The 71233-nt window shown below is 46.6% G+C and overlaps 2 protein-coding genes across 4 annotated transcripts in view; both read left to right on the top strand.

The window, feature by feature from the left end:
* LOC119877630 (cationic amino acid transporter 3-like) overlaps nt 1-13384 on the top strand; it is a 19652-nt gene extending 6268 nt beyond the window's left edge. The window contains exons 2-3 of one of the 2 annotated variants that reach the window (XM_038576151.1): nt 7931-8099; nt 10764-13384. In XM_038576151.1, the coding sequence (XP_038432079.1) occupies nt 10953-12755 (1803 nt within the window). In that variant the 5' untranslated portion in view covers nt 7931-8099; nt 10764-10952 and the 3' untranslated portion in view covers nt 12756-13384. The remainder of the gene's footprint in view (nt 1-7930; nt 8100-10763) is intronic. The other variant, XM_038576152.1, reaches the window with a different exon arrangement.
* Nucleotides 13385-43053: 29669 nt separating this feature from the next.
* Nucleotides 43054-65195, top strand: LOC119866315 (cationic amino acid transporter 3-like). 2 transcript variants are annotated; one of them, XM_038577005.1, is made up of 3 exons: nt 43054-43185; nt 50165-50229; nt 60210-65195. In XM_038577005.1, exon 3 carries the CDS (start codon nt 60399-60401, stop codon nt 62199-62201), a length of 1803 nt encoding a protein of 600 aa, XP_038432933.1. In that variant the 5' UTR covers nt 43054-43185; nt 50165-50229; nt 60210-60398; the 3' UTR covers nt 62202-65195. The 2 variants fall into 2 exon arrangements, with proteins under 2 accessions (XP_038432933.1, XP_038432934.1); XM_038577006.1 differs by lacking the exon at nt 50165-50229 and having other exon boundaries at nt 43056-43185.
* Nucleotides 65196-71233: the final 6038 nt, after the last annotated feature.

Genomic DNA, 71233 nt, shown 5'->3' with positions numbered 1-71233 from the left:
ATCACAGTACTTCCAGCTCTGATCCATCACTATGTATATGGGAGGAGAGGGAGACATTGGCAGAGGGTGACCTGGTCTCGAAGAGAAGAATAATACTTAGGTCATGGGATTTTTATGGGGGTTAAATGAAATAACGTTGCATATTACTTACAGCTCAAATTCTTGTTCCCTTTCATGGCTCTGTTCATGTGACCATAAATATTGCACATATAAGTGGTTCCCCTATATGCCAGACACCATTTTTCTCTACCTCCAACCTTTTCACATATTCCCCAATGCCTCTAGAGTTCAAGCCTAGGGCCCTGGTTTATTAGTTTGTGTCAGTCTCACAAAATAACAATAAAAGAGGATAGAGTTTTTATAAGCATGGTAACATGAGCCAAGGTTGTAGTTTTTTTTCCAGTAATTTTTGCTTGCTGACAAATATGGTTGTAAGTCAAAGACATGGGAGTACTGTCTTCCTACTCACTCCTCTGATCTAATGTTCCCGACTTGGGGCTAGATCATCCTGGATAAAAATTGGTTCCATCCAAAAGTCACGGCAAGCTTGTTTATAAAGGACATCTAGGGAAGGAGAAACCATAACCTTTGCTACTGGGACATTGTTGTTTTCTTCCTACCCTTTTAGTTTCACAATTATCAAACCTACAGAAAGTTGCAAGAATAGTAGCATTAACATTCCTTTATCTTTTTGACATTGAGCAGTTGTTGATATATTGGCACATTTTATTGCTCTCTCCACTATGTGTGTGTGTGTGTGTGTGTGTGTGTGTGTGTGAGAATATGGTCCATATTCAAAGATTAGTTATTATTCAATTTTTATAGTAAAATATTTCTCCCTGATTGAGGTGCAGTCCAGGGCTCTGCATTGCATCTCATTGTCATGTTTCTTTATTTTCCTTTCATCTGCAACAGTTCCTCGTCCTGCTGTTCCTGCCATTCCTGCCATTCCTGACACTGACAGTTTTTGAACACACAGGTCAGTTGTTTTATAGAAAGTCAAGTTTTTGTGGAATGCCACTGTTTGTAGACGGATCATTTTTATTTCAAATTTTTTGTTTAAATTCTAGTTAGCTAACACATAGGCTAAAATCGGTTTCAGGTATAGAGTTTAGTGATTCATCATGTACATACAACACACATTGCTCATCACAACAAGTACCCTTCTTAAAGCCCATCATCCGTTTAGCTCATCTCCTACCACCTCCCTCCAGGACTCTCAGTTTGTTCTTGATCATTACGAGTCTCTTATGGTTTGCCTCACTGTTTGTTTTCATCTTATTTTATTTTTCTTTCCCTTCCCCTATGTTCATCTGTTTTGTTAAATCTCACATATAAATGCAATCATATGATATTTGTCTTTCTGTGACTGACTTATTTCACTTAGCATAATACTCTCTAGTTCCATCCACAAGGTTGTAGATGGCAAGATTTCATTCATTTTGATGTCTGAGTAATATTCCCTTGTATATAGATACCACATCTTCTTTATCTACTCATCAATCGATGGACATCTGGGCTCTTTCCATAATTTGGCTATTGTTGATAATACTGCTATAAACATCAGTGTGCATGTGCCTCTTCAAATCAGTATTTTTGTATCCTTTGGTAAATACCTAGTTGTACAGTTGCTGGATGAAGTTTAGTTCTGTTTTTAACTTTTTTGAGGAATCTCCATGCTCTTCTTCAGAGTGATCTCATTAGTTTGCATTCCCACCAATAGTGTAGGAGGGTTCCTCTTCGTCTACATACTCGCCAACACCTGTTGTTTTTTGTGTTGTTATATTTAGCTATTCTGACAGGCATAAGGTTATATCCCATGGTGGTTTTGACTTGTATTTCCCTGATGATGAGTGATGTTGACCGTCTTTTTATCTGTCTGTTAGCCATTTAGATGTCTTCTTTGGACAAATGTCTGTTCATGTCTTCTGACCATTTCTTGACTGGATTGTTATTTTTGTGGTGCTGCATTTGATACGTTCCTTATAGACTTTGAATAGAAACCTGTTATCAGATATGTCATTTGGAAATGTCTTCTCCCATTCTGTAGGTTGTCCTTTAGGTTGGTTGATTGTGTTTTACCGTGCAGAAACTTTTTATATTGATAAGATCCCTATAGTTAATTTTTGCTTTACTCCCCTTGCCTCTAGAGATGTGTCTGTAAGAGGTTGGTATGCTTGAGTTCAAAGAGGTTACTGTCTGTGTTCTTCTCTAGGATTTTGATGGATTCCTGTTTCACATTTAGATCTTTCATTCATTTTGACTTCATTTTTGTGTATGGAGTAAGAAAGTGATCCAGTTTCATTCTTCGGGATGTTGCTGTCCAGTATTCCCAACACCACTTGTTGAAGATGCTGACTTATTTCCGTTGGATATTGTTTCTTGCTTTGTCAAAGATTATTTGACCATATAGTTGTGGGTCCACTTCTGGGCTTTGTATTCTGTCCCACTCATCTATGTGTCTGTTCTGTGTCAGTATCATAGTGTCTTGATGACTATAGCATTGTAATATAGCTTGAAGTGCATAATTGTGATGTCTCCAGCTTTTCTTTCTTTTTCAAGACTGCTTTGGCTATCTGGGGTCTTTTGTGGTTCCATACAGATTTTAAGGTTGTTTGTTCTAGCTCTGTGAAAAATGCTGGTGGTATTTTGATAAGGGTTGCATTACGTGTGTAGATTGCTTTGGATGGTATAGACATTTTAACAATGTTTGTTCTTTGAATCCATGAGCATGGAATGTTTCTCCATTTCTTTGTGTCATCTCAATTTATTTTGTAAGTGTTCTATAGGTTTCAGTGTACAGATCTTCAAAAATCATAAGATACATAGGAATAAGTTGAGACTGATCATTTTTTATCATTAGATTCAGGTTCACATTTTGGGTAGGAATACTATATAAGAACATTGTTAAAAACAATTAGTGCCATATAGACAGGAAACACCTCTTTTTCCTCTCCATTGTGTACATAGGGTCAAACACTAGGACTGGCATTTAGAAGGTACTTAATATTTATTGAATGAATGAATGAATGATGAATGATGTAAGACTTTCACTGCTACTTAGGTCTATTATTTTTCTACCTGAGGATGGGAGAAAGAGCGGCCTCCTCCTATGTTCTAGTCCCATTTTTAGAATACATGTTTGAAAGTTAAATGTAATCCAGGACCTCTATAAAGAGTGCACAGAGAAGGGAAATGAGATGGGGACTATGATGTGAAGTAAGCTGTGGAAAAACCAGAAACAGAAAAACCTAGGAGTACATAGCCTGTTTCCTTGCTGAGAGAAATTAGTTATTTAGGTTTCCAGAGTTTACTATCCTTCCCTCCTCTACCCCCATTTGAATCCTAAGAACACCATTGACAGTGGTTGGGCAGCCATTCACTCCAGATTATTTTGTTGTTGAGAAGCTGTCTAATTCCTTGGACTTCTTATTTGGATGTAGAAGCTTTCAACCCATCAACCTGGTGAAGTGTGGTTATAAGAGGTATTCTTTGCCTTTCAGAAATGTATGTTTAGGCTCCCTTGGGGGTCTTTTCTCTCTCTCCAGCTCTGAGAACCTCAGACATTTCTGACAGTCCTTTCTGATGCATCTGGGGCAGGGGACTGGGTTCATCAATTTAATTCTGTAAGGCTTCTGAGTGCCTGATTCACATGGTTCCTGCTCCCTGTGTGAGAGTCTACTTACCCCTGTCCTTGCAGTCCTTAATTTCACCAGGTTCCAGGAAAAAATGCCCTTTATCTCCCTGTCAGCTCTATTATCCAAAATAGTGGTGGGAATAACCTACAATAGTGAAGGATATTACAATGCCTTTTGTTTGATAAAGTGATAGAGTCCTATGTAGATACAATCCATAAAGTGAGTAGCTTCAGGGAAAGAAATCTGTCATGTCATTGTCCCATGGGAGGCTATATGACATCTTTTCTTTGGCATCTAGAGAGGGAGGCAGATGGAAGCATGCAGCTTATTCAGTCCTCACTGTGTTTTCAGAAGCTCCAGGCAGCTATTGAGAGCTCTGCAAAACCTGTCTCCATGCCTTGTTTTCAAACTCTGGAGGAAGTCATTCCTTGGACCCCAATACTTAGTTCAAAGATCATGAAAATCGGTATACAACATGTGAAGCTCTGTTTTTCTAGGATTTCTATCATATCCAGTGTAAAAGCTTCTATCATATCCAGCCAAAGCTTCACAGTAACTCTCAGACCCTATGTGAAGCATCTGGCTTCCTGCTTTCTCTCTGACCTCATCCCCTACCTGTTCTCCCTCACTCACTCTGTCCTGGCCTCATAGGCCTCCTTGTTATTCCTCAAAACTAGCCAAGTGCACTTCATACCCAGTAGGATGGCTGTTATTAAAAACAAAGAGGATAACAAGTGTTGGTGAGGATGTGGAGAAATTAAACGCTTGTGGGAATGTAAAATGGGGCAGCCTCTTGGAAAAACAGTATTGTGATTTCTCAAAAAATTGCATATACAATTACCATGTGATCCAGCAATTGCACTTCTGGGTATATATCCCAAGGAATTGGAAGCAGGGACTCAAAATATATTTGTATACCTGTATTTATCATAACAGCGTTACCTATGACAGCATATTCGTAAAACAAGCAGCATGTGCATCATGGATAATTAGATAACCAAGATGTGGGATATACACACAATAGAATATTATTCGGCCTTAAAGTGGAAGGACATTATGACACATGCTGCAACATGGAAGAACCTTGAAGACGTTATGCCATGTGAAATAAGCTGGTCACAGATGATAATGTTATATGATTTACTTACATGAGGTACCTAGAGGCGTCAAATTCCTAGGGACAGGGAGTATAATGGTAGCTGCCAAGGACTGCAGGGAGGGAAGAATGGGGAGCTGCTATTAAATGGATAGAGAGTTACAACTGAGGAAGATGAACAAGTTCTGGAAAAGGATGGTGGTGATGGCCCCACAACAGTGTGAATGTGAGGCCATCTTGGATCACCTATTTTAAAATCACAACACCCACCCTAAACACCCCCTAACCTTTCCCGGCTTTCTTTTTCTCTGCAGCAATGATTGCAAATCTGACACAATATATATTCTTATTAGTAATGTGATTATTAATTTGCTTCCTATTGCAGAATGTTAGCAACTTCAGTGGAAGGATGTTTATGTTTTTCTTTACTTTATCCATAGTACAAAATAAATAGGGGGCAGCTTACTTGTTGAATGAATACATGAAGGACCATGATTGAACACAGACTTCTACAAACAGAAAGAGAAAATGGGAAAATTACATTTTCATTTGCATTTGTAAACTTTTTTTTTTTTTTTTTTTTTTACCCTTGGATATGAGGCTCAGCCTGTTTTCATTCTGTTTGCATTTTCATACGTATTGTGAACTGTATCACTATGGAAGTGTTGGTGAGACATGCACCATAGTTATTACTCTTTCAAACTCTTGCCCTTAACTCAAAGTCTCTTCTTGTATTTCTGAGTGCTCCATACCAGAATTACAGGGCTGCTTGAGTTAAGACTTCAGGAACTCTGGGGAAGCCTAGCTTTCCAAAAGACTTTGTTTGAGAGCCACGGGTTTGATTGGATCTGTAAGCTTCATTGTCTCAAAATTTAAAGGTAGGGGATCCCTGGATGGCTCAGTGGTTTGGTGCCTGCCTTTGGCCCAGGGTGTGATCCTGGAGTCCCGGAATCAGGTCCCACGTCGGGCTCCCTGCATGGGGCCTGCTTCTCCCTCTGCCTGTGTCTCTGCCTCTCTCTCTCTCTCTCTCTCTCTCTGTGTCTCTCATGAATGAATAAATAAAATCTTTAAAAAGATTTAAAGGTGGACGAGAGTTATTTATGCACTTTGGGATCAAGAGGGAGCTATACTTGGTTAGAGGATTGTATCATCTCTGGTGATGTTGCATTTTCAGTCCATGTCTCTGACACTTTGAGAACTTGAAAATCATCATTTAACAGCATCATTAGCCTTTGTTTTAAATCTTTCTCAAACTTCTGGCAAAGTATCTAGTATGCAAACTACCTTTGAAGCTATTCAGGAGGATCCAGAAGGCCAACTTCCTGACTGATATGAGTATTAACTTCCTACCATGGAAACCAGTGGGAGTTCGTGCTTTGGAAAAATGTTTGGAAAGGAAAGGTCCAGAGTGAGGGCAGTGCCCTTCTCAGAGGCAGAAGAGTGAACACAATGACCTTAGGGACAAAGGAGATTGGGGGTGGGGTGGGGTTGCTGGCTGGGAAAGCAAGACAGCCGGCAACTTAGGGAGTGAATTGTTGGACTCGACAAGAGTTCTTCCAGGCAACATGGGATGGAACTTCTGGAGTTTGGAAGAAGCTTAAAGACTGAGAGATACACTGGAAGGAGGAAGGAGGGAAGGGGGGCCATTATGGAAATCATAGAAGCTGGCTTCATGTTCCCTGGCCCCTTTCTGCATTTCTTAAACACCTCCCCTTTACCAAGTACACTCTCTTGGGAGAGATTGTTTCCTAATGAAACTGAGATTCACAGACCCAGGGCCCTCATTAGGAAATGTCCTTGGGACACTCTTGAAATAGGTGATAGTGTATGTTATAGTTTCCTGTTTATACCACTGTTTGGGATTTTTCTCTTTATCCAACAAAACAAAATGAAACAACCCTTCTTCTAGGAATCTCAAGATATAGTAGTTAATCAATCCATCTATGTATTCATTTTCTCTGTCCTAAATGCCTCTTTTGGTTACTTAGTATAATTCTGAGCAGATCCTTGTCCTGGGTTATAAGGTTTGGAGATGGGAGTGTGGAATCCAGAATGAGGATGTATATAGAGCCTGGCACAATGCTCTGGAAGCCTTCTGAGTATCAAGGAATTTAAGGAACACACTCATGACGCCAACTGACTGGGAAAATTACTTTCAAGTGATCATCAGAATAGGCTGTAAGTGCTGGTGGGAAGGGGAAGAAGGCTGGAGATGGGGATAGCCAGGACGGCTAAGGAAAGGCTTCATACATGCAGGCCGGAGAAAGATTGTAGAAAATTATTAGAGTCTGCAGGGTCAAGACAGGACAGAAAGGAGTGAGGAGGACCTCCCTGGCAGGGCAGGTACTTACCCAGGCCACAGGTTCATCCCAGAAAGGGTAATTCAGGATGTGATGAGCTGAATTAGGAAGGAGCTGATGGGCCTGAGGGTAGGGGGAGAATTAGGGAGGGGCTCTGACAGCTGGGTCAGAGTTTGGACTGAGTATAAACCATTGGAATAATTGTAGATTATTGTATGAGAATGGGCATTTCTGAACCTGGCATTTGAGGACCATGTGTCTCTGTGTTGTTTGAAGCTGGACTTGTGGTAGGCTCTCTCAGAATTCCCCACCATGGATCTGTTTTCTCTTCTATATGTTTACTTGTTCATTTTTTTGTTTTGCCTGCTCCTGTTGGAGTCATAAAACATGGTTATTTAATTCCTAGAAGTTTTGTTCTTTGGGTTGCTTCTCTTGTGTCTTCATACTTTCTGTAGGCATCTCTCTTTCCTCTTCAGTAATAGTGGGAAGAGCACAAGGACCACCTTGCACAACACAGTTGAGAGAAACAAATTATTAAAGTATTGCCCTCTTCAACCCTGCCATTCAGATGGTTCTCCTCTGGATCTCACTCAGGGTCCATGGATGGACTTCAGAATAGTGTAACACATTTTTTTTTGAGGTGACCAACCTCAGGGGTCTCTGTGATTTAACAATGTGAAGAACCACTTTTGTGTCTTTGTTGGGAGGTAGTTGGCTGGGACTGTTCCCTAGAGAAAGAAACACGATACAAACATCCTTAGTGCCAAATATAGGAGCCTCCAAGGATAGTTGAAGGAGCTGAAGGAGAAAGAGGATCTGGGAAAAGGGAAATGGGTTCAGAGGGAATAGTATGAAGGGTGCCTCATGTTCCCTGCTCTTCCCCCTTTCTTTGGCAGGTTCCTTCTTTGTATTCTCCGTATCCTGATGAATACAGAATTCTGGTTCCCCTTCATGTTACATCTACTGAGTTCCCGCCATTTATCGGGGTCTGTACCAGGTCCTCTCCTGGATTCCTGAATTGAACCTGCCTTGCACAGAGTGGAGTCAGTCCCTTCTTCCATTATGGTATGTTAGGACCATCACTTCCTGTCAGGCTAGTTTCAATGCATTTTATTTTCCCCTTTCATCCTTATCTCTATTCTCATTTCCCCTCCTGGAGGCAATTGCTTTAGTGTATTTAACAAATGCTCTTCCAGTCCACATTCTATATATGTTTTAGATACATTCACCCATTCAACAACTACAGTGCACAATCGTGTGTGCATTCTTAATTCCACTAAGCTTGTGCTTCTGGATGGTCCCCCAGTGACATTCCTACCAGCAGTGTGTGATGGTTTATATCTTCTTATTGAATTCTCATGTTGATCCAGTGAGGGAAGTCAAGTCAATGGATGAAGAGCCTCAGGCTTAGAGAGATTAATCAAATTACCCAAGTTCATATAGTCACGATCCAGGATTTCTGTTATATGTTCATTGTTCTTACCTTCATAGTACCCAGTACTCCTTGTTCCAGATGGGCAAAGACATTATTATTACTGTTATTTTTAATTATTATTATTGTATTGAATCTTGCATTTATCCATGCCTGGCCTAATGTAGTAGGCCTAGGACCACCCGTGTGTTATCACCAGTATGTATGAGGGTGTCTAATTAGAGTCCTTAACATTTGAAGGTGAATCATATGGAATAAAACAGTTTTCACTGTCTTTGAGGGCTAGCTGAGAAGCTTGCGTTTTAGTGGATGGTTTTGAGTCTGCACATTTATACAGAATGATAGATTTTCAAAATTTGATTACTTTTGACCGGATTTCAATATTAAATACTAGGTAATCATATTAGGTCCTGATGGTTTTCTAGGCACTGAGGTAAGTGCTTACAGGCATCATTTCACTTACTCCTCACCACTGTCTTGTCAGTATTCACTTTTACTTCCATTTGACTTCTGTGGAAGCTAAAGCTCTAAGAGGTGAACTAATCTGACCAGAGTCATCCAGGTATGAGGTTGAGGTGAGATTCAACCTGAACAGTCTACCTGCAGAACCTTACTCCTAGCTATTCAACTATGCTGCCTCCTGTGAAGGAAGTTTTCAGAATCCATTCCTCTTGAACTTGAGGATGATTTCTTGTGAATTGGGGTGGTTTAGAGCAGCTATGGGAAGTAAGGGCTAGTGGACAAGAATCTCCAGAGGGAGAAGATTGAAGTTTGAAAATGCCCCCAGGTGTCTTCATTATGCCTGCCTCTGTTCCCTGAAGTGAGAAACTCTGCTTTAGGACATCCTACCTGGATTATAGTGCCTGAGCCTATGCCTTCCAAAAAGTAGGGATTCTCAAACTGGGCATGGGTATTGGTTGTCTATAATCCAAAGCAGCCCAATATTTTTAAACAAGTGTCCTCAAAGGCCAACAACTGTTTACCACTTAGGTGTGGTTCATACCTGCTATGAATGATATGCATTCAAAGTTTCATCACAGTTGTTTTCCCCTTCTCACTATCCATTTTGCTCACCTTCCACAAGGAATGTAATACCATGTTTATCTTTACCTGATCTATATTTATCAAGGTGGCTTGACTACAAAATAGGTATATTAATATCCAGTATATAGGAATTCTGGATAATGGCTTCTTGCAGGTTCTCTTCTCAGTGTGGTCAGTTGTTCAAGAATTATTTATTGAACACCTAACCCACAGTTTGATGGAGGAGACAGGCAGCTGACCTGGAATTTGGATATATTAGGATCAATGGCACCGAGGCAAAGCCTGGTGCTATGAGAGCACATAAGAAGGGCAGCATAAGGGTCAGTGGAGGCTTCCTGGGGAAGTAACTGCTGACCTGGGAACTGAAAGAGAAGTGAGAGTTAGCTAAGTGAAGGGGCCCAGAGGGCATTAGAGGGCAGGGAACAGGGCAAGTGTTGAATTTCTCAGCTGGAGCTGGAACTGGGCAGGGAATGAGGCTGGAGGAATAAGGACAGGTCAGATGATGAAGGAAGGAAAGACTATGAAGAAGGGGCGGTAGGAACCATGGAGGGGATGTGAAGCCTGGTTGTGGGTTAGGGACACTTTAAATAGTGTAGAAAGAATCCATAAGTTAAGAACTGAGCCTCCTTATCTGTCTCATGTGCTTGTTGCTTAGTGATAAGAGCTTTAAGATTGATACACCAATATTTGTATTTTAAACTCTGATGATATATAAAAAGTGGGTCTGTAATTTCATCATGGCCCTCTAGTCCATGAATTAATGTGTCATAACCTATGCTCAAGCACAGCACACACTTTTCACAGCATGTGAAAATCCCATGATACATACAAGCTCTGTTGTGTCTTAATTAGTACGTGAAGCTACATGATTTATGAGATCAAATGGGATTATGTCACGTGGTGTGTAAAAAAGGAGGATTTTGGGATCCTGGGGTGGCTCAGTCAGTTGAGAGTCCAAGTCTCAATACTGGTTCTAGTATTGATCTCAAAGTTGTGAATTTGGGCCATGGGTTGGGCTCCATGGTGGGCATAGAGCCTACTGAAAAATACAGTTTTGTTTTTTTTTTTTTAAAGCAGAATGTTGGATGGTCTTTGGTACTTTTTCTCGGGGGGAAAGCACAATTGTTTTTTTTCATGGTGTCTTTTGGTGTCAGTTCCTGTGATACTTGGCCTGAACCAACTTACATGTGACTTTTGAGTTTCATTTGGTTGGTTGAACACCAATGTTCAGTATACACTTATTGTTTCCCTAGGCATTATGGAAGGATAACAGATACCAGAAGAAATATGAAGCAGCAACTGTGAAGCTTGAGCAACTCAACCTTCACAGCCCTAACCCAACCTGGCTTAATTCAGCCTCACTGAACCAGATCTAACACTCTTGGATCCCAGATGTTGCTACAGCTCTCTGATCTTTAGAATCTACTTCAATTCCAGCTAGAATGCTGCTTCAAGCTCTTTACAAGTTTGGTCAAAAGCTGGTACACAGACACCCACTGGAACAAAACATTTATGAGTATGAATTTGGTAGAAGCCTGAGCACTCTGGACTTAGTGGTCCTGGGTGTGGGCCGCACAGTGGGGGTTGGTGTGTATTTCCTGCTTGCTGAGGTGGCTAGTAGTCAAGCAGGACCAGCCACTGTGATATGCTTCTTGGTGGCTGGCCTAACTTCATTATTGGCTGGGCTGTGCTATGCAGAGTTTAGCGCCCGGGTTCCGCATCCTGGTTCCGCATATCTCTACTGTTTTGTCACTATAGGCGAACTCTGGGCATTCATCACGGGTTGGAACCTCATCCTCTCCTTTTTTATTGATGCAATCGTGATGATCCGGGCCTGGACCTTAATTTTTGAATACCATTTTGGAAATCAGATCTCTGAGAGCATCTCAGAGCACATTCCCCAAGTCTTAGCAGATAATCTAGTCTACTTTACTATGGTCCTTTGGTTTTTTCTCTTAGAAATTCGAAATCTGGGTTTTCGTGGGTTCTTCATAGTTTTCAAACTGCTCACATTGTTGAAACTTTTGGTTCTCAGTTTTGTCATCATCTCTGGATTCGTTAAGGGGGACCTGCACAACTGGAAGCTCACAGAAGAGGACTATATAAAGGCTGGACTCAGTGACACCTCTAGCTTGGGTCCTCTGGGCTCTGGAGGATTCATGCCTTTTGGCTTCCAGGGGATTCTCCGTGGAGCAGCTACCTGTTTCTATGCTGTTATAGGCTTCAGTGTTCTTGTTACCAGAGTCAAAGAATCGCACAAGCCTGAGCGTTCAATCCCCATGGGCATTGTTATTTCACTGCTCACCTGCAGCTTGGTGTATTTTGGTATCTCTGCAGCACTTACACTTATGGTGCCTTACTACGAGCTCCGACCTGGGAGCACCTTGCCTGAGGCATTTCTCCATATTGGCTGGGGCCTTGCCTTCTATGTTTTAGCTGTTGCAGTTTCCTGTAGTATTTTTGTCAGCATGTATTACAGCTTTGTGTTCCCCATACTTTTAGTGATAAACATGATGGCAGAAGATGGCCTCCTGTTCCCTGTGCTTGCCAGGGTCATCACTGGCACATACACCCACTTAGTGTTCAGGATATTCATTTATGTTATTGCAGTAATCATATTATTCTTCTTTGGACTCGCTGATCTCTTGGACCTCAGGTCAATTGCGACCCTGCTATCTTATTCCCTGGTAGCTTTTTGTGTTCTCATCATCAGGTATCAGCCTGAGAGGAGGAATAAAGAAAACGAAGCAGAGGAGCAAGAAGAGAATGAGCTAAATGAAGCAGAGGTGCAGGAGGAGAGCCTACCTGCAGCAGAGAAGCTAACTCTACAGGGACTATTTTTTCCAGGCAGCCCCACCCCCACTCCACTCTCTGGCCGAGTTGTCTATGTTTGCTCCTCACTGCTTGTTCTGCTGCTGATTGTTCTTTGCCTGGTGCTCGCCCAGTGGCCAGGTTGGCTTTCTGGAGACCCAGGGTGGATCACAGTGGTTGTGCTGCTCCTGGTGCTCATCACTGGGTTCACTGGAATCATCTGGAGACAGCCACAGAACTCCACTCCCCTTCACTTCAAGGTACCTGGTCTGCCTCTCCTCCCACTCCTGAGCATTTTTCTGAATGTTTGCCTTATGATGCAGATGACCGCTGGCACCTGGGCCCGATTTGGTGCCTGGATGCTGACTGGGTTTGTTATCTACTTCGCCTATGGGATCCAGCACAGCCTTAAGAGGCCAAACCATAGACCTTGAACTCAGCAGTGCCAGTACATTTTTGGTTTGACATCATCACACCTGAATGCAGTCTGGTTCCCTGCACAGTAATGGGGAGTACTCTTGAGCACATGGGAATCTAGGGCTCCTATGAGATATTGGTGTGAAAATACTAATAGAGCTCCATATTTACGGCAGAGTGAAAGATGAGACTTTGCTCTTTCTCCTTTTTTTTTCTTTCTACGTTTTAATTGTGTCTATACTGTTTACTGACATTTACATAATTAGTATTAGAAGAAGCTGGAAGGCATTTTCCTCTTCTTTGGTTAAATATCCACTAGTGAAGGATGTAGCTGTCTCAGTCAGTATAGCATGATTCTTGTCTGAGTCTGGTGAGTATGATCCCCACAGTGGCTGTAGCGATTAAGAAAATATCCAGTAGCAGAATTACCGGATCACATGGTAGTTCTTTTTAAATTTTTTTGAGGAAATTCCATCCTTTTTCCCATAATGCCTACACCATTAACATTCCTATTAACAGTTCATGAGGGTTCATTTTTCTCTGTATCTTCGCCAACACTTGCTTTTCTTCTATTTTTGATTTTAGGTAAAGTGATATCTGATTGCAGTTTTAATTTGTATTTCCTTGATGATTAGTGATACAAAGCATCTTTTCATGTGTCCATTGACCATCTGTATGTCTGTTTGGAAAAATATTTAGGTCCTCTGCCTTTTTTTATTTGGATTATTTATTTTGTTGGTATTGCACTGTATATGTTCTTTATGTATTTTGAGCGTCAACCCCTTATTAATTATCACTTGTGAGTATCTTCTCCCAATCAGTAGGTTGCCTCTTTTTGTTGTTGATGGTTTCTTTTTCTGTTGGAAAGAATTTTAGTTACATGATTTTGAAAAGATATATGCACCCTATGTTTATTGCAGCGTTATTTACAATAAGCAGGATATAGAAGCAACCCTTGTATCCCCTGATAGCTGAATCGATAAAGAAGTTGTGAGATATATATATATATTATATATATATAGTAAGGAAGAATAGAATCTTGCCATTATAACAACATGGATGGATCAGGTGGGTATAATGCTAAAGGAAATATGTCAGTCTGAGAAAAACAAATGCCATATGTATGTTTTCACTGAAAATTCTATAGAATTTAAGAAATGAAAAAAAATAAAAAGAAAAAAGAGAGAATCAAAAAAACCCCATCCCAGACTCCTAAATAGAGGGCCAAACTGATAGTTGCCAGAGGGAAGATGGGTAGGGGAATGAGTGATTTAAATAAAGGGGACTAAGAGAACACTTATCTTGATGAGCACTGAGAAATACATGGAATTGTTGAATTCTTGTATTGTACACGTGTGAGTAATATAAGAACACTGTATGCTCATTATATTCAGTAAAAATAAAAGAAACTAGAAAAAGACCAAAAAAAGATGGCATATGGTCCCTGCACGTAAGAAGCTGGTATTCTAATACAAGGTGTAAAGCAAAGCTGTAACACAAAGTAGAAAGTGTTGTCATAAGTAATATACAAATAATGTATTTTGGGAATTCAGAGTAGAAGATGATCATTTGTGGCTGGCACAGTGGTGAGGGTTAATTGGTGAAACTAGAGAAGACTTTGTACAGGAATGGACTTTTAGTTGGCTGTCGTCAGGGATAGGATTTACCACATATGGGCAGCAGGGAGAAGCTGTAGGCAGTGGGAATACCAGGAGGAAAAGCAGAGGAAAACAAAACTGTTCAGAGCACTGAGCAGGCTGTGTAGCCTGAGCCCTGGCTGTGTGAGGGGGCAACAGAGCCATACACAGGTGGATTGCAGGCAGAGCTTTCCTCTGAAGCACAAAGCACTTTGGCCTTGAACCCATTACCCATGCTGAGAACCCCTTTGTTGGTACTTAGGGACATCTGCATTCTTGGACTTTGAAGTTTTTCTACTGCAACAGTAGAAACCTGCTTTGGTCCACCTACTCAGAAAGCACACAGCTGAGAGCCATGTGTCCTGGGTCACGGTCTTGTTTCTACCACTAACTACCAATGTGAACTTGAAAAGTGCTCAGTCCCTCTGCTTGTTTATCTGTAACAGGAGAGATCAGGACTGATAGTTCCTCAAGTCTGTCTACTTAAAGAATTCTAGGATTTCCTCTGGTCCTTCTGTTATTCTCTTAACTAGGTCCCTTTACTGAACATAATCTGTACCCTCTTCCTGCCCACTTTTCACCACAACCCATTGTTGGAGCTGTAGAAGTCCAATAAATAACATGCCATTCCCCCCACCCCTACCCCATGTTTGGAATCTATTGATAATCATGACACAGAGACAGATGATTGAATCATCAGCTGTAGATGTGCAGCCTATTGCCTTGCTAATCCTGTATCACTACATTAGACAGACTTACTCCTCATCACGAAAACTGCTGAGTATCCCTCACTTGCCATCACAGAAGAGTCTGCTTTAATTAGTTTTTTTTCCTGTATGAGCAGGTTGGATTTCATGTGTCCAGTGGTCAGGTTTGTTCTGGACAAAATAAGAGAGCTAACAAAAAGTTGAAAGAAGCTAAACTGATATGCTCCATGTTACATCTTCATTAATCAAGGTCACAGAGAGCCAGGTGGAGAGAGGCCAGTTGCAGTACTCTGCTTAGTGGTGCTCAGACTTCATGGGGTGCCATGAAACCTGGAGGACTTGTGAAAAGAGATTGCTAGACCACTGTCCCCAGTGTTTGAAATTCAGGAGGTGGAGGTGGAACTCAGAATTTATATTTCTAACAAGTTCCCACGTGATGCTGCTGCTGCTGGTCTAGAGACCACACTTTGAAAACCAAAGATCCAGCTGAAGCCCCTTCATGTGTATAGATGAAGGGAAGGAAACAAGGTGTCCTTTGAACACTTCACCTTCATTTAATGTAACATTTAGATTAAAATGCCATTATTAATTATTTCACAGAGGGAAATCTAAATGAATAATTTCACAATTACATGTATATCAAATGTGTACTTTAAGTATCTTACAGTTATGTCTATTGTACCTGAAGAAATCTGAAATAAAAAATAGCATACCAGTTATCTGTGTATCTTTCTTGTCTTTTTTTTGTTCCTGATTATAGTCATAGGTAAGGAGTATAACCTGTTCACTTCCTAGGGCATCCAGCTGGTGGCCAGGCATACAATGAGCATTTAATAAATTCATGTTAAATTGAATTGAGCCTTACACATTTCCTTGGTACCAAAAATTCTCCTTTCCTTCAGACTAACAGTATGCTACTTCTCTAAGGCTATCTTCTGGGGGACTTCCTTGACAAACAGCATTTCTCTCCATCTAGAACTGTATCCTTACCCAGCAGCTAGATCTGTCCCCAGGCACTTGTAGTTTTGCCTTTGTGTGGCTATGCCTGAGTTCTGGTGACTGTCCTGTCTGTTCCATTACAGTGGAATCATGCTCAGGGCCAGGGATAGGTTCTCCCCTTCCTCTGGACCCAGCGGTAAGCAGAGTGTTCATTCCAAGATCAACAGGGAAAACAAGTCCTGGGGCAGAAGGATGCCTGATATAATGTTCCATGGTCCTGCTCTATCTCTTCCCATGGGATGTGGGAGGGGATGGGAGGAGTGAAATTGATAGAAACCCCAACCTACTCTACCTGACTCCAGGGAGTCCCTGGAGATGAGACTGGCTCCAGTGTGAGCACAACACGCATCCTTCTTGATGCATCAATTTTATGCTTTGGTATAGGAGGGCCAGTGTTTTTCTACTGTAATTATGTATGGGGCCCACGCTGGGAGGGAGGGAGGGAAGCTACTTTCTCACTTGCTGAATTTCTCCTCTTTCGAACAGGAAGTAGGTGGCTGCAGGGAAAATTATTCGAGCCAGGATTACCCATATATTTACCCACGACTTTAGATGCTTCTTTGAGAGACTGGTGCAAAAACCTTGTTAGAGCATCTATGATTCTTTAGGGAAAGAGAATTGATACCCCACATATGGAGAAAAATGGACAAAATAGATATCAATAATTGGATAGGAATGGAGGCATCATTACTCCGGAAGGGAAGGTATGAGTAGAAACTGAGAGAGAGGTATTGGTCAAGAGACACTTCCTGGAGGTGGGTGCTTATGGAGTAATTTGGGAAATAGAAGAGGGGCAGGTGAGTTGGAAAGGAAAAGGGACAGTAATTCTAGGCTACATAGATCCTAAGAGTCATGAAAGATGAGACTCTTGTGAGGGGTGTGTTTTCTCACATTTGAAGGGAATTTATGCTTCAGGTTTTATTGTGTATTGTGCCATGGGGTGTGGTTTCTGACCCAGGAAGGATGAGATATGATTCTCACAGCCATCTGGAGGATAGACAGACAGTGGTTATGGATAGAGAGACTCTTCTTGGGAGAGAGTTGTAGCACCTGCTACAGTCATCTAGATCCCGCTCTTCATAGTGTGGTCCATGGACCAGAAGCATGGGGGTCACCTGGGAGCTTGTTAGAGCTCCTGTTATCCCAGGCCCCAACCCAGACCTCCTGAATCAGAATCTGCATTATTAACAGGCTCCCAAGTGATTTGTATGCTTTTTCAGCTTTGGGAAGCACTGGCCTGAGATGATGCATGACAGGTGTCTGGGCTCAGATGAGCACTATGGCAAGTCTGACAATCTTGGAATTGGGAGTGATAGAGGAGGGCGCTAGGCTGTGGAAGTTGAATTTGGGGAAGAGGGATAAGTGTGGGGTCTGTGTCCTCTGTCCCCAGGATTCCCACTCCAGTCACTATGCCAGGGTGTGGACCCTGCCCACTGTGGGGAGAAAAGCCTGTGGTGCCTCACTGGGGTCTGTCTGGTCCTCAGGGGCTCCCCGGGTCAAGCATTGGGTGGTGGGGATGGCCGCCAATTCTTTTCCCATCCTTCATATGATGGACAGAAAGAGACTGAGGAGGTCATATTAGTCATGGCCCCGTCTCAGGGCTGTACTGTCGCTTCATCAAATGAGTTATAACTTGAGAGGCTCTGGAGGTTGGGGGATGAAATAGGAATTCTTAACTGTCTGTTATGGAAATTAGGATACTTACATCCTCCAAATGCTTTCAGGAGAGACCAGATTTCTACATAAGGGGTTATACCCTGGTAGGAACCAAATTAATGCTCCTTAAGGGATCATTTGATGATTTTTAATGAGTGAACAACAAAAAATTTTAAACCCTATAATCCAGAGACCTGGCGAGATAGGCAATGGAACAATGGTACCAGGTGGGCATCTAAGAATTTTCTTAGGCTTTTGAGGATTTGTGTACCTCATCCCCAATCAGAATGAGTGATAAATAGAGGTGAGTGTCAAATAAAATAGATTGAGATTGAGCAGAAAGAAGAATTTTCTGAGATTAGAGGGTGACCAGGGGAGATGCGAGGGCACAGGATCTCTAGCCCTGTGCATGACCGTCTCACTGGGGTGTGGAATGCCTCAGATGGGCTCCTGCTCAGAAACAGGGTAATGTACAAAATGAACTCTCAAAATCTTTATTCTCCAAGCATTATCCAGTTAACTTCTTAAATGAGAGGCTGTGGTGGATGTGTGGTGTGTGTAATGTGGTGACACATGGGGATGATGAGTGACAGAAGAAAAACACCGATCTTATTAGAGCACTGAAATCTGCTATCAACTCTCCTAATCCTATGGGACATTAGGGCTCGAATAGAGTTTTAAGTTTACAAGTTCTTCCTCTCCATGCATTTATTTTGTGTCAAGGAGATATTAAAATCTTCTAAGGGGAAGGAATATCCCTTTATGTATTACTTCTATCTCCACAGTCCCAAAATGATGATGATGATGATGATGATGATGATTAAATACCTACATTTGCTAAGTATTCCAAACACTTTCCATCATCACCTACTTAATATAAAGTTGAATGAGGTGACTATTGTTATGCTCATTTTGCAAAAGTTGAATGGAAGGCTCAGAGACGTTATTTGTGCAAAGTGAGTAGTGAAGCTCGGATTTGTACCAAGGTTGAGCAAAATCTTGTGCCTGTAACCCCTGAGCTATACTTTGCAAGGAGTAGTGGCTCAGTGAGGGATAGATGATCATAGAAACTTGATGGCACAGAGGTAATTAAAAGATGCGGGATAACTCCAAATGGTGAATAACAAGGAAACAATTCTTGTGTGTTTCATGGCGTGTTAATCAGAGGCACACTTAGTGGCACAAGCAGCTGATACTCACTCTCTCCTTTACCCTCACTGCCCCCCCACCCCCTGCATGCAGGAGCTTGAAATGGGGGAGAGGCTGGGTGCATATATTCATAAAGCACCTCACTGAGAGTCATCTGTGTGTGCCTAATATATAGACATATGTGTTTAAATTTGAGTGGAAATATCCACCAAAGGTGGGGCACATTTGTGTCGGTATGTCTATAAACACGAGCATATGTTTTAGACTTTTTGGGTATGGGATGTGTGTATGTGCACAAATCCTGAAGTAGTTCAATCAGCACTAAGGTACCAGCCCCTTTCCAGCCCTGTCCATGGTTAGTGTGCTTCCATCAAATCCTGATATTTATTTGGCATTCTCTCTCAAGAAAACTTTAATGAGTTTCCTTTCAGGAAGTTCATGGCCAAGATGCTGGGTTGCTGTGGAGCCCCCATACATCTGCTACAATCAAAAGGGGTTTGCAGAGAAAGAGAAACAGCAGCTGCAAGGCAATGCTCTCCTCTTTTTTACTTTGTAGCCTGATGCAAGCTCCCCTTAAAAGTACACCACCCTTGTAAGCAAGGGCCTCTCCTGGAAACCCCTCACGGAAGGTACTAAGAGAAGCCATTTTATTTGCATCTTTGCCTCCAAGTGGGATTCTCTATTTGAGCCATCCAGGAAGAGGAGAATTTAAAATTATACCGATTAAGGATTCTGCAGTGGAGATTGTGAGAAACTGGTCATTTGTAAAACGAAATTCATAAAGAAGTAATGGGCTCTGAAAGAAGCAAGGTTGTAAGAGGATTCAATGTTTCTGTTTCCTTCTTTACAAAGCTTGGAGCAAAGCTCCTGGAAGCAGGAGACAAGTGGACCCCTGCGTGGTTTGAAGGCAGAGACACAGCACAGGACCCCCCTCCTCCACCTTCCAAAGCCAGTGCCGGGGCCTGCTTTATGAAGGATTGTTTTAAAGATTTTATTTATTTGTTCATGAGACACACACACAGAGAGAGAGAGAGAGAGAGAGAGAGAGGCAGAGACACAGGTAGAGGGAGAAGCAGGCTCCATGCAGAGAGCCCGATGCGGGACTCGATCCCTGGTCTCCAGGATCAAGCCCTGGGCCGAAGGGGCTAAACCCCTGAGCCACCCGGGCTCCCCCTTTATGAAGGATTTTTATGAGAAACTTTACATCTGACATTTCACAGTATCTCTTGTCCAGAAAATGAGGAAATACAGATATTTATTGACATATAGAGTCAGAAGATCTAGGAAAACTGACTATGGAGATGGCAGAAGTTTCTCCCTTTCCCCAGGCATGCAAATTATCTAACTTAGTTTGTGCCTTTCTGTGTTTTGTGCCCTTCTCAGTAACAAGATTAGGAAATCCTTTCATTGTTAATAAAGAACTACTGGGGGGAGAAAGGAGATGCGAGGCATATAGATGGAGGCACAGAGGGTGCCCTGTCCCATGTGAACTGAACAATAAGATCAGGTGTAAGAGAAGTGAAGATAAATGGACCTTGAGCTGCGACCCAGGTCCTGGCTCCTGTCTTCTCTATTCAAAGCCTGGAGCTTCTACAGTTTTACCTTGAATTTCACTGGTCCTTGCATCTCACTCCCTCATGACGAATAGAAGTTCGATATCCAATGATGCCCAAAGTCAAGAAATCCTTCCCATTAGCTATGTCTTTCCTTGGAATTCCATCTTCCCAATCTCTGACTACTGAAATCCTTCACAATCAGTGGTTCAGTTTAAATATTACCTCCTGCCCACATGTTCCAGGATTACCTACCCTGAAGCAATTTATTTCCTCTGCCCTCCTCTAGTCCTTTGTGTCAGTCTCACCATAGCTGGCTCTCCACACACCTGTTCAGTTGTAGTTACCCTGTGTCTTCGCCTTGTTCTTTACTCATCTGTCAGCTTCTGCGGTGGGGAGACTCTGCCCCATACATATTTATATCCTCTCCACAGGGCTTGACACAGAGCTAAAGACTTGCTAAGATGCTTTCGCATAGTATAAAATAGAGGAAAAGACGCCATGGTGAGAAGATGTAGAAGTAGGGGCATTAGGAATATTGATTATAGATATTATTGTTAACATAGGTTCTCATGTGATACTTTCAGGAATGGGTCATATATTAGGAAATGTTTCTCTCACCAGTAAATTTATTCCTGCACAAAGTATTCGTCATTCATTCTTTCTCTAATTCAAATACAGAGTTTTTCCGAGTGGGAATAAGACAATAAGCAAGAAAACCAATGTTTAATAATTCCAGAGTGTGAAGAACCCCTGAAGGAAATAAATGGGGTCTTATCATAGACGAACACAAGGAATGTTCTTTAGGTAGAGGTTAGGAGCACCTTACTGCTCACTGTCATGTATCACACTAATGTGATTATGAATTAATTCAATTTCTAACCTGCAACTGTATCAATAACATTGATAATGAGAATAAAAGCCTTCGGACCAGGGTGTGTGTGTCGACCCAGTGTTAGGATTGGTTCCTACTTTGGTCCAAATTCCCGAACTCAAAACAAACAAACAAACAAACAAACAAACCCAACAAATTCCTGAACTCAACACTGCCTTGGGAAGAGGGGAATCAGGGCCCTCCCCTTGCCTCAGGATGGACCCTGACCCCTCCTCTCCAGCTGAGGATTCTGCAAGCAAAACAGGGCTTAAGAGCTTTGATCTTGCTCCAGACTTGGAACAGATCAAGGCAGAGGCCTCTAAAGTAATGCCCCAGGATATGAGGAGCTGGGGAAGAGATGGAGACAGAAGTTCACAGAGAGGCTAATTGCTGTCACAGAGACTCCCTTTCACCTCCCACCTCAGTCTTACTGAGTTCTGGGCTCCTTGGGGCAGCTTGTCAGGCTTTTGGACTTTTGAGAGAGGTAAGATATCTCCTGAGTGACTTTAGAGTCTCCCACCTCTCATCCCCATCATCCATGGATCCCCGCTCCAAGGCTGAAGACAACCCAGGCTGTGAGGAGCAGGCCGTCTGCCAGGATCCCAGCAGCCTCAGCCACCTCTGTCATTACCAGGGTTTTCCTTTAACTACTTGCCTGCCCCTTCCTCCTGGCACCAGTTGGTAGCATTCCTTCCTGTCTCTTGCAGAGCAGTGGTCTCATTAAGAAAGGCTTGGGAGGGGGATCCCTGGGTGGCGCAGCGGTTTGTCGCCTGCCTTTGGCCCAGGGCGCGATCCTGGAGACCCGGGATCGAATCCCATGTTGGGCTCCCGGTGCATGGAGCCTGCTTCTCCCTCTGCCTAGGTCTCTGCCTCTCTCTCTCTCTGTGTGACTATCATAAATAAATAAAAATTAAAAAAAAAAAAAAAGAAAGGCTTGGGAGGGCAGCCCAGGTGGCTCAGCGGTTTAGCGCCGGGTTCGGCCCAGGGCGCGACCCTGGAACCTGGGATCGAGTCCCACGTCGGGCTCCCTGCATGGAGCCTGTCTCTCCCTCTGCCTTTGTCTCTGCCTCTCTCTCTCTCTGCCTCTCATGAATAAATAAATAAATAATCTTAAAAAAAAAAAAAAAAGAAAGGCTTGGGAGTAATCAGAATCTGAGACTGGGACCCGTAACTTTACACCCACTCATCCTTTCCCGACCCTGCCTCCTGTTGGGATAACACGTTTGCATTAGACATACTATAGGTGAACTAAGAACGATCAGTTAATCATGCTGTGGGCTAAGGGAGCTGGCTAAAGCTTGGAGACTACCACGTTGACAGCAGGGGCTGAGGGAGGTCACCTAAGTTTCTGCCAGGATGGGGGCATTCAGGCTGGGGTGCAAGGTGAGTGCTCAGAGATCTGGAGCCCTGGCTGAAGAGGGTTGTGTGTGTGGTTGGTGGGGTGGGGGAACAGTGGCTCGACTCCTGCGGGGGTTGTCCTGGTGTCCTGAGCTGGGCTGGGTGGAGGTGGATGGAGAAGAGGTCACCCCCTCAGCTTAGGGAGGACTCCAGGCTCAGGTCAGTCTTAGAGCATATTCTCTCCAGGTGGCCCAGAGCAGAAGGGAAGAGAATGGGGAGCAGACAGTTCAGACCAGTCCAGCCTCACTCCTGTCCTCTCCCCCTCCCTCACCTCCCCTTCCCAGCTTCTCATTGGGGCATTTCACACTCACTACACACCTGCTGTGTGCACAGAGCTCCAAAGTGTTCTCTGGCCTTTCTCAACCCAGACACCACTGCCTTCCCCGTGCAGCTCACAGAGATAGTCAGACTCCTCAGCATCTGGGTTGATGTCCACGGCCAGAAGCCTCCCTGAAGCCTGGGATCCGGAGTGTACATATTTGGGACAAACCACGGAGAAGCTGAAGAAGTGGGGAGAAGGGGAAAGTTGGGAGAGAGCCTCACAGTTTTCGGGGACAATATGATTACTTGCAGCAGCAAGAAGGATTAAAGCAAGAGGAGAGGAAGAACTTCCCTTGAGCAGACAGCGCTGCTTGTTTTCTGAAGCACAAATCCTGGACCTGATACAGGGAGGAACAGGGTGAAAAGAGACCCTTAGAGGGATATTGTCTCCCCAGGAGTGTTGGGGTTCAACAAGGTGTGGCGGGGGAAGGAGAGACCACACAGAGCAAACCGGCAGAAAACAAGGTGACACTCTGTGGGGATCTTGGCTTCCAGGTGGAGGCGCCAGGCCTGTCCTGCACACACAGGGTCGCTGCTAAACCAGGAGCCCTCAGCTGGGCTCTCAGACCTCAGTGATCTGCGTGGAGGAAAGACTGAGTCTGAGCAGGGTCCTTCTCTCCCACAAACCTGCCCTGGGCGCGAGGGGGCGTCTCCCTCCAGATGGATTGGAGGCCGAGGTGGTGGGGCGACCCGAGGGGGTCACCTGTGGCTCTGTCTTCTCCTGAGACGGACTGGCTTTGGGGTGACCGGGTCATTAGGCCTTTCCAATGTCCCCGGGCTGTCAAGGGTGCCTTAGGACAGGGGGCAGGATGGAAGTGAGGGCTGACCCGTCCCCTCCCTCTGAGGCCACTGACAAGGGGGGGGGCTGTGCTTAGTGGGCAGGGCTTACCCAGGTGGACTCACTGCCTTGTAGGTATACCTTGGTTTTGGAGTTCTGCGCAGCGCCCCCCATCACTTGCTGATGAGGAGATGTCTTTTCAGCTCTCTAACACCTGACCAGGTCTGTCCTCAGGAAGGGAGGAGGGGACGACAGTCAGAGGACAGGAGGAGAGAAGGGGGCTAATGTCCTTCCTTCCACTGGGCTCTGAGCCTGCCCTACTCCCTAGATTCCTAAGGGTAGAGGAGGTGTGAAAGCAGATGTAGAAATGACAAGAAATGGGGCAATGTGGTAGGATGCAGCAGGTTGGAGAGATGGAGGTAATGGGAAGGTGGAGCCCACTGGGAGGTGGGGATGTCTGGGGAGGTGGGCCAGGAGGGGAGGGAGGCAATCTGGGTGGGGTGGGAGGTTGTCCAGGTGGGAGGGGACTGGATGGGAGGTGGGCAGGGGAGGGGTCAGAGGGATTGGGGGCCTGCATTTGGGAAGTTGGAGGCACCAGGATGGGGTAGTGCCAGGGAAACTCAGAGATGTTCAAGCAGGCCAGCTGTCTAGAAGGAGCCCTGGAGGAGGATCCCACTGGGAGGAGGGCAGACAGCAGCTCACAAGGAGTCAGAGCCTGGGAGGCTGCAGGGAGTAAAGGCTGTGGCAGGGAAAGCAAAGTTGTTTGTGGGTCCATGGAGCATCCCAGGAAAGTGAGGGTAGGACCTCAGAGTCACTTCCCATTCAGGCTGAGCCATGACTCTGCAGGGGAGCTGTGGAGGCCTCCTGAGCAGCACGGGTAGGGGTAGGATCCCCACCCCCTTTCCTTATCCTGGGTCCCTTCTACCCACTGTCTCCTTGTCCATACTCTCTCCTGGATATTCAAGATCTTTAGAGCCTAGAGGACTGGGCTGTGGATCATTAGACCAAAGGAATAGGGTGGTGTGTATATATGGACAAGTGTGACAAGTGTATGAGTGTGTGTAGGTCTGGAGGTGCAGGTGGTCTGTTTGAGGGGATGTGTCTTTGTGTTGTGTACATGTGAGAAGTTTATAACATATAGGTGTGGTATGTGTGTATTTGAGGTTAAGTGTCTGTGTGTATGTAGGAGTGTGAGCATCGGTGCATGTGCACATGGATGGATGCAGGTGCCTGTGTGCATGTGTGTGCTGTCCCAGGGGCTCCTGGAGACTCATACCAGAACATGTGACTGATTTAATTTGTGCACATTTCCAGCAGGGTTGAGGCTGTGCTAGGGGGTGGGGGGAGGAGGAGCCAGAAGAGGGAGGCTGTGAGTCCTGGGGTGGAGATGGGAGCCTGAGCAGGGGTGCCTCTGCCCTGCCAGGCACAGGGGGAGGGCATCAGGGTCCCGGGTCTGAGGCTGGGTGCAGACTGGGGCCTGAGGCCTGCACTCAGGGCTGCATGGGAAGGGCTCAGAGGCCCAGCTCTGACCAGGGAAGGCTATAAAGAGGGGGGCTAGGGTAGGAGGGAGGCCAAGGGGTCCAGGCCTAGACCAGGGGGTCCAGGCCTGCTCTCTCCCTGCCCCCACCCCAGGATCTGGGAATGAGGGCACCAGGCTGCAGGTCCTAACTCTAGGCTCTCCTCATTCTGCCTGAGGGCCTTAGGGTCCCCAGGAGTCCTTGTGTGCCACCTTCTGAGGCTGGGATGACCCTAATCGCAGTGGAAATTTCTGTCCCTAGTCAGTACTACTCAGGTCCAGAACAAGTGTTTGCTCCCTGGAGGCCCTTGGTATAAATTCTTGCTGAATATCATACAAGGTGGGCCCTCAGACCCCTTGTGCTGGGAAGTTCTTACTGAGTCTAACTCAAATCCCCTTGTGGCACTTCCAGTCCAATCCACTGAAGCTGAGTTTGTCAAGTTGGACCCACACCCCACCCTCCAGCATGGAAGTGGTTTCTTCTGGATAGGGACATGGGTCAGAGTGTAGGGACCCTGAGAGGAGAGGATGTGGGGTAAAGCCTGGTGGGTCGCAGGGGGTCAGACCTTTCCTGGGCCGGAGGCCCTGATGAGCAGGGCAGATCCAGAGCAGGGAGCTCAGAGACCACCAGGAGCAGCACTCCCACCTGCAGACAGGAGCCGAGGCCCCCGGTGTGGGAACACTCAGTGTCCCCTGCTCGGTGATGGCCGCCTCAGGCAAACAGGCCCGGACCCTGGTCCAGGAGTCTCTCATGTGTCCCAACTGGAGGCCCCTAGACTCTGTCCTGTTCTATTGGCTTTATGGGATGGGGAGAGGGGAGGAGTACTCCAGCTAGACTGGGGTACTCTCCCCCCTTCCTCCACCTCCAGTGACTCCTGCCCAGCACTCCCAGCTGGGCTTCAGGCCTCCTGCCCACTGACACCTGTCCCTGGTCCTTCCCGCCCTCCCTCCACAGGCTCCCTGCATCTGGTCTCTTAGCTCCCCCTGGCAGCCTCCTGCCCCCTCTTGGCCTTATAGCCTGTCCCCACTCTGAGCCAGACCAGCCTCTCAGCTCCTTGCAAACTCGCCCCATCCTCTCCTCTGGGAAGTCTTGCGGGATTAATTCCTTTGGTTCTGGACCCCACACTGTTTCTATCTGAACCACTGCCAGGGTACCTGCAGGCCTGTCCTGTTCCTCTGTCTTCTCCTTCCTGGCTGTGTGCCTGGTCCCTGCTCCCCCTCTGTCCTCACCCCCTCTACATACAGCTGTGCCCCCATAGGCAGGGCTGGGTTTCCCCTTGACCCCCTCTAGGCACCAGGAGGACCAGGACTGCCCTGGACAATTGCCTGGGCCCCTCCCCATGTTCTGTGTTAAAGGAATAGCAGAGAAGATGGTGTCCAGCGGGGCTCATTCCGAGGGGGGGCAGTATGGACCCCTTATTGGGGTGTAGGCCTACCCGACCCCCCCATCCTCCTGTCCTTGTCTGCCTCTGACCCAGTGCACAGGCCTGTGGAGACGGAGGCCTTTGACCCCCTGGGACGCTGGCCTGGGGTGGGGAGCAGCAGGCAGGCCCACTGACATTTCTCAACCTGGGCCTCAGCTGCCCCTGCACACCTGCTTCCTGGTTGGGGCTCTGCACACCTGTGCTCTCCCAGGCTCCTCTTCCAGGCTCCCTTCCTTCCTCCCCTCCCTCCTCATGCAGCCCACCTGTCCCCACTGCCTGGGCTCCTTCAGCCCACTCTGCCTCTCCTGAGACCCTTGGGGTTGGCCTGCTGCCTGGAGAGGAGGGTGAGTGGTGGTGATGCAGGTGGAGGGGAGGGGCCTGGCTCTGGGGAGGCATCACCCTAGTTTGAGGACTGTCTCTGTGTGGGTTGCTCCCTTGTGGCCTTCCCAAGAGCTGCAGGATGGGGGTCCCTGTGCTGAGATGGGTGGGGGAGGGTGTCTTCTGTGCCTGTTGGAGGAGGGGAGCAGGCCTCAAGGACCCTGGAGGCTTCCTCAGGGAGCCTTTCAGTTCCTGGGTGACAGGGGAGTAGAGACCTGGGGGGAGAGCCAATCAGCAAGGACACATCTACAGTGGGACATTGAAACTCTGTAAGTGACCTACCTCCTAGTCAAATTCTCCCTCCCCAAAAGAGCCCTAAAGGGAAACAATGTGAAACTACAGCAAGAGGAGTTGACATCTGACCTGAGAGGAACTTCCCAGGCAATCCGGAAGTGCATTTGGGCGCCACTGCTTCTGACAGGTGCACAGCTTTTGCAAAGCTCCCCAGTTTCCCAGTAGGTTGCCCCACCTCCCCCAGATGACTTGGCCCCATGCTCGGCTCAGGGGGCCTATGCAGAGAAGCCCAGGGTCCTCCCCGTCCCTACTGCAGCCTGTGTGTGGCGATGGCCAAGATGCTACTGTGGGAAGTCCCTTCTCTGGTCTCCCTGCAGTCCTTCCTGTGCGCTGGGAATGGGGGGATCCGCCAACCAGCTAGAAGAACTGCAGGTGGGAAGGTGGCTAGAGGACAACAATCTGTGTGAGGAAGGTCCTGGGGGAGGGCTGTTGTGCCTCACTTTCTCCACACCCCCCCCTCTTCCTTGCCCCATGGGCCCGGGGAGATGAAGGCGATGGCACAGGTAGCTCACACACTGGAGAACGGTCTCTGCTTGGGCCTCAGGCCTCACAGGTGCTGGGGAAATACAGCTGAGTCCCAGTCATGGCCCTTGTTCTCTGCTGTGGATGGGTCTCTAGGGGAGGGCAGATGGGGCGGGGTCGGAGTCCATCATCCTGAGGCCCTTTGAAGCCCTTTCCGTTCCTGGCACCCACATTCCAGTTCCTCAGCAGCCCTCAGGATGGTATCTCTTCCTCCACCCCCACGCCCAGTCCAGAGTGGACAAGGAGGCACATGGGGGGCGGGAGGAGGGTTTGGTCTGTTCAGGTTCCTCTGTGGGATGAAAGTAGGAATAAGGTGTTTGAAAGCCCGGCAGGTTTCTCTGGTCTTCTTCTAGAATGAAGGGGTCCTGGACTGGGGAAAGGCAGGGAGATCATGTGGAGGGAGCTGTGGGGAAGGGGTGGGGGGCCCTCCTATCTGCGCCCATTCAGCCCATCAGCTCAGGAGTTTGCACCTGTGCTCCTTGCCCCAAGTGTCTCCATTCCACTGAGGCAGTGCAGTCAGTGCAGCTGCCATCCCCTAGGGCAGCTCTTCAGCTCCAAGGAGAGGTGGGGGGAGGGAAGGACGAGCCAGGACCCGGGGTCACACTCACACCAGAACCTTCCAGTGGAGAGTCAAGGGATCAGGACAGAGCTGCTCCTGCTCTGCTTTAGGATTTCTTCCCTGTCCCCCCCCCCCCGCCACCTTCTCTCTCTTCAGTGCTCATTTCCAAGGTGACCCAGCTACTGAGGTTAGAAGGGGACCTGTGACAGCAGGAAGGATCTGGAGCAGGGGCAGGTGGGTCAGAGATGGAGGGGAGAAGGAGGGGCAGGAAGGGCTTGAGAGAGAGGATCCCTGGGAAGAGGGGGCTCAGCACCCTGGGTGTCCCCTCAGCTCCATGTGTCCAGGGCTGTGGTGGGAGGGACCGGATTAGAGCAGGGAAAGTGCTTCCCTGTGTGCAGCTTCCAGGAGCCCCTGGACACACAGGGCACAGAGCAAATGAGGGATGGAGAGAAGCTCCTCTGGCAGCTCAGGAGGGAGGAGCAGAGGGCAGGGCTGGGGGAGTCTGAGGAGCAGAGGGTGTGGGTGCTGAGGCCGGGTGTGCACAGCAGGCGTGTGCGGCCCGCGGGTCTGTGCTGCGGGGTTCACAGTCCTTGTGCCCAGTTCTGTGTGTGAGCAGGTATCACCCGGGGCAGGGGTGGCTGTGACATCAGGTTATCGGAGCCCAGGGCTGCGAGCTGCCTTCCCACTGGGCCTACAGGGTGTGCTTTGCTTTTAGGAGCAGCTGTGGGCGCCCAGGGAAGACCCCTGGGTTGGGAATGGAGCCCGCGTGGGCTCCAGGGCTGGCTCTAGTGACCAGCGGGGCCCCTGGAGGCATCACCTCTGGGAGCTGCGCTGCCACCTGCTGTCCAAGCATAAAGGAAAAGCCAGGTGGCCCTTGTGTGCCAGCAGCCCCAGGGCTGGGGCCAGGAAGGGAAGGGGCTGCCGCGGGGGTCAGGGACGCCGGTGGGGAGGGCGGCAGGAGGGCTTCCCTGAACTCGGAACTGCCTGGGTTCTCGCTGGAGCCCCGACTCCCCAGGCTGGGCGGCCCCCCCTCTCTCAGCGCCCAGGGCCCAGGGCGGGCTGTGCGGGGAGCGCCCTTCTCTGCCGCCCTCTGCTGGCCGCGGAGCGCGTCGCAGGCCGCTGCGGAGAAGGTGCCCCTCAAGTCCCCAGGGCTGGGTCCCTCCCCCCTGGTGGAAATTGCATTTATGAGGAGAAGCAAACTTGACTGTTCCCCTGCATCTCCCGGATCCCACCCTGGCCCCTGCTTCCCAGGGGCAGTCAGGAGCTCCTTAAGGCTGAGAAAGTCTTCCTGAGATTTCAACCCCTTTGTCATTGCCTAAGTTTTCATTTCTTCCTATTGGGAATGTGCTGTGAGGACAAAGGGCTGAGATCAAGATATTGAGGAATGAGACCAATTTCTGCTCGTCCTTGGGATCCATCTAGAATTTCACCTTAAGAAGGTCATTGAAAGGTTGCAAGGAATGATGGCAGAGGTAGTGACATTCCTGGAGAACATGGGTCTGGAGCCGACCAGGCATGATGAGTCTGGGCTTCTGTGCATTTGCCCCTGAGCTCAGCCCATCAGCCTCAGCAGGGAGACGGATGGGCAGGAGCCAGGAGGCAGGAGGCAGGGATGCTGGAGGAGATGGCAGATGGACAGATGCTGACAGGACTCCTTATCTCTAACTCTGGAACCCCCTCCCCCACCAGGCTGCCCTGGGCCATCCCCTCTAGTGCTCAGGGCTCATTAGGGACTGCCTGTCTTTGGGAGACACCAAGGAGGCCAAGTTGCATTGGGTGTGCAGGGGGGAGAGGAGGGAAGGGAACCCAGATAAATGAGGGAGGAGGAAGGTTTGGGATGCCTGGGATGTGAGCTGGGGTCCCCTGATCCCTGGGGCGCGGCAGGCTTGGCAGGGACACTGTGCTGGGCACACATACTGAGGTGCTGGGGGTGAGGGAGTGGGGGTGGGGTGGGAAGGGATATGAAAGGGATTGAGTTCCACTGATTTGGGGCTTATTGTGGGAGACCTGGTGCAATAGGAGCCACTGACTTTATGAAGAGCTTCCTATGTACACAGAGGGGTTACAAGTGCCATGCTGGGATAAAAGAGGGACACACATATTTCTGTTCCCATTTCCTTATTTGGAGACCTCACACATGTCCTTGGTTTCTCCAGGTGTGACTATCTGTGGTGCAAGGAGCTGCTGGGTTGTTCCTGCCCAGGGTGCAGAGCCAGAGCTCCCAGGTTTTCTGTTCTGCACACCCCGGCACCCCTCTGCCAAAGCACTTCCAGTGCTGTCTTGCCTCTCCTCACGTCTCTAATATGCTCCAGATATATAGATACCTGGTCAAGGGGAGCTGAAATGCCCTCCCAGTATTTCCTGTGGATCTCAGTGGATGGACTGGGAAAGGCCAGATCAAACCTTAAGGTGGGAGGAGAACTGCATTCGGAGTCGTGGAGAATGTTCTGAGAGGAGCAGGATGTTGCAGTAGGATTCCAACCTGCATCCTAATCCACCAGCCATCTACCTGCCACACAAATGGCTTCCAGGCACAGTTCCTCTGTGCTCTACAAGCCAGCCCACCCCTGCATGTAGGGGGCAGTTGTGGGGGGGGGGCAGGCCGAGAAGGAGGATATGGCTATAGGGACGGGGACAGAAAGGACCAGGATATTCATGCCCAGACCAACAGATGAGACCAATACGACGGAGCTGGTCCCAGGACCTGGTGGGTCCTATAGACCCAGACACAGAATCACCAGAGACACAGTGGACTGTGGGACAGAGACACAAGGGGATAGAGCCAGACACAGGAGAAAGGAAAGAGAGGAGCCTCCATGGACCAGAGCAGAAGATCATGACAGACACAGAAATACCCCGAGGCCAGAGATAACAGAGACAGACATGGACTCAGAGACAGGAGAGGGACCTAGGCTCAGGGGGTGGGAAAGCCATGGACCCAGAGCCAAAGGCAGATCCCTGGACAGGGGGGACAGGGTTATGAGACTCCAGAGAAGGCCCACAGGGAGGGAGGGAGAGGGAGACAGAGGAGGGCGAGGAGGAGGTGGGGGCAGGGGAGAGGCAGGGAGAAGGGGCAGGGAGAGGCAGCAGAGGGTGGGGTGCAGGCTCTGAGCCAAGGGCTCTGCTGGCCTCCCAGGTCCTGGGGCTGTGGTGGGAGGAGGGGCTTGTGTGTGTGTGTGTGTGTGTGTGTGTGTGTGTGTGTGTGTGGCAGGACCTCAGCAGGCAGGAGCTCTAGTCACAATGCCAGAGTCCTGTGGTGCTGAAGGTGCCCCTGTCCCCCTCCCTCTGCAGCCCCTGCTCTGAGCAGAGGGGGGCAGGGAGAGACACCAGATGCAAGTCAGAGACAGTCTGAGCTGGAAAAGAAGTGGCAGCGCCACCTCCCCCACACCCCGAGATCAGAGGGAGAGGACCTGAGAGTGGGGAAGGGACAGAGGACTGAGGGGGACAGGGCTGGAGCAGGACACCTGTGGGAGGCAGGGGTTCAAGAGACGCAGGGGGGCTGGGGGAGTCAGGGCTGTGGGGAAGCAGGTCAGGGGCAGGGGGGAGGCCAGCAGGGCTCCTGTGTCCCCAGAGACCTGGGCTGGGTGGACACAACCCTGTGCTGGGGTGGGGAGGCCGGCAGGGCTGCTTCTAGGCTGACCCTGTCCCTCTGCCCTGTTTTCCGTACAGTGAGCCTGTCCCCTGCCTGCCACCTGCTTCCCAGTGGTGGTGTCACCTGTCCCTGCAGGAGCCTGGCTCCTGTGGCCTCCTCTGTGGGGATGGCCCTCACAGCCTGCAGGGCCGCCCTGAGCGTCCTCACCAGGGGCCCGTGTGTCCTCCGGGGCGGATCTCAGTGTTGAGGATCGCCTAGTGCTCTCTGAGGCTGGGGGAGAAGGGAGGACCCAGCCGGGGGCAGGATTTCCAGAGAAAAACCAGGTGGATGTGGGAGACACAGTGGAGGATGTGCCTCCTCCCACATGGCTCTGAGAGGTCATTGTGAGGGAGAAGCTCCCAGCATGTGACAGAGGGGACATTCCTGGTGGCTGCTGGAGCCCCAGTCACCTCTCTTGCTTCTGAAGCAGGAAGAGCAAACCCTCACCAGGCGGAGACAGCTGGGCTGGCCTGGGGTAAACAGCTGGATTGGGGACCGGGCATGAAGGGGACAGGGTGGGGGGCGGATGTTCACAGTCAGGCAGGGTCTCCGAGGTTGCTAGGGTTGGGAGTGAGGCCCACGGAGGGAGCCCTGGGATGTGCTGGGCCGTGATGCGCTCGTGCACAGGTGTCTGCAGAGGTGTGTGCCCCAGTTAGTGTGTCTTCTGAGCGTTGGTGTACGTGTGTTTATGTTGGGGGGAGACTTATTCAGGTGACATCGTGTTAAGAAGCTTTGTGTCCCGATTCCCTGTCTTTCCCTGTGTGTGTTGATGGCATGTTGGTCTCTCTGAGCAAGGTCTGTTCCTTTGTGGGACTCCTTGTGGTCACCTGCGAATGGGTCTCAGTTGCATTTTGTGTTTTATTTGTGGTGGAAGAAAGCATGTGTGCAGGTGTGCAAGGGTCTGTGTGTGTGCGCACATGTGTCCGCAGGGGGAGAACAGTCTGCAGAGCCCTGGCTGCCCCCGCATCACCTCCTGCTCTCCCTCCACTGGGTAGATCTGCCCCCGCTGAGGGCCTGACAAGGGGGCAAACAGCACAGTGGCAAAGTGCTCTGCCCACAGAGACCAGCACCGGGTAAACCTGTGCAGACGCTCCCTGCAGGGGAGGAACCCGGACGTAGGCCTCAGGGCCCCAGACGCACACCCAGGCCTGCAGGCACAGGCTGTTCACCAGAGCAGGTGCACTCACTCATACACACACACACACACACACACTCTCAGGCACCCACAGGCCTGCCCCACACAGAAGGACACACACTCACTGGTCATAATAGGGGGTGCCTGCCAGGGTTTGGGGTGGTGGGGTGGGGGCACACCCAGCCTCAGAGCCAAACACCAGACACTTGTTGCTTTTGTCTTGGATAGCGTGGGAGAGAAAGAGGGAGAGAGAGAGAGAGAGACTCCTTCACTGCTTCCCAGTCCTGCCACCTCACCCCCTTCTCTAATTCCTTGAGGCTACTCTCACACCCCCTCTGAGCACTGCCCCTACCCCTGGTCCCTCCCCTCAGTCCCTTGTCTCCTCCATGCTCTCTCCCTCCCTCCTGCTTCCATCCTTTCCTTGGACTCTAACTTTCCTCCTCCTGCCCCCATCTAGGCTCCTGCCCTGGCGCCCTAGACCCTGTAGCCCTGTTTCTCCACAGTATCACCCTTCTGCTCTGTCTACACCCGCCTTGGCCTCTCCCTGCAAGTCCTCCTTCTGCCCTCCCAGCCTCTGGCTTCTGCTGCTGCCACCTCTGTCACCTGTGCTCATGGGTGTGTTTCTGTCTTGCTTCTTTCTAGCACTGTCCCTTCTCCGCTGGGGTGCAGGTGTGCTCGCTGGGCTTTGCCCCTGCCCCTTCCATGGGGGCTCTCCTGTCCCCCCCGCCCAGAGCTCCAGTGTGGCCTGTGTCTCCTGCCCTCCCTATGTTGAAGCTGCAGGCATGGCCTTTGGCTCACAGGCTGTGTCATCCCTCTGGTGTGGGATGGAGGTGGGGAAGCAAGAGGTCTGGGGCTGAGTTTGATCCCTGCCCTGTTCCTCCTGGTGTAGCCTCCTCACCTGGACTCACTCACCTGTAACAGGTGGGGAATACCTGTCAGGGCTGCAGGAAATTCTTCCAGGGTCTATAGTGAGCATCAGCGCTGTGGTAGGAATGCCACAGAGGAGCACACAGTGTGTGCCCAGTAAATGTGCCCTTCCTCACTCTGCTCCCCTGGGCCTTAGCCTGGAGTCCAAAAAGTCTGTAGAAGGGAGAAGAGTGAGAGTAATAGACTGTGTAAGTCCAAACTGACTATCAGGGATTGCATATGGTTCAGCCTAACAAAGGCTCTAAGCTCTGAGCACAGGAAATGCCCTTGAGTGTGCACAAGAAGGGAGGAGTGGGCAGGATGGAACCACGGGACACAGGAAACCAAATCCAATTTGAATGAGCCAGTTCACACGCAGGGAGGAAGGAGGCATGTCCACGGTCCACCCTGCATCCATCCTACTGTGGCCACACTGAGCCCCTCCGTCCCTGCGCTCATGGGCCTGTGTGTGCTGGGAGCTGCCTGGTCTGGGGTCCAGCTCCCCCAGTCCTCTCCCCTCCACACAGGACCTGGACTCCTGGAGCCTCAGATCCACATCCTCCCTCCCCTCCCTGCATGGCAGATGCAGACAGATGCACACACACGCACACACGCACACAGAGGTGCCCTGGGATTTCTAAAGGAAAGCACTACCCCCCGGAGATGGGTTCCCTCCAGCTGCTGCTGCCTTGACCCTGAACCTCACAGGGCAGGGGAGGCTCAGATTGCTGCCTCTGCCTGGCTTTCTCTCTCACTTCCCTCCTGTCTCCTGGGGAGCAGAAGCAGTGGGTCCTACACCTACCCTCTCTGTGTGCTGGGCACCCAGGGGAGACCCAGAGGGAGGATCAGAGACCCTGCCCTGGGGGAGCTCCCTGCCAGCTGGGAAGAGGAGCCTGACAGCCAGGGTGGAGGGACACAGGGCTCTGGGTGCTCCCTCAGCAAGTGTGTGTGTGTGTGTGTGTGTGTGAGCGGAGTGGGTCAAGGCAAGTGGACCAGGACAGAGGAGTCAGATGATGGGAGCCTGGCAATGACCAAAGGAGGGAAAATGGAGGAGGACTCAGAAGTCTAGAAGGTTTCTAAGGAGACAAGGAGGATGATGCTCAGTTAGTAGCAAGGAGCAGGAACCTGGAGAGGAGATGGTCAGAGAAGTCACAGCTCTCAGGAAGTGCATGACCTTGGGGGAGGGGATGTGAGCCTGGGAGACACTTGAGGAGGGAGGGGGGGAGAGAGAGAGAGAGAAAGAGAGAGAGAGAGAATGTGTGTGGGAGGCAGAGGGATGGAGGAGGAGGGTCTGCTGGATGCAGGGCCACCATGTAACCTGTGCCAGGGCTGTAGCTCCATGGTGACCCTGGGCTGGGTGGGCAGGATGCTGGGAGTGACACTGACTTCCTGGCCCTGATGTGTCCTCCTGGGCTGTGAGGATGGTGAGCCTGGACCCCACAGGCTGGGGAGCCATATCTGGGGGTACACAGTAGCTGGAACTGGACGGGTGGGGAGGGGCCCCTGGGGGTCAGGAGACAAAAAGAGAGAGAGGGAGATGGGGGTGTGGTGGGGAGGGTCATGGGAAGCCTGAAGGCTCTCGGACCTTTCTCCGGGCTCTCCCCATCACCCACCCCTTCCAAGGACAGAATTCTATGTTCTGGGCTCAAAGTCCTCCCATAAATGATGTGTATCAGCCTCTCATGTGCAGAGGGTAAGGTATTCCTGCCCCACTTCCCAGCTGAGGCCTCAACCTGGCAAAGCTCTTCGGGGCAGGACATGCTGAGAAGGGCCCCAGGAGTGGGGTCTTTTGCCCTCTGGAGAGTCTCCTGTCCCTTCCACCCCTGGCCCCAAGCCTGGCTGCTTCTCAGGGCAGAGCCTGCAGGATGGGGCCCCACACGCAGTCCTGTGATTCTCTGCTCTGCCCTCACCTGCTTTGTGATTTGAGGCCAGTGACTTACCCTCTCTGTGCCTTAAAGTCATTATAAATTAGCAGCACTAACTTCTGCTTCTGGAGCCTGTTGTCAGAGGTAAAATGAGCTCCTGCCAAAGAACCGTGCGCAGTTGTAAAGAATCATACATCTGAGTGCATGAGGTGTTTAATCCATCCTCCTCATCAGCTCTGAGGTCTTCCTTCCCACTCTCCTCCTCTTCTGCCTGATGCTCTTCCTTCCTTCCTTCCTTCCTTCCTTCCTTCCTTCCTTCCTTCCTTCCTTCCTTCCTTCCTTCCTTCCTTCCTTCCTTCCTTCCTTCCTTTCTCTCTTTCTGTCTCTTTCTTTTTTTCTCTACCAGAGTTTCTTATCTTGTGTGTCTCTCTTCTCAGATCCCAGAGAACAAGGACCTGTGGTCTCCCCTGGGGTGCTTTCCTTCCCTCTGGGCTTCACAGGAGAAGTCCAAAGAGTGGATGCTGAGACATGCAGGGGGGTGAGATCCACAGGACAGGGAGGCCTCGGGGGACAGGACAGGTAACCGGGCATCTGCATGTGGGCTCTTCCCTCCAGGCTGTGTCATCCTTCCTCAGAACATTTGCCATGACCGGGGGAGGGGAGAAGTCATTCTCTCTTGCAACTCATGGTTAGACAGGAATCTATTTCCTAATATTTAGAGAGACTATTGTTTTCTCGATGTGGGATACATCACCTGGAGGTCCATCCCACAAACAAAGAAACAGCAGTGAAGAGAGGCTTTCCTTTACCTGCGTGTGTGTGTGTGTGTGTGTGTGTGTGTGTGTGTGTGTTTCTCTGGTTCTGGCGTTTACCTTCCCTGGCTCTAAGGAAATCCTCTTCTAGGGTATTCTTTTTTTTTAAATAAATTTATTTTTTATTGGTGTTCAATTTGCTAACATACAGAATAACACCCAGTGCTCATCCCGTCAAGTGCCCCCCTCAGCGCCCGCCACCCAGTCACCCCCACTCCCCTCCGACCTCCCCTTCCACCACCCCTAGTTCGTTTCCCAGAGTTAGGAGTCTTTATGTTCTGTCTCCCTTTCTGATATTTCCCACACATTTCTTCTCCCTTCCCTTCTATTCCCTTTCACTATTATTTATATTCCCCAAATGAATGAGAACATACACTGTTTGTCCTTCGACTGACTTACTTCACTCAGCATAATACCCTCCAGTTCCATCCACGTTGAAGCAAATGGTGGGTATTTGTCATTTCTAATGGCTGAGGAATATTCCATTGTATACATAAACCACATCTTCTTTATCCATTCATCTTTCGTTGGACACCGAGGCTCCTCCACAGTTTGGCTATTGTGGACATTGCTGCTAGAAACATCGGGGTGCAGGTGTCCTGGCGTTTCATTGCATCTGTATCTTTGGGGTAAATCCCCAACAGTGCAATTGCTGGGTCATAGGGCAGGTCTATTTTTAACTCTTTGAGGAACCTCCACACAGTTTTCCAGAGTGGCTGCACCAGTTCACATTCCCACCAACAGTGTAAGAGGGTTCCCTTTTCTCCGCATCCTCTCCAACATTTGTGGTTTCCTGCCTTGTTAATTTTCCCCATTCTCACTGGTGTGAGGTGGTATCTCATTGTGGTTTCGATTTGTATTTCCCTGATGGCAAGTGATGCGGAGCATTTTCTCATGTGCATGTTGGCCATGTCTATGTCTTCCTCTGTGAGATTTCTGTTCGTGTCTTTTGCTCTTCTAGGGTATTCTAAATTTCTTTCTGAACTGAAACCCATCTCTAGTGGAGGCAGCTACTGATCCAGGATCTGGTTCATTGTGTTTTATAAAAGATGTGTGTCCCTGGGGGAGGAAGAGGGTTAAGTGTAGAATGTCGAGAGGTAATATGATTACCCACTCCTGGATGTAATTACCCACTAGCCCTGGATATTCAAACTTTATTACATTTATAAGCGTCCATGGAGGTGGGATAGACCTGGAAAGCTTTGCTCCCTGGTCTTGTCTGCAAGACTTCTCTGGAAGGTTCCCTGTGCCACCCAGCCGGGGTGGGGAGAACAATCCTCCTTTAGGTTGCTTGGGTTAATGTTCTCAGGGTCTCCCCTGACCCTGAGGGGAGCTGGGGAGCTGGTCTCTGCAGAGCCCTGAGAAAGCCTGGGTAAGAGGTGGGGGCCAGCTTGCCATGCTGTCTTATGTCTTCACATACTTGTGTGGTGGTTGCTTCATCACTGGTCCCTTGTAACCTAGATTCAAGCATGTACACTGGCCTCCAGGTCTCTAGTCTCTGCCTCAGTTTCTCCTTTTGTGGGTTTCATTAGTGTATTACTGGGGGCCTTTAGTGAGGAGCTGCTTGAAGGCATTGATGGTGGCTGCTCAGAGGTTGTCTACACTGCTGACCCCAAATTAATGGACAGTCACTAGTAGGTTATTTTGTTCTCACTGTGCAGGGGGCTTCCTTAGCTCTCAGTGCAGACACAGTCCAGGCCTTCTCTCCTCTCCTCCATGGGATCCCTAACCAAGTTATCCCAGCACCTTCTCCAGAGCTGGTCAGCCTCCCCTGCCTGCCTGCCTCAGTTTCTCTTTCTCCTTGTCCCCCACTTCCCTGCCCTGGGTGTGCCAGGCTCTGAGACATTAGGACTGAGTTCAGGCCTCCTTTGATGGCAGCATCATCGGGGGGAAGCGCAGGGGAGGCCGTGTCCATATCCACGTAGGGCCACTGGGACCCCCAGGTGGGCACAGGAGGGAGCCTGAGGCAGCCCTGGCAGCAGCCTGGCCCTGTCAGCTCTCTGGGCCCATCCAGCAGCAGCAGGACCTGAGAGGGGCCCGGACTCAGCAGGAGCCAGGAGGGAGGGCAGAGGCTCCTGGAGCCACTCTGCAGCCCCCTCCCTGGCCTGGCTCCCCCTCCTGCTGCACACCTGCCTCCTTCTCTCTCCCTGTCTGCTCCCTCACCTCCTCCCTGCAGCCCTGGCTTCTTCCTTCCATCTTGGCCTCCTTCACCTTCACCTCTGTCAATGCATCTGTTTGTCTGGGGGCCTGTCTGTCTGACTCCAGATGTCCTGTGCTCTGAGATTTCCCAGCTGGGTCTGCCCTCAGCTGGGTCTGTCCTCAGCTCCTCCCTCTGGCTGTCTCCCTGCCTGTGTCCCTCCCTCAGGGTCGGAGGGTCTCTCTTCCCCTCACATCTGTGTGAGTCTCACCCTGGGCGCCTGTCAGTGTGTCCCCCTGCATGTCCTGCTGTCTGTCTCCTGTGCTGCCCCCCATCCCTGGTCCCTCTCTGCCCTCCCTTCCAGGGATCTCCCTGCTTCTCTCATCTCTGTGTCTCTCAGCTTCTCCCCCGGTCTCTGGCTCCTGAGACAGACACCCTGGCCTCCTCCCCTCTTCTCTCCTTCCCCCCTTCAAGTTTCAGATACTTCCTGTGACATCACTAGGGTGGGCTCCCCCCTCCAGGTTCCTCCATCTTTGCCTGAAGGAGGGACTTAAGATCTCAGCTCTGCACCCTCTATTTCCATGCAGCCCTGGGCCACTACTTTTCCTTTTTTTTTTTTCATTTAAAATTTAATCGTCCATGCAAAAGGAGGGATGAAGGGTGGGAATGGGCAGTGGACACAGGAACCAGATGACATGGCCAGGGCCACAGCTCCTAGGAGAGTGGGTGAAAAAAAAAGATGTGGGGTGGAAAAGGGGTGGCGGACACCGTGGCACCATTCTGCCCACTTGCAGGAGCTCCTGTAATTACTGAAACCCCTCCTGTTTATCCTGGCACCTTAAAATTCCATCACTCCTGTCTCTAGCACTAGTGGCTCCTTCTTTTGCTGCCTTTGGCTTATTTTACCCTGACAGAGCTTAGGTAGGATGATGTTTAGAGCCTGGAAACGCCCTGGCCTTATGAAGTTGGTACCCCATCTTCCCTGCTTCTGCTCCTTCTCCAATCTCACCTTTTCTGCACTTTAAGACAGATCTTTGATGCTTCTCTTCCTAACCTCCCTCCCCATGCTAAAAACAAAACAAAACAAAAAACCCCCACCACTTTCTGGGGGCGGGGAGCTGGCAGCAGACAGTGGTAGGGGGTAGGGTGGAAGGAGGGGGCAAGGACCACCAAGGCTCCCAGATCCCTGGAAGGGCAGGGCAGGGGGTCCATAGAGGAGAGGGGTGAGGGCAGCGGCCGCTCCTGTCCTCTCCCCACTGCCCACTCTCCAGGGGGCCTCAGCACAACCGAAAGAACAGGTGTGTGTGGGGTCAGGTGTGCCAGGCCACCATCACCACTGCTGCCCTAGGACGGACCTCACCTGTAGCTTTGTTGCGGAGCTCAACAACATGGTGAGGGCCTCGGCAGTGCACTTCTTGGCATCTCGCCACACACGTGTTGTCCCTTCTCTTGGTGCAGTACTATGTGCGCCCACAGTAGATCCTTAGTAGCAAAAGTTGCCACCCGTGTCCCATTCGAAGGCTGTCTGTAGAGCGCATATTTTGAGCCTAGTGTTGAGGTGACGTGGCAGGTGATGCTCTATCACACTGGGGGCCGTTGTGGGGTTATGCACTGCGCCCTATGTCCTATGCACATTCCTGGTAGCTCACGAGGTCCTTGTGCTTGCGGTGCTGCTGGCACACAGGGCACGGGCAGGGCTCCTTGACTGAGTGTCACAGCTCCTGTCATTTTGGATGGGAGACGTTACTGAAGGCCTTGCCTCACCTCACAGGTGTGCTTCCAAGGGTGTACTTTCCAGAGGTGGGCGCTGTCACCTGCCTCCTATGGCCCCTGGGCCCCTGTGGACCCTGTGGCCCTGCCTGCACCCACATTTCCCCCTCCCCCGCTGCCATCACTCAGCTGGGGACATGCAGGAGGCCTTGGGGCATCACGGTGGGCATCTCCACAGCACCCAGGAACCCAGATAGCCCGGATCCCATGTGGATGGCCTCCTGCCTCCAGAGACTGTGGCTGTTCTGGACTTCTTGGTGCGCAGGGTGCATGTGTAGTTTCCCTTGCTCTTTGTCTTCTTCTCAGAGGCAGATGTGACCCAGGCCATGGGGACCATCCAGAATGAGGCTATGAAGGCGGTGGTGGTGGCTGAGGCGATGGTGGAGGCAGAGATAGGGGTGCAGCTTGGTCATCTGGTTTGGACACAGGTGGAGGCTTCAGAGCTGCTCTGTCCACTGTGGAGGCAGCCAGGCCAGGGGCACAGCAGCAAGGGCATCAGTGGTGAGGCTGGAGCTCAGCCCTGACTTGCAGGGGGTTCTGGGTGTGCCCCTAGTGTGAATAGAAGGAGTTCAGGAGGTTGCCCACTCCACTGGGCAGATATGAGGGTAGCAGCATGCAAGGGAACACGGGGAATATGACCTCAGCCTTGGTGGGGCCTCTAGAGCTCAGTGGGCTGGAGGCAGGAGTCCTGTAGAGCCCAGGCTCAAGGCACCACCCCTGGCCCGCTGGGCTTGGACAGGCCTCATGGTTTGCCCGAGGGCCTCCAGGCTGCCAACACACCCCTGCTGCCCTGTGGGAGGGAGGGAAAGCAGTGCCTCTGCCAGTTTTTTTTTTTTTAATTCCCCAGTAACTGGGGACCCTGGCCTGTCCCCAGCCTCCCACCCTCTCCCCAGCAGGCAGTGAGTAGCACAAAGAGAAGGGGAAGGGATTGCTCTGGGGACCAGATGCAGGATACACAGACCCTCCCCTGCACCTGCCCTTCTTTCCTTCAAGCAGAGGCACATCTGGGACAATCCCAGCTTGAGGCAGAGAAGACCTCCTAGGACCTGGGAACAGACGCAGATCACACACCCAGCTGCCCCTTCCCTACTGTCCTGTCATCACAGCCCTCCTACCAATCGTGCCCTTTTCCTTTGCCTCTGGGAATCCTGGGTCTGTGGTCTGGGCTGGGCCACTCACCCCCTCCCCAGCACAGTGCCCTGAACACAGGACCTGCCTCCTGGAGATGTGTTAGGACAGGGGTGCTGGGTTCTGTAGGTTTTCTTCAGGTGGAGGTTCTTCCTGAGATCTGGGCACTTCATTCTGCTGCAAGTTCAATGCTCTGTCTTTATGGAACTAGTATAGACTGTCTTTAGGACCGGCTGCTCCCCTTCTCTCCCCTCTCTCTACCTCCACCGCAGGTTAAGGAACCTAATTGAGGCTTTGGAATCTCATCACTATCAAGTAGAGGCAGTGGTGCCCCTTTTCCTTGAGACCCATATTGTGAGTCCATCACATGTGCATTCAGCCCTGGTTGTCCAAGTAGGCCTCACCTTCTCCATCTCAGGAAGTCTTACCTCCATTTGAAGGCAAGGAGGAGGCCTCTTCCATTGGTGACTGTTTCAGGGTCTTGGAAGTGCTATGTAATGAATGTCTAGAACCGAAAACTCTAGCTGAGACCGTATCTTTCCTTGGTCCACACAGTGATTCAGTCAGAATGTGCTATGAATGCTGAGTGACTATCTAAGGACATCCCTCATGGCGAAGCTTAAAACAACTCCCTTTTAGTTTTATCCCTGGAGTGATTGGAAGCATGGCGGAAGGACCAGGATGGGTGGTGCTGGTAGAGGAACCTGTAGGAGATTCTGGTAGATGTACCTGGGGTGGTGGGGTGCTTCTGTCCTTGTTATATAACTGCTTAGTGGGCTCCTTAGCTGGATCTGGGACTGGCCTCCATGGACCACAGGCTGGGCTCCACTGGGCTCCCCATACTCTCCTCCTACCAGCCAGGACCTCCTCCATACCCAGGACCCTGGAGGGCTTGGTAACCTCTAAACTCACCCCTTGCTACCAACAGAGTCTCCAACAAAATCCCATTTGAGCCCCTAGTCCACCTCCTCACCACGTAGGGCCCCACTAGTCTTCCATTGCCCACCTCTAACCTTCCCCCAGGGTTCCAGCTCAGCCACCTCTTTCCTAATTCACATCTTCCCAGACCTCTTCGCCCTTTAGCCCCAACAAAATGAGGCCCAGCCTGGTTAGTGTTCAGACTCCTGAGGCCCCTCCTCCATGAGGACCTTGCCTCCTCAGGGCCTCAACTTCCTGAGGGCACCCTGTGAGCTCTGCTCCAAGTCCTGACTCTGCCTGGCCAAGTTCCTTTCCTGTCCCTGGGTTTGTCTTGCACTTTCTTCTAAGTATTTCTCCTAGAAGGCAGATGAATCTCCTGGGTGAGTGATTTTCCTTGTTTAAAGACCTGGTAGGAAAACTGAGACAGAGCCAGAGAGGAGGAAGCCTGGGCTTGGGACACCATTGGGTATGGAAGCCCTGTGGGGTTTGAGCAGAGGGTATTTCATGGCGCCAGAGCCAGACTTTGGTTTAGGGGTGGGGTGTGGATCAGAGGCTTTGTGAGTTTGGGAAGGGCAGGTAGGTTTGCTGGGATCAGGGGGATTTGGAAGCCTACACATTCTCCTCCAGACTAGACAGGTTCTCAGCTCTGCTAAGGAAAATCTGAGTTAGGGGAGGCTATTCCTCGGCACTTCTCCTCCAGGGTCCTCCCACATGTTGACCCCACTCTCCTTCCGGTCCTTTCCTTTCTCACCTGGTGCACAGCTTGCTTTCCTCATCTATGTCTCTCCCACAGGGCCCAGCACACAGTGTGCTTAGACATTCTCTTTGAATGAGTAGTTTCTTCCCCCTAACTCTGCTGCCTCCATGTTTTGCCTCCTTTTCTCATCGGAGATCCTGGAAGTCTCTTTATCACATATTCTTAGGCAGGACATTGGTGTGGACTTTGCAGATGAGCAGGTCCAGTTTGGTAAGGTGGTTCCCCATCACCAGGGTAGGTTTGAGGGGCATCTTCCTCCAGGCTCAAGGAGCTAAATATTTTTATAGCTGCTGAAGGTATCTCCCTGCCTTTCTTATCTAATTTAAAAAAGTTGTAGTGGGGATGGATTATAGTCCAGGTCAGGCTTAGAGGAAAGATTACCAAAGTCCCCTGGGGTGTGACCACCTAGTGATCATTAAAACACTGACTCACCAAGAAGCACTTTGCTGTTATCACAAAATATATCAGCAACTCTTTAATTTTGAAGGCCTTTGGAACCTATACTGTTCTCTACTCTTCCTACCTCTCCACCACCATGTATGCTGTGGGCCATAGGCTAACACTACAAGCCCAGAGAACACTTACCCATGCACTCCTTTTATCTTCATTGTATATGGAAAATGTTGATTTATAGGTTGTCTTTCTCTTGCCCTCTAGCAGTTCTTAGGCCATGTCTCTCCATTATCACTTCAGGGGCGTTATGTGCTCAGTGAGATCAAGCCCCACATCAGGTTCCCTGCTCAGTTGAGAGTCTGTTCTGCCTCTGCCTCTGCCTTACCTCTTTGCTTGTGTTCTCTCTCTCTCTCTCTCTCTCTCTCTCTCTAATGAATATAATTGAAAACAAAGCAAAACAATTCTCTCTCCAGTGAAGATGGTGGTAATGTAGAGCATCCTTCTAGGGCTATTTTAAGAACCAAGCCTAGTCTGGTGAGACAGGATGGAAAGAGAAATAGCCAAGTCCTTACAGAGGAGGACAGGAAGACGCATTTAAAGATATGAAGGAAGAAAACCAGACAGACCGTCAGCCTTTCTGACCGTCAGCATATTACTGAGGGTGTGTGTTGGGAGGATGTTCATGGAAGAAGACACCATAGGTCTGAACACCCACAACACTAGTCCAAATGTGGAAACACTATAGTGATGGATTAGACCACTGGATGGATCTCATGATTCTGGGCTTACAAGGAAAGGGAGAATTTAGGGGATAAAACAAAGGTGTTTAGTAAGGCATCTTGGAAAAAAGGACTGTGAATCAGTGCTCCCCTACACTATACTTGTAGTTTGGAAAGGTAGATGGATTTCCTTCTGCTTTCTCCTGAGGACTTTTATTAGGTGTTTTGTGTCAGCAGGATTCAGGATTGAGAAAATGGATTGGAGAATCATAGGGAGAAGTAGAGAAGAAAGCGAATTTCACTGTTGACATCAATGTCTCCTATCACTTTCTCATCCCTTAATTACTCACCCTTGCTGGCTTTCCCAGTTCTCTTTCTATTTCCTGTTTGGAAAATCTCATTCTAGTTCTTCCTGGTAGCCCATCTTGTTTCTGAAGACTTCTAGGAGCGGGAAGCCCAGGCTTTTATGATTTGTCAGGTTATCCTCTTGTTTTGGTGTGCTAGAAATATGAAGAATTTCCTCACTGGATTCTGACTGAATCTAAACCTGTAAATGAGTCAAATCGTGAATGAGGAATATTGCATTTCACTCCATCTTTTCTAAAATTATCCCAGAGGGACTAAGAAAAGCCACCTGTTCACAACCACCCCAGAATGATACTAGATAATACAGAGTCTCTACAGCCTCTACAGAAGCCCTGGTTATCTGATTGTTTACCCAATTAATGGTGCAATGCTACTAGCATACTGCTGCTGCTGGCAGGGACTCCGTGTATTTTGTAGGAGGAAGCAAAATGTTTTGTTCGCCACCTACATAGATTTTGGAATCTATTGGGTGGATGGATTTGGTCCACATATAGTTGGTTTGGAGCCTATTAGTCTGCATCAGGATAGGTTTTCACTGTTGGAATTCAGCCTCTGCCAGAGTGGGATGGGATTTGAGAGGTGTAGTGCTGGAGGTGGTAGGGTAGGTATGTGAGTAGGAGGAGGTGCCTGTATTTCCTCTTGGTCTAATGAGCAGACAGTTTGGGAGCTGCCATGCCTTCAATTTCAAGTCTTGGTTGCACCTAGTAATATCTACTTGGACAATTTGGCATTCTAGGCTCATGGTGAGAAGATGAAGCAGGTTGTATCTAGAAGTTTTTATTTTAGAAAGGGACACAAAGGCTTCTTCTAAGTTGCATATAACCAGAATGTAGTACGAAGTAAGATCATAGGTGGGAGGGTGCCTGGTAAGTGATACGTTTGGTGAGGTGGTTTTCACAGGACTCCTGGGAGATAAGTTAGGATATTATTTTCTTCAGCATGAGCGAATTTGGTTACTTCAGCATTCTTTCCAACCTTTGAAGGAAGTTATCTGACCTTTCCTTTTCTTTTTCTAGGAGAGAAGTTACACATTTTTTATTACTACAATGGTTTCCCTCTTTCTTTCCTGCATAGGCCAGTACTGAGAAGAATTATTAGCATCATTATCATTAACATTATATTTTAGTACCTGGATTTATATTAAAAGCTGTAGCAAATATTTAAGCGGATTTGTCCATTTGGGCAAACTGGATTTACTGGCTCAATGTGTGGTGGAATTTGTTTTGTGGTTTTGGTGGGGGGCATAGAAGGAAGGCCTAAGGGAGCTCTACCTATTGGATCATGGCCCAAGTGAAGATGTAGCTTGAAGTGATGTTTTCCTTGGCAACAGTTATGCACAATATCAAGATGGTTATAGTTATACACAATATCAATTCCCACCTCTTCTACACAGTCTTCTCAGGCTGACCCACAGTGCACAGAAGATTTTCACTAGCCTTGCCAACACTGGAAAATGTGGTCCTTAGTACCCTTCCCTTTCATCTACTAGTAAGTCAAGTGGGATCTCACATACCTTTGCCTTGACTGTTCATTTCTTACTTAGGAATGTCCTTTCTGGTTCATAGTGGATCTATCTTTTACGTATTTCAGCAGGTGGGGAGGTGTTCATGAAATGCCCTAAGTTGTAAGTTCCCAGAGAGTGGAATTCTGTATATGCCACCATTGTCTTGCACTGTGTGTAACTGAGTGTGTGAGGATTTGGGGATATTGGTGGTGGTATTGATAAATTAGAGGGAAGGAAGATATTTCTTTTGCTTGAATTCTTTTGTACAAAGAATCACTGTGGTTCCCGAATTTTCTACTTTGGAATTTGCCTTTGTATTCATTATACTTAGTGGAAATCTGATCTTTAATAGATTGAATCCAGTCTTTCTCATGTAGAAATTTACGTAGTCTTTACTTGAGAGACCATCCAATGTCTCTGTTTAGCCCCAATGCAAAATACATTGAATGCACCTGTGTAGTTATTTACAGATTATAGGAAAAAAAGGTAACAAATCCAGGAATATCTTTTCTCTGGGTGCTTACACTATAAGGATACTTCCTTATTCTCCTGAAACAGGTGAAAATCCTATTCTACACCCCCTTCAATCCTTTGACTGTTGTACACTCCTCTCTTCTGCAGGCTAGCCCTACATGTACTTATTGAAGTTGGAGAATCATGTCATGTTGCCTAATGCTAAAGTGTTAGGTGACTTGTTTTATAAACAAAGTAAAAAGTGGAAATAGCAAAACTCTGTCCTGTCTGTTCAGTTATCACGCATCAAGGAGATGACACTGGAGCAAATCATAAATGTCACAGGTAATGCACTTTGTGTCAACTGACTTGGGTTACTTCCCTTGTATTTTCACTTCGTGGTGGTGAAAGAGACTTAGACCTCAGTTCTTTGTCAGATTTCTGTCTTGGCCAAAATGGGCTTTAGAGTCTAGGGTCCTTCCTTGGCTGTAGCCAGTTAACTCTTTGTACCTCAGGCTCCATCAGGGAAAGGAAAGGCAAGCTGAGAATGTCATCACACAGAAGCTCTGCTCCTGTACTCCAACTCACCACCTACTACTCCTACCCTCTTCCCTAACTAGGAATTCTCCCAGTGCAGAGTTCCAGGCCCACTGGACATTAATGAGGGGAGATCAGGGAGCAAGTGGAGCTTCATGGAGAGACTGGATATCTATCTGGAGGTGTGCCCAAGCTATTTCTGGAGGTAGAGACATGTTGAACAGGGTTGGGAAGAATGTGTTCTAGGCAGTGTGAGGGCTGATGTTAACACCAGCAAGACATGCATGTGTGGGGAAAAATTTGTTCTGTTCAAGCAGGAGACACAGAAAAGTTTGTTAGTAGGAAAGTGGTAAAAACGGTGCAAAGAAAGACTTAAAATACCATCTTAGAAGTTTGGATCAGATAGAGAGGGGGAAACTCTGTGTGTGTGTGTGTGTGTGTGTGTGTGTGTGTGTGTGTGTGTCTTTTTAAGACTTGAAGAAAGTGTCTTTTTCCAGAAAGACAGTAGGGAGTACTCCCACTTCAGTTTTCTGGGGCAATGTAGTAGTCAGGAAGAATGTGATTTAGGGCCTTGTCTTGTGAATCTGAGTGAGAGGTGAGAGTATCTTGTATTTAGAGTTACAAATTTTATGGACCAAGAGGGTGGACCACGGAGTATGGCAGGAGGCTGGCCCTGGATATGCAATATTGGCAAACCATAGGAACCTAGTAGGTAGAGGTTGTATGGACAAGGCGCTAAGGGTCCATGTGACTTCATGTCAGCTGAATTGAATTGAGGGTGAGGTTGGTGATCTCCAAATATCTGAAACCAATGGTTTCAGTTGGAATTCCTTAGATGTATTCAAAACTTTTATGTTATTATCCCGAATAAAGTCCTTAGAGGCTGCCTTGTCAATACCCTTGTTTCTGGTCATATTTAGGGTTTTCTTTGTTTTGAAGCTAAAATTTAAAGGCGATCCTTTGTCTTCTTTATTGATCTTCCTAAGGTAATAGCATGTTCACAATGCCCATTATTCCTTATGTCAAGTCTGTATTTGTTAATAACTTAAAAAATACAGTGAGGTGATCCACAAAGAGACAAAGAATTCTGTAATGATGCTTGATGTCCATAGGTCCTAGTGATTATCTCTGAGTGATCAATAAATATTCTCAATGCTCTAGGTGCTATGGGCTTAGAGCTGGTGACAGACATGGGTCACAATGGGGAACACTACTGCTCATTTTTAGTCAAGGAGGGTGTCTTATATTGACTGATGACTCACTCACCTGCATCTCTGAAACCTATAATACATTACATGTTAATCAATTGTATTTAAATTAAAAACATAAAATAAAAATATTAAACAAATTAACAAAATGTAATATTTCAGTCTGCAACTATTAATCATTCCATTAAGTGGAATGCCATAGAGAAGATAGTGGCAATTAATCCTTATAACAAGAGTATGCTGTTCGACATGCATTTAAAAATGGAATTCACATTTTCTTTGGAATAGCAAAGGATTATTTCCAATTTTGCTTCATAACATACATTTTGAGTATATGACCACTCCGTTGAATCTGTCTTCAGCAGGTTTTTTTTTTATTAAAAAGTATCATGGCACATTTATGCTGACAAAAATGTGTGAAAATGAATGAATGAATGAATGAATGAATGATATGGAAACATTTTGGCCCCAAATTTGGTTTGGTTTTAGCAGGACATGTTTAGATAGAGCTCTCAGACTTAACATCACAGTACTTCCAACTCTATGTATATGGGAGGAGAGGGAGACATTGGCAGAGTGTGACCTGGTCTCAAAGATAAGAATAATACTTAGGTCATAGGGTTGTTATGGGGGTTAAATGAAATAACGTTGCATATTACTTGCAGCTCAAATTCTTGTTCTCTTTCATGGCTCTGTCCATGTGGCCATAAATATTGCACATATAAGTGGTTCCCCTATATGCCAGACACCATTTTTCTCTACCTCCAACCTTTGCACATATTCCCCAATGCCTCTAGAGTTCAAGCCTAGGGCCCTGGTTTATTAGTTTGTGTCAGTCCCACAAAATAACAATAAAAGAGGATAGAGTTTTTATAAGCATGGTAAGATGAGCCAAGGTTGTAGTTTTTTTTCCAGCAATTTTTGCTTGCTGACAAATATGGTTGTAAGTCAAAGACATGGGAGTTCTATCTTCCTACTCACTCCTCTGATCTAATGTTCCTGATTTGGGGCTAGATCATTCTGGATAAAAATTGGTTCCATCCAAAAGTCACGGCAAGCTTGTTTATAAAGGACATCTAGGGAAGGAGAACCCATAACCTTTGCTACTGGGACATTGTTGTTTTCTTCCTACCCTTTTCGTTTCACAATTATCAAACCTACAGAAAGCTGCAAGAATAGTAGCATTAACATTCCTTTATCTTTCAATGACATTGAGCAGTTGTTGATATATTGGCACATTTTATTGTTCTCTCCACTGTGTGTGTGTGTGTGTGTGTGTGTGTGTGTGAATATGGTCCATATTCAAAGATTAGTAATTATTCAATTTTATAGTAAAATATTTCTCCCTGATTGAGGTGCAGTCCAGGGCTCTGCATTGCATCTCATTGTCATGTTTCTTTATTTTCCTTTCATCTGCAACAGTTCCTCGTCCTGCTGTTCCTGCCATTCCTGCCATTCCTGACACTGACAGTTTTTGAACAACACAAGTCAGTTGTTTTATAGAAAGTCAAGTTTTTGTGGAATGCACTGTTTGTAGACTGATCATTTTTATTTCAAATTTTTTGTTTAAATTCTAGTTAGCTAACACATAGGCTAAAATCGGTTTCAGGTATAGAGTTTAGTGATTCATCATGTACATACAACACACATTGCTCATCACAACAAGTACCCTTCTTAAAGCCCATCATCCGTTTAGCTCATCTCCTACCACCTCCCTCCAGGACTCTCAGTTTGTTCTTGATCATTACGAGTCTCTTATGGTTTGCCTCACTGTTTGTTTTCATCTTATTTTATTTTTCTTTCCCTTCCCCTATGTTCATCTGTTTTGTTAAATCTCACATATAAATGCAATCATATGATATTTGTCTTTCTGTGACTGACTTATTTCACTTAGCATAATACTCTCTAGTTCCATCCACAAGGTTGTAGATGGCAAGATTTCATTCATTTTGATGTCTGAGTAATATTCCCTTGTATATAGATACCACATCTTCTTTATCTACTCATCAATCGATGGACATCTGGGCTCTTTCCATAATTTGGCTATTGTTGATAATACTGCTATAAACATCAGTGTGCATGTGCCTCTTCAAATCAGTATTTTTGTATCCTTTGGTAAATACCTAGTTGTACAGTTGCTGGATGAAGTGTAGTTCTGTTTTTAACTTTTTTGAGGAATCTCCATGCTCTTCTTCAGAGTGATCTCATTAGTTTGCATTCCCACCAATAGTGTAGGAGGGTTCTTCTTTGTCTACATACTCACCAACACCTGTTGTTTTTTTTGTGTGTGTTGTTATATTTAGCTATTCTGACAGGTATAAGGTTATATCTCATGGTGGTTTTGACTTGTATTTCCCTGATGATGAGTGATGTTGACCATCTTTTTATCTGTCTGTTAGCCATTTAGATGTCTTCTTTGGACAAATGTCTGTTCATGTCTTCTGACCATTTCTTGACTGGATTGTTATTTTTGTGGTGTTGCATTTGATATGTTCCTTATAGATGTTGAATACAAACCTGTTATCAGATATGTCATTTAGAAATGTCTTCTCCCATTCTGTAGGTTGTCTTTTATGTTGGTTGATTGTTTTTTACCATGCAGAAACTTTTTATATTGATGAAATCCCTATAGTTAATTTTTGCTTTACTCCCCTTGCCTCTAGAGATGTGTCTGTAAGAGGCTGGTATGCCTGAGGTCAAAGAGGTTACTGTCTGTGTTCTTCTCTAGGATTTTGATGGATTCCTGTTTCACATTTAGATCTTTCACTCATTTTGACTTCATTTTTGTGTATGGAGTAAGAAAGTGATCCAGTTTCATTCTTCTGGATGTTGCTGTCCAGTATTCCCAACACCACTTGTTGAAGATGCTGACTTATTTCCATTGGATATTGTTTCTTGCTTTGTCAAAGTTTATTTGACCATATAGTTGTGGGTCCTCTTCTGGGCTTTCTATTCTGTCCTACTGATCTATGTGTCTGTTCTGTGTCAGTATCATGTGTCTTGATGACTATAGCATTGTAATGTAGCTTGAAGTGCATACTTGTGATGTCTACAGCTTTTCTTTCTTTTTCAGGACTGCTTTGGCTATCTGGGGTCTTTTGTGGTTCCATAAAGATTTTAAGGTTGTTTGTTCTAGCTCTGTGAAAAATGTTGGTGATATTTTGATAAGGGTTGCATTAAGTGTGTAGATTGCTTTGGATGGTATAGACATTTTAACAATGTTTGTTCTTTGAATCCATGAGCATGGAATGTTCCTCCATTTCTTTGTGTCATCTCAATTTATTTTGTAAGTGTTCTATAGGTTTCAGGGTACAGATGTTCAAAAATCGTAAGATACATAGGAATAAGTTGAGACTGATCATTTTTTATCATTAGATTCAGGTTCACATTTGGGTAGGAATACTATATAAGAACATTGTTAAAAACAATTAGTGCCATGTAGACAGGAAACACCTCTTTTTTCTCTCTGTTGTGTACATAGGGTCAAACCCTAGGACTGGCATTTAGAAGGTACTTAATATTTATTGAATGAATGAGTGAATGATGAGTGATGTAAGACTTTCACCTACTTAGGTCTATTATTTTTCTACTTGAGGACCAGAGAAAAAGCGGCCTTCTCCTATGTTCTAGTCCCATTTTTAGAATACATGTTTGAAAGTTAAATGTAATCCAGGACCTCTATAAAGAGTGCACAGATAAGGGAAATGAGATGGGGACTATGATGTGAGTCCACTATGATGTGGAGTCTGTTCACCTTGAGGTGGAGGGTGATCATACTATGTTGGGAGTGGAGGATGAATTAGGTGGTCCTCAGCTGGAAAGAAGCACAGCACAGAGAACCTAGGAGTACATAGCCTGTTTCCTTGCTGAGAGAAATTAGTTATTTAGGTTTCCAGAGTTTACTATCCTTCCCTCCTCTACCCCCATTTGAATCCTAAGAACGCCATTGACAGTGGTTGGGCAGCCATTCACTCCAGATTATTTTGTTGTTGAGAAGCTAATTCCTTGGACTTCTTATTTGGATGTAGAAGCTTTCAACCTATCAACCTGGTGAAGTGAGGTTATAAGAGGTATTCTTTGCCTTTCAAAAATGTATGTTTAGGCTTCCCTTGGGGGTCTTTTCTCTCTCTCCAGCTCTGAGAATCTCAGACATTTCTGATAGTCCTTTCTGATGCATCTGGGGCAGGGGACTGGGTTCATCAATTTAATTCTGTAAGGCTTCTGAGTGCCTGATTCACATGGTTCCTGCTCCCTGTGTGAGAGTCTACTTACCCCTGTCCTTGCAGTCTTTAATTTCACCAGGTTCCAGAAAAAATGCCCTGTATCTCCCTGTCAGCTCTATTACCCCAAATAGTGGTGGGAATAACCTAAAATAGTGACGGATATCACAATGCCTTTTGTTTGATAAAGTGATAGTGTCCTATGTAGATACAATCCATAAAGTGAATAGCTTCAGGGAAAGAAATCTGTCATGTCATTGTCCCATGGGAGGCTATATGACATCTTTTCTTTGGCATCTAGAGAGGGAGGCAGATGGAAGCATGCAGCTTGTTCAGTCCTCACTGTGTTTTCAGAAGCTCCAGGCAGCTATTGAGAGCTCTGCAAAACCTGTCTCCATGCCTTGTTTTCAAACTCTGGAGGAGGCCATTCCTTAGACCCCAATACTTAGTTCAAAGATCATGAAAATCGTTATACAACATGTGAAGCTCTGTTTTTCTAGGATTTCTATCATATCCAGTGTAACAGCCAAAGCTTCACAGTAACTCTCAGACCCTATGTGAAGCATCTGGCTTCCTGCTTTCTCTCTGATCTCATCCCTTACCTGTTCTCCCTCACTCATTCTGTCCTGGCCTTATAGGCCTCCTTGTTATTCCTCAAAATTAGCCAAGTGCCACTTCATACCCAGTAGGATGGCTGCTATTAAAAACAAAGAGGATAACAAGTGTTGGTGAGGATGTGGAGAAATTAAATGCTCAAGGGAATGTAAAATGGGGCAACCGCTTGGAAAAACAGTATAGTGATTTCTCAAAAAATTGCATATACAATTACCATGTGATCCAGCAATTGCACTTCTGGATATATATCCCAAGGAATTGGAAGCAGGGACTCAAAATATATTTGTATACCTATATTTATCATAACAGCATTACCTATGACAGCCAATTCGTAAAACAAGCAGCATGTGCATCATGGATAATTAGATAACCAAGATGTGGGATATACACACAATAGAATATTATTCGGCCTTAAAGTGGAAGGACATTATGACACATGCTGCATCATGGAGGAACCTTGAAGACGTTATGCCATGTGAAATAAGCTGGTCACAGATGATAATATTATATTATTCCACTTACGTGAGGTACCTAGAGGAGTCAAATTCCTAGGGACAGGAAGTATAATGGTAGCTGCCAAGGACTGCAGGGAGGGAAGAATGGGGAGCTGCTGTTAAATGGGTAGAGAGTTACAGCTCAGGAAGATGAACAAGTTCTGGCAAAGGACGGTGGTGATGGCCCCACAAGAGTGTGAATGTGAGGCCATCTTGGATCACCTATTTTAAAATCACAACACCCACTCTAAACACCTCCTAACCTTTTCTGGCTTTCCTTTTCTCTGCAGCAATGATTGCAAATCTGACACAATATATATTCTTATTAGTAATGTGATTATTTATTTGCTCCCTATTGCAGAATGTTAGCAACTTCAGGGGAAGGGTGTTTATCTTTTACTTTACTTTATCCATGGTACAAAATAAATAGGGGCAGTTTACTTGTTGAATGAATAAATGAAGGACCATGATTGAACACAGTTTTCTACAAACAGAAAGAGAAAATGGGAAAATTACATTTTCATTTGAGTTTGTATACTATTTTTTTTTTTTACCCTTGGATATGAGGTTCAGCCTATTTTCATTCTGTTTGCATTTTTATACGTATTCTGAACTGTATCCACTATGGAAGTGTTGGTGAGACATGCACCATAGTTATTACTCTTTCAAACTCTTGCCCTTAACTCAAAGTCTCTATTCTTGTATTCCTAACTGCCCCCTACCAGAATTGCAGGGATGCTTGAGTTAAGACTTCAGAAACTCTGGGGAAGCCTAGCTTTCCAAAAGACTGTTTGAGAGCCACGGTTTTGATTGGATCTGTAAGCTTCATTGTCTCAAAATTTAAAGGTAGGGGATCCCTGGATGGCTCAGTGGTTTGGTGCCTGCCTTTGGCCCAGGTTGTGATCCTGGAGTCCCAGAATCAGGTCCCACATCGGGCGCCCTGCATGGGGCCTGCTTTTCCCTCTGCCTGTGTCTCTGCCTCTCTCTCTCTGTGTCTCTCATGAATAAATAAATAAAATCTTTAAAAAGATTTAAAGGTGGACGAGAGTTATTTATGCACTTTGGGATCAAGAAGGAGCTATACTTGGATATAGAGGATTGATATAATCTCTGGTGATGTTGCATTTTCAGTCCATGTCTCTGACACTTTGAGAACTTGAAAATCATCGTTTAACAGCATCATTAGCCTTTGTTTCAAATCTTTCTCAAACTTCCTGCAAAGTAGCTAGTATGCAACCTACCTTTGAAGCTATTCAGGAGGATCCAGAAGGCCAACTTCCTGACTGATATGAGTATTAACTTCCTACCATGGAAACCAGTGGGAGTTCGTGCTTTGGAAAAATGTTTGGAAAGGAAAGGTCCAGAGTGAGGTCAGTGCCCTTCTCAGAGGCAGAAGAGTGAACACAATGACCTTAGGGACAAAGGAGATTGGGGGTGGGGTGGGGTTGCTGGCTGGGAAAGCAAGACAGCCGGCAATTTAGGGAGTGGATTGTTGGGACTTGACAAGAGTTCTTCCAGGCAACATGGTATGGAACTTCTGGAGTTTGGAATAAGCTTAAAGACTGAAAGAGAGATACACATGGAGGAGGAAGGAGGGAAGGGGGGCCATTATGGAAATCATAGAAGCTGGCTTCATGTTCCCTGGCCCCTCTCTGCATTTCTTAAACACCCCCCCTTTATCAAGCACTTCTCTTGGGAGAGATTGTTTCCTAATGAAACTGAGATTCACAGACCCAAGGCCCTCATCAGGAAATGTCCTTGGGACACTTTGAAATAGGTGATGGTATATGTTATAGTTTCCTGTTTATACCACTGTTTGGGATTTTTCTCTTTATCCAACAAAACAAAATGAAACAACCCTTCTTCTAGGAATCTCAAGATATAGTAGTTAATCAATCCATCTATGTATTCATTTTCTCTGTCCTAAATGCCTCTTTTGGTTACTTAGTATAATTCTGAGCAGATCCTTGTCCTGGTTGTAAGGCTTGGAGATGGGAGTGTGGAATCCAGAATGAGGATGTATATAGATCCTGGCACAATGCTCTGGAAGTATAAAGGAATCTAAGGAACACACTCATGATGCCAACTGACAGGGAAAATTGCTTTCAGGTGATCATCAGAATAGGCTGTAAGTGCTGGTGGGAAGGGGAAGAAGGCTGGAGATGGGGATAGCCAGGACGGCTTAGGAAAGGCTTCATACATGCAGGTCAGAGAAAGCTTGTAGAAAATTACTAGAGAGTCTGCAGGGTCAAGACAGGACAGAAAGGAGTGAGGAGGACCTCCCTGGCAGGGTAGGTACTTACCCAGGCCACAGGTTCATCCCAGAAAGGGTAATTCAGGATGTGATGAGCTGAGTTAGGAAGGAGCTGATGGGCCTGAGGGTAGGGGGAGAATTAGGGAGGAGCTCTGACAGCTGGGTCAGAGTTTGGACTGAGTATAAACCATTGGAATAATTGTAGATTATTGCATGAGAATGGGCATTTCTGAACCTGGCATTTGAGGACCATGTGTCTCTGTGTTGTTTGAAGCTGGACTTGTGGTAGGCTCTCTCAGAATTCCCCATAATGGATCTGCTTTCTCTTCTATATGTTTACTTGTTCATTTGTTTGTTTTGCCTGCTCCTGTTGGAGTCATAAAACATGGTTATTTAATTCCTAGAAGTTTTGTTCTTTGAGTTGCTTCTCTTGTGTCTTCATACTTTCTGTAGACCCCTCTCTCTCCTCTTCAGTAAAAGTGGGAAGAGCACAAGGACCACCTTGCACAACACAGTTGAGAGAAACAAATTATTAAAGTATTGCCCTCTTCAACCCTGCCATTCAGATGGTTCTCCTCTGGATCTCACTCAGGGTCCATGGATGGACTTCAGAATAGTGTAACACATTTTTTTTTTGAGGTGACCAACCTCAGGGGTCTCTGTGATTTAACAACGTGAAGAACCACTTTTGTGTCTTTGTTGGGAGGTATTTGGCTGGGGACTGTTCCCTAGAGAAAGAAACATGATACAAACATCCTTAGTGCTAAGTATAGGCGCCTCCAAGGATACTTGAAGGAGCTGAAGGAGAAAGAGGAATTGGGAAAAGGGAAATGGGTTCAGAGGGAATAGTATGAAGGGTGCCTCATGTTCCCTGCTCCCCCTCTCTTTGGCAGGTTCCTTCTTTGTATTCTCCGTATCCTGATGATTACAGAATTCTGGTTCCCCTTCCTGTTACATCTTCCCACCATTTATCAGGGTCTGTACCAGGTCCTCTCCTGGATTCCTGTGTTGAACCTGCCTTGCACAGAGTGGAGTCAGTCCCTTCTTCCATTATGGTATGTTAGGACCATCACTTCCTGTCAGGCTAGTTTCAATGCATTTTATTTTCCCCTTTCATCCTTATCTCTATTCTCATTTCCCCTCCTGGAGGCAATTGCTTTAGTGTATTTAACAAATGCTCTTCCAGTCCACATTCTATATATGTTTTAGATACATTCACCCATTCAACAACTACAGTGCACAAGTGTGTGTGCATATTTATTTATTTATTTATTTATTTATTTATAATAGTCACACACACACACACACACAGAGGCAGAGACACAGGCAGAGGGAGAAGCAGGCTCCATGCACCAGGAACCCAATGTGGGACTCGATCCAGGGTCTCCCGGATCACGCCCTGGGCCAAAGGCAGGCGCCAAACCGCTGCGCCACCCAGGGATCCCGGGTGTGTGCATTCTTAATTCCATTAAGGTTGTGCTTCTAGATGGTCCCCCAGTGACAATCCTACCAGCAGTGTGTGATGGTTTATATCTTCTTATTGAATTCTCATGTTGATCCAGTGAGGGAAGTCAAGTCAATGGATGAGGAGCCTAAGGCTTAGAGAGATTAATCAAATTACCCAAGTTCATATAGTCACGATCCAGGATTTCTGTTATATGTTCATTGTTCTTACCTTCATAGTACCCAGTACTCCTTGTTCCAGATTATTATTAATTATTATTATTGTATTGAATCTTGCATTTCTCCACGCCTGGCCTAATGTAGTAAACCTAGGACCCCCCGTGTGTTATCACCAGTATGTATGAGGGTGTCTAGAGCCCTTAACATTTGAAGGTGAATCATATGGAATAAAACTGTTTTCACTGTCTTTGAGGGCTAGCTGACAAGCTTGAATTTTAGTGGATGGTTTTGAGTCTGCACATTTATACAGACTGATAGATTTTCAAAATTTGATTACTTTTGACTGGGTTTCAATATTAAATACTAGGTAATCATATTAAGTCCTGATTGTTTTCTAGGCACTGAGGTAAGTACTTACAGGCATCATTTCACTTACTCCTCACCACTGTCTTGTGAGTATTCACTTTTACTTCCATTTGACTGCTGTGGAAGCTAAAGCTCTAAGAAGTGAACTAATCTGACCAGAGTCACCCAGGCATGAGATTGAGGTGAGATTTCAACCTGAACAGTCTACCTGCAGAACCTTACTCATAGCTATTCAACTATGCTGCCTCCTGTGAAGGAATTTTTCAGAATCCATTTCTCTTGAACTTGAGGATGATTTCTTGTGAATTGGGGTGGTTTAGAGAAGCCATGGGAAGTAAGGGCTAGTGGACAAGAATCTCCAGAGGGAGAAGATTGAAGTTTGAAAATGCCCCCAGGTGTCTTCATTATGCCTGCCTCTGTTCCCTGAAGTGAGAATCTCTGCTTTAGGACATCCTACCTGGATTATAGTGCCTGAGCATATGCCTTCCAAAAAGTAGGGATTTTCAAACTGGGCATGGGTATCAGTTGTCTATAATCCAAAGCAGCCCTATATTTTTAAACAAGTGTCCTCAAAGGCAAACAATTGTTTACCACTTAGGTGTGGTTTATACCTGCCAGGAATGATATGCATTCAAAGTTTCATCACAGTTGTTTTCCCCTTCTCACTATCCATTTTGCTCACCTTCCACAAGGAAGGTAATACCATGTTTATCTTTACCTGATCTATATTTATCAAGGTTGCTTGACTACAAAATAGGTATATTAATATCCAGTATATAGGAATTCTGGATAATGGCTTCTTGCAGGTTCTCTTCTCAGTGTGGTCATTTGTTCAAGAAATATTTATTGAACACCTAACCCACAGTTTGATGGAGGAGACTGGCAGCTGACCTGGAATTTGGATATATTAGGATCAATGGCACCGAGTCGAAGCCTGGTGCTGTGAGAGCACATAAGAAGGGCAGCATAGGGTCAGTGGAGGCTTCCTGGGGAAGTAACTGCTGACCTGGGAACTGAAAGAGAAGTGAGAGTTAGCTAAGTGAAGGGGCCAAGAGGGCATTAGAGGGCAGGGAACAGGGCAAGTGTTGAATTTCTCAGCTGGAACTGGAACTGGGCAGGGAATGAGGCTGGAGGAGTAAGGACAGGTCAGATGATGAAGAAAGGAAAGACTAGGAAGAAAGGGCGGTAGGAACCATGGAGGGGATGTGAAGCCTGGTTGTGGGTTAGGGATACTTTAAATAGTGTAGAAAGAATCCGTAAGTTAAGAACTGAGCCTCCTTATCTGTCTCACGTGCTTGTTGTTTAGTGATAAGAGCTTTAAGATTGATACACCAATATTTGTATTTTAAACTCTGATGATATATAAAAAGTGGGTCTGTAATTTCATCATGGCCCTCTAGTCCATGAATTAATGTGTCATAACCTATGCTCAAGCACAGCACACACTTTTCACAGCATGTGAAAAATCCCATGATACATACAAACTCTGTTATGTCTTAATTAGTATGTGAAGCTACATGACTTATGAGATCAAATGGGATTATATCACGTGGTGTGTAAAAAAGGAGGATTTTGGGGTGCTGGGGTGGCTCAGTCAGTTGAGAGCCCGAGTCTTGATACTGGTTCTGGTATTGATCTCAAAGTTGTGAATTTGGGTCATGTGTTGGGCTCCATGCTGGGCATTGAGCCCTCTGAAAAATACATTTTTTTTTTAAAGCAGAATGTTGGTTGGTATGTGGTACTTTTTCTCGGGGGGAAAGCAGGATTGATTTTTTTATGATGTCTTTTGGTGTCAGTTCCTGTGATACTTGGCCTGCACCATGTTACACATGACTTCTGAGTTTCATTTGGTTGGTTGAACACCAATGTTCAGTATACACTTATTGTTTCCCTAGGCATTATGGAAGGATAACAGATACCAGAAGAAATATGAAGCAGCAACTGTGAAGCTTGAGCAAACCAACCTTTGCAGCCCTAACCCAACCTGGCTTAATTCAGCCTCACTGAACCAGATCTAACACTCTTGGCTCCCAGATGTTGCTACAACTCTCTGATCTTTAGGATCTTCTTCAATTTCAGCTAGAATGCTGCGTCAAGCACTTCGCAAGTTTGGTCAAAAGCTGGTACACAGACGTCCACTGGAACAAGATGTATATGAGTTTAAATATGGTAGAAGCCTGAGCACTCTGGATTTAGTGGCCCTGGGTGTGGGCCGCACAGTGGGGGTTGGTGTGTATCTCCTGCTTGCTGAGGTGGCTAGTAGTCAAGCAGGACCAGCCACTGTGATATGCTTCTTGGTGGCTGGCCTAACTTCGTTATTGGCTGGGCTGTGCTATGCAGAGTTTAGCGCCCGGGTTCCGCATTCTGGTTCCGCATATCTCTACTGTTTTGTCACTGTAGGTGAACTCTGGGCATTCATCACCGGTTGGAACCTCATCCTTTCCTTTTTTATTGATGCAATCGTTATGATCCAGGCCTGGACCTTAATTTTTGACTACCTGATTGTAAATCAGATCTCTGAGAGCATCTCAGAGTACATTCCCCGGGTTTTAGCAGATAATCTAGTCTACTTTACTATGGTCCTTTGGTTTTTTCTCTTAGAAATTCAAGATCTGGGTTTTCGTGGGTTCTTCAGGGTTTTCAAACTATTCACATTGGTGAAACTTTTGGTTCTCAGTTTTGTCATCATCTCTGGCTTCGTTAAGGGGGACCTGCACAACTGGAGGCTCACAGAAGAGGACTATATAAAGGGTGGACTCAATGACACCTCTAGCTTGGGCCTTCTGGGCTCTGGAGGATTCATGCCTTTTGGCTTCCAGGGGATTCTTCAAGGAGCAGCTACCTGTTTCTATGCTTTTATAGGTTTCGCCGTTATTGTTACCAGAGTCAAAGAGTCGCACAAGCCTGAGCGTTCCATCCCCATGGGCATTGTTATTTCACTGCTCACCTGCATCTTGGTGTATTTAGGTGTCTCTGCGGCAATTACACTTATGGTGCCTTACTACCAGCTCCGACCTGGGAGCCTCTTGCCTGAGGCATTTCTCCATATTGGCTGGGGCCTGGCCTACTATGTTGTAGCTGTTGCAATTTTCTGTAGTATTTTTGCCAGCATGTATTGTAGCTTAACGCACCCCATACTTTTTGTGATATCCATGATGGCAAAGGATGGCCTCCTGTTCCCTGTGCTTGCCAGGGTCATCACTGGCACATACGCTCAGTTAGTGTTCAGGATATTCATTTATGTTATTGGAGTAATCATATTATTCTTCTTTGGATTCGCTGATCTCTTGGACCTCAGGTCAATTGCGACCCTGCTATCTTATTCCCTGGTAGCTTTTTGTGTTCTCATCATCAGGTATCAGCCTGAGAGTAGGAATAAAGAAAACGAAGCAGAGGAGCAAGAGGAGAATGAGCTAAATGAAGCAGAGGTGCAGGAGGAGAGCCTACCTGCAGCAGAGAAGCTAACTCTACAGGGACTATTTTTTCCAGGCAGCCCCACCCCCACTCCACTCTCTGGCCGAGTTGTCTATGTTTGCTCCTCACTGCTTGTTCTGCTGCTGATTGTTCTTTGCCTGGTGCTCGCCCAGTGGCCAGGTTGGCTTTCTGGAGACCCAGGGTGGATCACAGTGGTTGTGCTGCTCCTGGTGCTCATCACTGGGTTCACTGGAATCATCTGGAGACAGCCACAGAACTCCACTCCCCTTCACTTCAAGGTACCTGGTCTGCCTCTCCTCCCACTCCTGAGCATTTTTCTGAATGTTTGCCTTATGATGCAGATGACCGCTGGCACCTGGGCCCGATTTGGTGCCTGGATGCTGACTGGGTTTGTTATCTACTTCGCCTATGGGATCCAGCACAGCCTTAAGAGGCCAAACCATAGACCTTGAACTCAGCAGTGCCAGTACATTTTTGGTTTGACATCATCACACCTGAATGCAGTCTGGTTCCCTGCACAGTAATGGGGAGTACTCTTGAGCACATGGGAATCTAGGGCTCCTATGAGATATTGGTGTGAAAATACTAATAGAGCTCCATATTTACGGCAGAGTGAAAGATGAGACTTTGCTCTTTCTCCTTTTTTTTCTTTCTACTTTTTAATTGTGTCTATACTGTTTACTGACATTTACATAATTAGTATTAGAAGAAGCTGGAAGGCATTTTCCTCTTCTTTGGTTAAATATCCACTAGTGAAGGATGTAGCTAGCTGTCTCAGTCAGTATAGCATGATTCTTGTCTGAGTCTGGTGAGTATGATCCCCACAGTGGCTGTCGCGATTAAGAAAATATCCAGTAGCAGAATTACCGGATCACATGGTAGTTCTTTTTAAAATTTTTTGAGGAAATTCCATCCTTTTTCCCATAATGCCTACACCATTAACATTCCTATTAACAGTTCATGAGGGTTCATTTTTCTCTGTATCTTCGCCAACACTTGCTTTTCTTCTATTTTTGATTTTAGGTAAAGTGATATCTTAGATTGCAGTTTTAATTTGTATTTCCTTGATGATTAGTGATACAAAGCATCTTTTCATGTGTCCATTGACCATCTGTATGTCTGGAAAATATTTAGGTCCTCTGCCTTTTTTTATTTGGATTATTTATTTTGTTGGTATTGCACTGTATATGTTCTTTATGTATTTTGAGTGTTAACCCCTTATTAATATATCACTTGTGAGTATCTTCTCCCAATCAGTAGGTTGCCTCTTTTTGTTGTTGATGGTTTCTTTTTCTGTTGGAAAGAATTTTAGTTACATGATTTTGAAAAGATATATGCACCCTACGTTTATTGCAGCATTATTTACAATAAGCAGGATATAGAAGCAACCCTTGTATCCCCTGATAGCTGAATCGATAAAGAAGTTGTGAGATATACATATATTATATATATATAGTAAGGAAGAATAGAATCTTGCCATTATAACAACATGGATGGATCAGGTGGGTATAATGCTAAAGGAAATATGTCAGTCTGAGAAAAACAAATGCCATATGTATGTTTTCAGTGTTATATAGAATTTAAGAAATTAAAAAAAATTAAAAAGAAAAAAGAGAGAATCAAAAAAACCCTATCCCAGACTCCTAAATAGAGGGCCAAACTGATAGTTGCCAGAGGGAAGATGGGTAGGGGAATGAGTGATTTAAATAAAGGGGACTAAGAGAACACTTATCTTGATGAGCACTGAGAAATACATGGAATTGTTGAATTCTTGTATTGTACACGTGAGAGTAATATAAGAACACTGTATGCTCATTATATTCAGTAAAAATAAAAGAAACTAGAAAAAGACCAAAAAAAGATGGCATATGGTCCCTGCACGTAAGAAGCTGGTATTCTAATACAAGGTGTAAAGCAAAGCTGTAACACAAAGTAGAAAGTGTTGTCATAAGTAATATACAAATAATGTATTTTGGGAATTCAGAGTAGAAGATGATCATTTGTGGCTGGCACAGTGGTGAGGGTTAATTGGTGAAACTAGAGAAGACTTTGTACAGGAATGGACTTTTAGTTGGCTGTCGTCAGGGATAGGATTTACCACATATGGGCAGCAGGGAGAAGCTGTAGGCAGTGGGAATACCAGGAGGAAAAGCACAGGAAAACAAAACTGTTCAGAGCACTGAGCAGGCTGTGTAGCCTGAGCCCTGGCTGTGTGAGGGGACAACAGAGCCATGCACAGGTGGATTGCAGCCAGAGCTTTCCTCTGAGCACAAAGCACTTTGGCCTTGAACCCATTACCCATGCTGAGAACCCCTTTGTTGGTACTTAGGGACATCTGCATTCTTGGACTTTGAAGTTTTTCTACTGCAACAGTAGAAACCTGCTTTGGTCCACCTACTCAGAAAGCACACAGCTGAGAGCCATGTGTCCTGGGTCACGGTCTTGTTTCTACCACTAACTACCAATGTGAACTTGAAAAGTGCTCAGTCCCTCTGCTTGTTTATCTGTAACAGGAGAGATCAGGACTGATAGTTCCTCAAGTCTGTCTACTTAAAGAATTCTAGGATTTCCTCTGGTCCTTCTGTTATTCTCTTAACTAGGTCCCTTTACTGAACATAATCTGTACCCTCTTCCTGCCCACTTTTCACCACAACCCATTGTTGGAGCTGTAGAAGTCCAATAAATAACATGCCATTCCCCCCACCCCTACCCCATGTTTGGAATCTATTGATAATCATGACACAGAGACAGATGATTGAATCATCAGCTGTAGATGTGCAGCCTATTGCCTTGCTAATCCTGTATCACTACATTAGACAGACTTACTCCTCATCACGAAAACTGCTGAGTATCCCTCACTTGCCATCACAGAAGAGTCTGCTTTAATTAGTTTTTTTTCCTGTATGAGCAGGTTGGATTTCATGTGTCCAGTGGTCAGGTTTGTTCTGGACAAAATAAGAGAGCTAACAAAAAGTTGAAAGAAGCTAAACTGAGTATGCTCCATGTTACATCTTCATTAATCAAGGTCACAGAGAGCCAGGTGGAGAGAGGCCAGTTGCAGTACTCTGCTTAGTGGTGCTCAGACTTCATGGGGTGCCATGAAACCTGGAGGACTTGTGAAAAGAGATTGCTAGACCACTGTCCCCAGCGTTTGAAATTCAGGAGGTGGGGTGGAACTCAGAACTTATATTTCTAACAAGTTCCCATGTGATGCTGCTGCGGCTGGTCTAGAGACCACACTTTGAAAACCAAAGATCCAGCTGAAGCCCCTTCACGTGTATAGATGAAGGGAAGGAAACAAAGGTGTCCTTTGAACACTCACCTTCATTCAATGTAACATTTAGATTAAAATGCCATTATTATTTCACAGAGGGAAATCTAAATGAATAATTTCACAATTACATGTATATCAAATGTGTACTTTAAGTATCTTACAGTTATGTCCATTGTACCTGAAGAAATCCGAAATAAAAAATAGCATAACAGTTATCTGTGTATCTTTCTTTTCTTTTTTTTTTTCCTGATTATAGTCATAGGTAAGGAGTATAACCTGTTCACTTCCTAGGGCATCCAGCTGGTGGCCAAGCATACAATGAGCATTTAATAAATTCACGTTAAATTGAATTGAGGCTTACACATTTCCTTGGTACCAAAAATTCTCCTTTCCTTCAGACTAACACTGTGCTACTTCTCTAAGGCTATTTTCTGGGGGACTTCCTTGACAAACAGCATTTCTCTCCATCCAGAACCGTATCCTTACTCAGCAGCTAGATCTGTCCCCAGGCACTTGTAGTTTTGCCTTTGTGTGGCTATGCCTGAGTTCTGGTGACTGTCCCGTCTGTTTCATTACAGTGGAATCATGCTCAGGGCCAGGGATGCTTCTTTGAGAGACTGGTGCAAAAACCTTGTTAGAGCATCTATGATTCTTTAGGGAAAGAGAATTGATACCCCACATATGGTGAAAAATGGACAAAATAGATATTAATAATTGGATAGGAATGGAGGCATCATTACTCTGGAAGGGAAGGTATGAGTAGAAACTGAGAGAGAGGTATTGGTCAAGAGACACTTCCTGGAGGTGGGTGCTTATGGAGTAATTTGGGAAATAGAAGAGGGGCAGGCGAGTTGGAAAGGAAAAGGGACAGTAATTCTAGGCTACATAGATCCTAAGAGTTGAAAGATGAGACTCTTGTGAAGGGTGTGTTTTCTCACATTTGAAGGGAATTTATGCTTCAGGTTTTATTGTGCATTGTGCCATGGAGTGTGGTTTCTGACCCAGGAAGGATGAGATATGATTCTCACAGCCATCTGGAGGATAGACAGTGGTTATGGATAAAGAGACTCTTACTGGAAGAGAGTTGTAGCACCTGCTACAGTCATCTAGATCCTGCTCTTCGTAGTGTGGTTCATGGACCAGAAGCATGGGGGTCACCTGGGAGCTTGTTAGAGCTCCTGTTATCGCAGGCACCAACCCAGACCTCCTGAATCAGAATCTGCATTATTAACAGGCTCCCAAGTGATTTCTATGCTTTTTCAGCTTTGGGAAGCACTGGCCTGAGATGATGCATGACAGGTGTCTGGGCTCAGATGAGCACTATGGTAAGTCTGACAATTTTGGAATTGGGAGTGATAGAGAAGGGCGCTAGGCTGTGGAAGTTGAATTCTGGGAAGAGGGATAAGTGTGGGGTCTGTGTCCTCTGTCCCCAGGATTCCCACTCCAGTCACTATGCCAGGGTGTGGACCCTGCCCACTGTGGGGAAAAAAGCCTGTGGTGCCTCACTGGGGTCTATCTGGTCCTCAGGGGCTCCCCGGGTCAAGCATTGGGTGGTGGGGATGGCCCAATTCCTTTTCCCATCCTTCATATGATGGACAGAAAGGGACTGAGGAGGTCATATTAATCATGGCCCCGTCTCAGGGCTGTACTGTCACTTCATCAAATGAGTTATAACTTGAGAGGCTCTGGAGGTTGGAGTATGAAATAGGAATTCTTAACTGTCTGTTATGGAAATTAGGATACTTACATCCTCCAAATGCTTTCAGGAGAGACCAGATTTCTACATAAGGGGTTATACACTGGTAGGAACCAAATTAATGCTTCATAAGGGATCATTTGATGATTTTTAATGAGCGAACAACAAAGATTATAAACCCTATAATCCAGAGACCTGGCGAGATAGGCAATGGAACAATGTTACCAGGTGGGCATTTAAGTATTTTCTTAGGCTTTTGAGGATTTGTGTACCTCATCCCCAATCAGAATGGGTGATAAATAGAGGTGAGTGTTAAATAAAATAGATTGAGATTGAGCAGAAAGAAGAATTTTCTGAGAGTAGAGGGTGACCAGGGGAGATGGGAGGGCACAGGATCTCTAGCCCTGTGCATGACTGTCTCACTTGGGTGTGGAATGCCTCCGATGGGCTCCTGCTCAGAAACAGGGTAATGTACAAAATGAACTCTCAAAATCCTTGTTATCCAAGCATTATCCAGTCAACTTCTTAAATGAGAGGCTGTGGTGGATGTGTGGTGTGTGTAATGTGGTGAGGCATGGGGATGATGAGTGACAGAAGAAAAACACCAATCGTATTAGAGCACTGACATCTGCTATCAACTCTCCTAATCCTATGGGACATTAGGGCTTGAATAGAGTTTTAAGTTTACAAGTTCTTTCTCTCCATGCATTTATTTTGTGTCAAGGAGATATTAAAATCTCCTAAGGGGAAGGAATATCCCTTTATGTATTACTTCTATCTCCACAGTCCCAAAATGATGATGATGATGATGATTAAATACCTACATTTGCTAAGTATTCCAAACACTTTCCATCATCACCTATTTAATATAAAGTTGAATGAGGTGACTATTGTTATGCTCATTTTGCAAAAGTTGAATGGAAGGCTCAGAGACGTTATCTGTGCAAAGTGAGTAGTGAAGCTCGGATTTGTACCAAGGTTTAGCAAAATCTTGTGCCTGTAACCCCTGAGCTATACTTTGCAGGGAGTAGTGGCTCAGTGAGGGATAGATGATCATTGAAACTTGATGGCACAGAGGTAATTAAAAGATGCTGGATAACTCCAAATAGTGAATAACAAGGAAACAATTCTTGTGTGTTTCATGGTGTGTTAATCAGAGGCACACTTAGTGACACAAGCAGCTGATACTCACTCTCTCCTTTACCCTCACTGCCCCCCCGCCCGCATGCAGGAGCTTGAAATGGGGGAGAGGCTGGGTGCATATATTCATAAAGCACCTCACTGAGAGTCATCTGTGTGTGCCTAATATATAGACATATGTGTTTAAATTTGAGTGGAAATATCCACCAAAGGTGGGGCACATTTGTGTCGGTATGTCTATAAACACGAGCATATGTTTTAGACTTTTTGGGTATGGGATGTGTGTGTATGTGCACAAATCCTGAAGTAGTTCAATCAGCACTAAGGTACCAGCCCCTTTCCAGCCCTGTCCATGGTTAGTGTGCTTCCATCAAATCCTGATATTTATTTGGCATTCTCTCTCAAGAAAACTTTAATGAGTTTCCTTTCAGGAAGTTCATGGCCAAGATGCTGGGTTGCTGTGGAGCCCCCATACATCTGCTACAATCAAAAGGGGTTTGCAGAGAAAGAGAAACAGCAGCTGCAAGGCAATGCTCTCCTCTTTTTTACTTTGTAGCCTTAAAAGTACACCACCCATGTAACCAAGGGCCTCTCCTGGAAACCCCTCACAGAAGGTACTAAGAGAAGCCATTTTATTTGCATCTTTGCTTCCAAGTGGGATTCTCTATTTGAGCCATCCCAGGAAGAGGAGAATTTAAAATTATATCAATTAAAGATTCTGCAGTGGAGATTGTGAGAAACTGGTCATTTGTAAAACTGAATTCATAAAGAAGTAATGGGCTCTGAAAGAAGCAAGGTTGTAAGAGGATTCAATGTTTCTGTTTCCTTCTTTACAAAGCTTGGAGCAAAGCTCCTGAAAGCAGGAGACAAGTGGTCCCCTAAGTGGTTTGAAGGCAGACACAGCACAGGACCCCCCTCCTCCACCTTCCAAAGCCAGTGCTGGGGCCTGCTTTATGAAGGATTGTTTTAAAGATTTTATTTATTTGTTCATGAGACACACACACACACACACACACACACACACAGAGAGAGAGAGAGAGAGAGAGAGAGATGCCATGGAGATGCCATGGAGATGGCAGAAGTTTCTCCCTTTCCCCAGGCATGCAAATTATCTAACTTAGTTTGTGCCTTTCTGTGTTTTGTGCTCTTCTCAGTAACAAGATTAGGAAATCCTTTCATTGTTAATAAAGAACTACTGGGGGGAGAAAGGAGATGCGAGGCATATAGATGGAGGCACAGAGGGTGCCCTGTCCCATGTGAACTGAACAATAAGATCGGGTGTAAGAGAAGTGAAGATAGATGGATCTTGAGCTGGGACCCAGGTCCTGGTTCCTGTCTTCTCTATTCAAAGCCTGGAGTTTCTACAGTTTTACCTTGAATTTCACTGGTCCTTGCATCTCACTCTCTCATGATGAATAGAAGTTCAATATTATCCAATGATGCCCAAAGTCAAGAAATCCTTCCATTAGCTAAGTCTTTCCTTGGAATTCCATCCTCCCAATCTCTGACTACTGAAATTCTTCACAACCAGTGGTTCAGTTTAAATATTACCTTCTGGTTACATGTTCCAGGATTACCTACCCTGAAGCAATTTATTTCCTCTGCCCTCCTCTAGTCCTTTGTGTCAGTCTCACCATAGCTGGCTCTCTGCACACTGTGTTCAGTTGTACTTACCCTGCGTCTTCCTCTTGTTCTTTACACATCTGTCAGCTTCTGCGGTGGGGAGACTCTGCCTCAGACATATTTATATCCTCTCTACAGGGCTTGACACAGAGCTAAAGACTTGCTAAGAAGCTTTTGCATAGTGTAAAATAGAGGAAAAGAGGCCATGCTGAGAGATGTAGAAGTAGGGGCATTAGGAATATTGATTATAGATATTATTGTTAACACAGGTTCTCACGTGATACTTTCAGGAATAGGTCATATATTAGGAAATGTTTCTCTCACCAGTAAATTTATTCCCATTCATTCTTTCTCTGATTAAAATACAGAGCTTTTCCTAGTGGGAATTAGACAATAAGCAAGAAAACCAATGTTTAAAATTCCAGAGTGTGATGAACCCCTGAAGGAAATAAATGGGTTCTTAACCCAGACGAACACAAGGAATGTTCTTTAGATAGAGGTTAGGAGCACCTTACTGGTCACTGTCATGTATCGCACTAATGTGATTATGAATTAATTCAATTTCTAACCTGCAAATGTATCAATAACATTGATAATGAGAATAAAAGCCTTCGGACCAGGTTGTGTGTGTCGACCCAGTCTTAGGATTGGTTCCTACTTTGGTCCAAATTCCCGAACTCAACACTGCCTTGGGAAGAGGGGAATCAGGGCCCTTGCCTCAGGGCCCTTGCCTGACCCCTCCTCTCCAGCTGAGGATTCAGCAAGCAAAACAGGGGTTAAGAGCTTTGATCTTGCTCCAGACTCGGAACAGATCAAGGCAGAGTCCTCTAAAGTAATGCCCCAGGATATGAGGCGCTGGGGAAGAGATGGAGACAGAAGTTCACAGAGAGGCTAGTTGCTGTCAGAGGCTCCCTCTCACCTTCCACATCAGTCTTAGTGGGTTGTGGGTTCCTTGGGGCAGCTGGTCAGGGCTTTTGGACTTTTGGGAGAGCTAAGACATCTCCTAAGTGACTTTAGAGTCTCCCACCTCTCATCCCCATCATCCATGGATCCCCACTCCAAGGCTGAAGACAACCCAGGCTGTGGGGAGCAGGCTGTCTGCCAGGATCCCAGCAGCCTCAGCCACCTCTGTCATTACCAGGGTTTTCCTTTAACTACTTGCCTGCCCCTTCCTCCTGGCACCAGTTGGTAGCATTCCTTCCTGTCTCTTGCAGAGCAGTGGTCTTATTAAGAAAGGCTTGGGAGGGGGATCCCTGGGTGGTGCAGCGGTTTAGCGCCGCGTTCAGCCCAGGGCGCAACCCTGGAGACCTGGGATCGAGTCCCACGTCGGGCTCCCTGCATGGAGCCTGCCTCTCCCTCTGCCTGTGTCTCTGCCTCTCTCTCTCTCTCATGAATAAATAAATAAATAATCTTAAAAAAAAAAGAAAGCCTTGGGAGTATTCAGAATCTGAGACTGGGACCTGGAACTTTACACCCACTCACCCTTTCCTGCCCCTGCCTCCTGTTGGGATAACACGTTTCCATTAGACATACTATAGGTGAACTAAGAAACATCAGTTAATCATGCTGTGGGCTAAGGGAGCTGGCTAAAGCTTGGAGACTACCACGTTGACAGCAGGGGCTGAGGTAGGTCACCTAAGTTTCTGCCAGGATGCAGGCATTCAGGCTGGGGTGCAAGGTGAGTGCTCAGAGATCTGGAGCCCTGGCTGAAGAGGGTTGTGTGTGTGGTTGGTGGGGTGGGGGAACAGTGG

This window comes from Canis lupus, chromosome 27, assembly GCF_011100685.1.
Source record: "Canis lupus familiaris isolate Mischka breed German Shepherd chromosome 27, alternate assembly UU_Cfam_GSD_1.0, whole genome shotgun sequence".
NCBI lineage: Eukaryota > Metazoa > Chordata > Mammalia > Carnivora > Canidae > Canis > Canis lupus.
This window is presented reverse-complemented; position numbering and strand designations above follow the sequence as displayed.

Bases quoted from the DNA above. Each gene is read 5' to 3' on its own strand.
- LOC119866315 (XM_038577005.1), top strand. From the start codon at position 60,399: ATGCTGCGTCAAGCACTTCGCAAGTTTGGTCAAAAGCTGGTACACAGA.